Here is a 61385-nt window from a genome sequence, read left to right as displayed (position 1 = left end):
TGGTCTGCACGACACTGCACTGATCTGCACCAGTTCAGGTAAAAAAATGCCCCTGGTGTTTACGCCAGGGCTAATGTAACGCAACGCAACCTAACCAAATGAACAAAAAGCAGTCACTTCAAACACCAAAGATAACCTGAATCACCAAAATTGTAATCAAAACGAAAACTATAAAATAAAAAAATTGGCAAAAGCCGGACTCACACCACGGTCATTCATATCATGGAGCTAGGATGGAGCTTCTACACAACTACCGCAGATACTCCGATCTGTGGCAGCCTAGAGTCTTCTGCTGCGTCTGCCATGGAAATGCCCGTCTTCTCTCACCCACCTGCCCGTCACACTCTTTCCCCGTCATTTCGCTCCTCCCACAATAAGCACGGAAGAGATCTGATAAAGTAAACTCAATTTTCGTGCGTTAGAACATTTCGTTGTTGTTGTTGAACTTGGAATGCCACCATGTGGTCCACAGTAGTCACGTGCTCTATGAATTTTTGGTTCAAAATATGTTTTCAATGCGTATTTTTTATTTTCTGTCACAAATGCCAAGCAAACATTTATTTGCAATAAAAGAACACAGCAAGTTTCAAGTGTGCGTTGATGTTTTGCCTCAAATTTGCCTCTTGTTCTTCTGTTTGCTGAATAACGCTGACAAGCATGATGTTAGTTTTCAGATTTAGTGGCTCGGAAAAGTTTTGCCTATTAATACCTGCCGTTCAATTATTCTGTTAACCTTTGGCCGGAAGGCTGAATCAAGGTACAGACAGACAGAACAAAATTTTGGGGTTTAAGTAGCCCAACAAAGACAGTGGCCTTTAAAATTTCAATGCATCTTTCATTCTGACAATCGATTGGTTGTTGACCTCTAAAAGAGGCAAACAGAGAGAGAAAGAGAGCTTACAGCAGTGCTAGGAAGCAAAGGGCTTTATTCCGGCAGAATAAAAACACCAACCCCCATTTTAACAAAAAACAATCACATCAGTTGAACCTTGAAAGCATAAATTACAATTCTACCGCATGCAGGTCTGCACACCTGCCACACAGCTAATTGGACATCGATGGCTGCTAAGTCAGGGCAACAGCATTCCACGAATACCCTTAATTAAGACATTTTGGGTGTAGTGCTGCTATCAAAATGCTGGTAATTATAACCAAAAGCAAAGAGAAGTGTTTCAAAACAAGCAGCAGTACAATACACTGTTGCCAGACTAGCACAACCAAATGAATTACAGGAAGGCGGTGCTGACAATAGCAGATGGCTTTAGGTAAACACTAGGCAGTTGTTCATAGACACCATCAATATTGCACAAAATACATGCTTCATAATAAGTTATAAGGTGTGATATGCTGCTGCAGAGATGCTCGAAACACCACCTTCAAAACCGAGTACTAGTAGTATTGTCTAAGCTGTGGGATATGGACCTTTACAAAGAAAAATATACTCGTTTAGTGCAACAAACAGGTATACAACTTTATATACTGCTTCTGAAATTGCAACATGTATCACCAGCTAACCTTCTACTGCTTTCTGGATTATTCTTGTGTTCTTTCTTTTTTGCGTAGCGAGCAGCAGTATGCAGAAAGAAAAGTTGTAGGCAAGTTGCTGCTACGCATTTGTGTAGGATACGTGGAACATATGCGACACATACCGTACACAATAGCACATGTGGCCTAAACGAATGGGAGTACATACCCACCGAAGAAGGACCGAAAATATCGTCGGTGCCACAAAAAGAGACTGATCACTTCCGTGGCACAGCAGATGGCATGCTCACCTGACAACCAGCCCCGATACAATTCTGTCCAAGCAAATTACGCACTCATTCCCCAACCAGCACAGGGTGCATTAAAACAACTGGTGTCCTCAGCGACACACAATATTCAGCCGTCATCTGCAGATGTTTGCACACAGTGGGTAGCATGCCCACATGATCAGAAGGCAACATTTTTTTTTTTCTCCAGACTTTTAACCAGCCATCATGCACCATAAAAGTGCTGGGTGAGTGGGCTAAGAACATTTCACATCAAAATGTCTTCCCTGAAACATTCAATGTGGGTACAAAGTGCTAGATGTTGGTATGGTTTACATACATGTTATAATCAACAGCAGCATTCATAACAACGTAGAAGGTACACTTGTCTCACACCTTCAAAATAGCGACAGATAAGCGAAGCAACTGGTGCATTCAGGCTAGAGACCTTGACATTTCATGGCTTTTTGGTATGTTGGTTGGAATTTTTGTGTCATTCTGGACAGACTACGCTTTGTCGCGTGGTTCCTGTAGTCGGCATTATTAATTTCCAGGGACTCTGTGAGTGGCTTTAAAGCTTTCCTGAAAGTTTCCACCAAGGATGGAGAGAGAGCTCTTCGGTGCAGCAAGGTGCCATGACATGCAGACAGATGTTAAACACGAGCAGAGCTATTGCTGACCAAAAATTTTGCTCACCATCTGCCTTCAGGCTTTCATGTCCCTTCTTGAACCTGAGAAAAGCAACAACCTACAGCAGAGCAACAAGCTTCCCAGCATTCAGTGTGGAACGTTTATAGTTTTAATCGACCAGATTTAGGGGAAATCCTCAAGGTGGAGCAAGTTTCTGCGAAGGAAATTTGACATCCACCTCAATGCAGCTGGATGTCAAATTTTCCTTCACAGTTTATACAGTCTGCTTTATTTTCATTCCGTTTTTAAAATACAACTAAAACAACTGACTTGCTATGTTGCTTCTCTTCTGGCCATTGTTTGGTTGCCAAGGAAACCCATCTACATTGATCATACATGGCAAGCACTTGGAGAAAAAACTGGGAGGGACGCACCAACTTTTTTTTCCGGGTTTCTCCGCTTTGTATAGAAGAATAGAATTTGGCATACAAGGCTGTAGTAACATTTGCCATCAACTTGGCTTCGGTTTCAAAGCGAACAAAGAAAGTAAGAGCCAGTGTTGATCAGACAGATTGCATACGCAGAAATTCGACATGCCAGAAGAGCTTAATGCCACATTTATTTAAAGGGGCACTGACACAAAAATTTTGCATCTTGTTTTTTTTGTTGCGATAAGTAGCTAGTGACCTACTTATAACCTGTAGAAACCTCATTTGCTTCAGCGTGCGACGGTTGTTTAATTAGAGGCATTTTCAATGCGGCCAGTCGCAGTTTCGGTTTCAGCGAGTGCCGCGAAACGATGGATTTTGTGGATTTTGTGTGAACAAAGCTGACCACGTGACCGTCGGAGGGATATCACAGTTACAGAGCAGAGCCGCCGTAGCACTGTCGAATCCGCATCGACGGCAGTTTCTGCGAATGCCCCCCCGTACTGATCTCGTGAGGCGCCTAATTAAAAAGCGACCGTGGATGTGACGCAGGCGCTGCGAGTGCAAATGCTACCGCGGCTAACGAGCGACGCGCGACGCTCGAGACGGTGGGTGGCAAGACGCGCGCTGGGAGCAGCCGGCCGGTCTGCCTACAGGTCCGCCTACAGATGTGTTCGGCTTAGCACTGCGGCGGATATTCGAGTGCCGCTCTCGTAAGCGGTGCAGATGACAATTTTTAATGCAACCCGCCATGGCATCATTAACTCCTTTCTCATGTAAGCCACCATAGTCGGGACTTGGGGACAATTTCGTGCAGCGGTAACAAGCTATCACTCGAGCTACCTGCGCCGGCGTGGGCCACTTCGCGGCCGTGGCCGCCGCCTGCACAGCGACCGTGCGGCTTGCTCAGTGGGCTTTTCGTGCCTCCGGCGCGTTTCCGCATCCAATCGTAATAAACAGTAATAGAAACAGAGTGCCTGGAATCGCTGTAGAACTTTGGTCGCGGCCAGCTGCCCGATGAGCTGACTCACGGCGCCTCCGCCGCCAACGATCGGGTCGTTCGTTCTCGAGAGCAGAAGCTCCGCCCTCCGGCCCTCCGATTGGAGCGGCGAGCCGGCAGTGCGGAACCGGCAAACACAAACTCGTGACGTGTTTGGATGTTGTTTATTTACACTTGCGCGTGGTCCTCTGCTGGCCGCTCGGTTGCGTTTCGCACACTTCAAAATTGATTTTAAATATGTTCTAGGCTGTATTCACCGCTGATATTTTGCAGATGATGTATATGTGTTCCCACCAATCTATCTCCGAAGTTATCTCGCCTTCAAAATTTTGTGTCAGTGCCCCTTTAAGAGGGATGCAGCTGTACTATGAAAGTGTTCATTAAAAGGACAATAGTACAATTGTTTGACTCTAACTCATTAGTATCCGACTGAATAGTGCTTCTGCAAAGTGATTTCAATCTTGGCTTAGAAGGTTGGGCCCAGTGGACCAGTTTCAAGACACTGTCACGCTAGGAAAGTGTTTATGCCAAAGTAACATGATAATTTTCAATTTCAGCCACATGTAATCTTTTCTTTTTAAATCCTACATACATAATGTGCTGCACGTTACTATAACCCATTAACTGCCCACCACCATTTTGGTAAGCTAAAAAAATGGACAATGGGTGCCAAGATAGGCAAGACGTGATGCATTTTGTCTCTGTTGACAAAAATGTGCACTGCGAAAAAAAAAGGAATTGCTCCTACAGACTGATAGAAACTAGACAACGAATTTGTGAACCTGCAAATGACATCTGCCGCTACAGTGTTTCCACATCGAGCTTGCATAACCAGGCAACCAGTTCAAACACTTGCCCACCCACTTGTAACCAAATTTTGGCTTCTATCGTCACAACCTCCGCTCAACAAGACTTTCATGCTACTTTAAAAACACCACAAGGTGCAACTTGCATTAGCTTCCAGTCATCCTGAAATTACAAAAGGTGGCAATGCTTGCGAGTCACAACATCCTACTCATGGTATCACCCCTTCTCTATCTGCACATGCAACAGCACATATTTTCTCTTCCACACTAAACAGACATATTATGGATTGCTGCACAATGCAGCAGCCACCAATTAGATTTTTACAGAACTGGCTTCAGTGTCCCTTTAGGGGACTGCTTATACATCTGCAGGCAGACAGAAACAATTACTGTCCTATTCTGTTCAGGCACACCACTACAAACTGGAAAAGGCTAGTTACGAGTAGAAGCACACTTCAGCACCTCTGATTAGCAGAATGATCCTGTAGACCAAAAGAAATGAGCACAAAAATAGGTTTGTCTAACTGTACAGAAACAGTCATTCAGATTACGAGGCTCCTTTGACAGGCAATTTATAAATCTGCCAAAGCACGTGTCACAAATACTTATTTGAACCATGGTTCTAAAAAAAAATCACTTGAATATCAAGGAAGCAATATGTGTTACATTGTAGCATCTACATTACAGGAAACAATCGGGAATACCAGGTGGGACTATTTTAACAGCTAATAAAAACTCGTATACTCGGTTACAACTCAAGAACGGCACCACCTCATGTAGTGTATCACTCCGCCAAAGCGCCGGACCCGTGATGTCAGTGCGCGCGCGTTTTGAAAGGGGTTTGCTATGAATGCGTGATATCGTCTGCCTTGTCTCACGCAGTATGTTTGTCATCACTGGAGTCGTTTATAAGCATATTAAGTCCAAAAAACCATGGGAACGGCTCACTCTATGTTCAAAATATTCCCAGTAACGCCCTACTTGCGCCACGCGGAGAAACATCCGGCTACGGTGATAAGGCACAGCGGCAACTTCTGGTGCCGTTCTTCTTAAGTTGTCACCGAGTATAGCTCCGCACTTTTTACTATGCATATACTACATATTGACAGGGCGTCTCACATACCTTGGACCAAGGATTAAAATTCCAAATATACAATTTTCAATCGCTAAAGTTGTAGAGAACCAAAAGAAGACCGAATGTGGTGGTTTCACTAAATTCCCTATTAAAAGACATTTGAGCACCTAAAAGAAAAAGCCACTAAATTTAAATGACCACATAAACTCAAATGCACCTTTCATTTGCAGCCTTACTTTGCACTTCACCCCCACGGTTACCAGCAGGCCACACTTTTACGCCACGCTTACGTTTTGGGGCACTTCTTTCAAATGCCTGAATTCCCACTAGTTAAAGTTACTTTCTAAGGAATTTCAGTGTTTGCATTATTTTAATGTGAAAGCACTACGGTGCCCCATGAGGTGAAAAACTGGGTGCATGAACAGCTGGTAACTCCAGAATTCCACGTACCTTCAACATTAAAAAGGAATTAAAAAAAGAATAAAGCCATTCCACTCAATGTGAAAGATGTCGGAAGTGTAGAGCAGTGATTTGCCATAATGGGCTGTAGCGCCGTTATCCGCTTACTGCTACTACCCAATGCAATTCAAATTTCCCGCCTTTGCAGTGCTCGCGCGCTCCCTGCCTGAAACTGTGCCAGCGGGAGTTCTGTTCTTTTTTGTGCTTGCTTTCCCTCCTACACGTGTTTGCGTTGCACTGCCGCTTTTTTTTTCACTTATTATCGTAAAAACCAACCCAGTGGGCGCTCCTAACTAAATGAATGCAGGCGCTGCCGGTTAATTAGGTATATTTTGCCTCAAATGACCAGCGCCAGCGGTTCACGAGTTTCAAATACTTAGGACTACATAAACCGCTTGGCTTTGGAACCTTCTGGGTTATGCTGCAATGACGGAACGCCGTGTGGCTCTACTTGGGTCCAGCGAGCGAGCTACGACGACACGGCGAGCCCCTAAAGTGCTCTGCACTTAAAAACACCTCCAGTCCCCGATCGGGCCACGAAAGAACAGGAAGTCATCCTGAGATGGCTACCGACCAACACATACCCACCATCCATCTTACTCTCTATTATCCCCTCTGTATTCACTGCTAAGCCCCAGGCACACTGTACCACATTGTTTGGAAATGGCAGCAATACCAAGCTTGTCCTGAAACGCAGCTATTGCTAGCGGAAAGGGCGAAAACGGCTGGCCACGCCAGCAGAGTGTTGGACTGAAGACCCTGACCACCAATATGCTCGGATCAACTCTTGTTAACCCTTTGAAGGTCGAATTTTTATTAAACTTTCTCAGATGGTCAAATTACTTGACGGTGATAAACAAGCTAAGAGCAGCGCTAATGTAGATGGAAATCAACTCCCGCCGCCCCGACAAGGAAGCGCCGATAAAAATAAAATTTAAGTTTTGCGCGCCTCTGCAACGATCACGCGGCAACACAAACCACAAAAGGACGTTGACACAGACTGCGTGACGTGCTGAAGCTAGAGGGTTCTGTTTATCTCCACAAGAAGGCAGCACAATTAAATTTCAAATGCTTCTTTTAAGTCCTACGAGGTGGCAGCACCTCCCAGTGAGCATGCACCGTCACTGTGGCATGAAATTTGAAATGGAGAGTCGAAACTGTACACGTACGGCAAAGACCTTGTGGGACAGAAAACCGGTTTCGTACATGTAGTATATGACAAAAACCCTCAAAGGTTAAAGCAGTTTTTTTTTCTCTCTCTCTCTCTCCTTCTCCATGCAGCTACCACAAACCACAATAAAGATTTGTACCTTCGCAGTAGAGTTCCCGATTATCTTCAGACTGGACATGCACCCACTCAAAGGAATTGGGCAGTGACAGTGATAACTGCCATCGAAAGCGCATGGCCAATTTACCGATGCCCACTGGACTGCGGACATACCCACCCATTATTCCCATATACCCTCCTGGGGCATGGGCCAGTGAAGGTAACAGCTGCCATCACAGGCTCCCTGCCAGTTGACCAAACAATCATCAGCTTTGCCCACTGCAGGGCAAAGACCTCTTCCATAGGTCTCCAATTATCCTGGTTCTGTGCTAACTGTGACCCAATATTAAACTGAAATTGGTTGGCTCCACTAGTTGCAGGTTATTCTATTTCTTCCATTTGCTTATTTATTCAAAACGAAAAATAAGGTAAGATGGTTCATGCCAACAAGAATGATCATTATAAACTTGTTGCTCGAAAATTTAGCATTTCTAATGTTAAATTTTTAGGTCCAAGCTATGCGACAGGTCCTGCAGGTACATGCACAGCACAAGTGGCATGAAACTTGCCCAGTGATGTCCCATGCTTTACTCCTTCTCTCCGAAACCAAGGACACATACTGTCAGACCTGAATAACAAGCACAAGCATTTCACTTTAGCTACAGCATAGAAACAATCTCAATGGTGGGCAATCAAAAGCTAGAGACCATGCTATTATATAGACATAATAATGCAGCCCAAAACTAGACTTCTTGCAAGCAGCTCGACATGGTGCGCAAAACTTGCACAGCACTCAATCAAGCAAAGTATGCTTCTAATGTTGTAAAGACGTTGCAAACAAACACAGCAGAACATGTATTCACACCAGGTCACTGAAAGATAAAACAAAGGGGGGGGGGTGCGCTCTGGTCTGCATGTCAACCACTCACATCAAACAATGGAAAAAGGTAAATAAATAACTGTATGAGAAAATAATCTTTGCACCGCCTTTAACTGGGAGGCAATAAATACTTAAAAGCTCAGTTTTAATAGAGAAAATACATGTAGAAAGAACCGGACAAAACACGGGGAAAGAGCTGGGACCTGAAGCTACCAGCAACACGTGCTTGGGTCGTGAGCACGGCTTGTAGCCCACACACTTTTGCACCTTAAGCCTTCTGTTTTGCCCTCTCAGGTGCATAGTGCCATTTGACAATCACAAGAAAACACAGCTTGCTTGATGCTGCTGCTCGAAAAAGAAAAGCAGCATTGCAAAAGCTGTTTCAACCTAAGGATCACAGTGTCGTCACTGCTGCCAAAATGCACACGCTCGAAAGAAGCTTCAAAAGCACTTTGAGACGGCAAACTAACTAATTTCAAGATGACAACAGAGAATGCTAGCAGTAACACTACCATCTGCAAACCTTACTGACAGCAATGCGCCTCAGGTTGCTCCACGTGCACAAAGCTGCTACTTTTGAAACCGGCTTTCTACTGACAGGTGAGCAAACACTGTCGCTGCGTACGCTATGCCTTTGGTGACTCGTACCCATTGCATGGCTGCACGTCTCACAAGCCCCGCACAACACCGGGAACACCAGATGGGTCTCTTTTTTTTTGCCTGCTCAGAGCAGCTCTGAGCAGCTCCAAGCAGCTCTGTATTTTATTTGCCCCTAGAACGTCTATGGCGGGAGCAGTTTTCCGCTGCTCAGAGCTGCTTGGAGCTGCTCTGAGCAAGCGAAAAAAGGAGACCTAGAGCCGTGCCGCTACTTCCGCGCCAACAGAGCTGCCTCCATGGATACAGCCTCGCATAAAGCAGCTTCTAAACAAACTAGCGATTCATGCCAAGGCAACGTCCATCAGCGGCAGCGTGGCCCTCTGACAAGCACACAGTCCCGTGCCACACCTGCAACAATGCACTCTGCTTTTTTTTTTTTCTTTCTCATCCTCGCCTTCTCGTGGGAGGATCAGTCGGCACGCGGCCGTGGCCAGGGCCGCGAGCGGCCGCTGTGCATCTCCACAAAGGGGACCAGGGAGCGGGGCACCTCGTTGGCCCGGTAGCTCAGTCCGTAGCGGGCCACCGCGCGGGCGGCCAGGCAGCACAGCGTCACCTGGGTCTGCGTGCGCAGGATCACCTCGGCGACACCCGTGGTCGAGGCCTCGGCGGCCGTCTCGCCGCGCGCGTTGGTGGCGTCCGCGTGCACCCCGGCCTCGATGAGGGCCACGATGATGGAGTGCAGGGTCAGGAAGTCGCTGATGGGTTTCTGGTAGGCCACGATAGCATGCAGCGGGGTGTTGCGGCGCGCGTCCACCGCGTTGGGGTCGGCGCCACAACGCAGCAGCAGCCGCGCCGTGTCCGTGCAGGGGAAGCGGCAGATGTTCTTGGTGTGGAAGTCGTCCACGGGCGTGTCTGCGCTCACACACAGGTGCAGCAGCGTGCTGCCATCACGGGTCGCCCTGCAAGGGGAGAGGCTCTCTTTCATCTCTGTACATTTTTTCTTTTCTCTCTTCATCTGCAGTTGGTGGAAAGGCTAGACACTGGTTTGTTTCATCGTTAGTTGGGAAGAATTTGCATTGGTATGCGCAGTATAGAGGATTCTATTTACCTGCCAATGCTATTTTTTTGTTTACGTGTTTACTGTGCACTGAGTAGTAAAACCTAGACAAGTTAATTAACCATATGAACTTGATGTTCTTCACTAATGCTCCTTTCGGTGTATTTTTGTGCTTGTATAATTTCTTTCTTGATTCTAATTGTCCCTCCCCTCTACGATGTATTTACAGTAAAAGCTCGTTAATTCGAACTCACGCCCTTGTCCCGGCACAGCTCTGTATATTTCAATGGGGGAAACTCCCTATAATTTGAAAGCGTTGGTATCCAGAACAGTTCATTCGAACTATGATCCCCTGGTTTCCATCACTTCTCACAGAAGAAGTCGGCCCAGAGTGATTACAATGTGTTGCAAATCCAAACCAAATTTACCATAGATGCAAAACAACAAAACAACAGCGTGACGAGCGGGCTACACTCCTGCAACAGTTTATTTTGCTCCCACAGAGGGCGCCACGCCACCGGTGCCAGTGCTTTGGTGCATGCCATTATTTACGAAGCATTATTTACGAAATTACCTCCGACAAACGTGTAGTAGGGCTTAATTTGCGATAAAGAGTCCAGAGGTGGCTTCTTTGAGTTCTGCCCACGCAGTGTGAGCGATTTCCATTCATTCTAGTGCCCGCCTACTAATTCGAATTCCACTTAATTCAAACAATTTTATGGTACCCTTCGAGTTCGAATTAACGAGCTTTTATACACTGAGGGTAGAATAAAAATAAATAAATAAATCCACACATCTCGAGTAGAAAGCAGAAATTTCAATCTTTTTGGTACACCCTCCGGCAATTATTGAATGCAAGAATGTGTCCGCATCCCTTCTTGTCACAATTCATTTGGCTTGGCAAAAAATGCAGCTTCAGCCTTGGCGAGTCCAGGAGAAGAGGCAGCATAGACATTTTGTGTGCCTCAATCCACAAAGTACTCGAAAGGGTTACGCGTATTTTTGTCTTGTGAGGCACTCACTTGCTGCACTGCTGAGCCGTGCAAATAGACAAGCATTGCACGAACAGCAGTTGGCAGCCCGAAACCTTAACAAATGACCTTATTCAGTGGTTCTTAGCTATGGACATCTTAAAAGTGCTGGCATGACTTTTTGTGTGTTGCGTCAGCACTTGGTGGCATCTTCAAGGAAGGATGTTAGCTAACATTGAGATGCAGGGTGCGACGGAGGCAAGTGGAGAAATCCATTTGCTTTGTGCTCACCAAGGTTGTAAAAAGTGTTCAATCTTCATGACTCGTTCAAACATTTGGTGCACCAGCTACTTAACATACATTTCCTTCCAAGAAAATGTTTCCAAAATAGAATTTTATCATTGACTAATGGGCAATTCAGACCACATGGTACTCATGTCTACGCGTGCCCTTCAGGTGCATACAGCCCATTGTGCAGTTTTGAGCCTGTGTAACTAACTCCTGGGTTCCAATTACAGCTCCGAGAACAGGGTATGAGGACTGTCTAAGGACAAACATTTGGTTACGCTGGGACAGAGACGGTTGCAAATAATGGGAATAGAGTGCTTTCTTCCACTGAACAGCCGGTAGGCGATGACGTTGATGACAGGTTCCCAGTGGGGAGATGAATGATCGGCAGGTGCCCGGCAGATACCCACCTGCCGAGCTTGACGAGGCGGTAGACGAGCCGCAGCAGCTCGTGCTCCTGGCTAGGCGAGGAGCCGCAGTGCAGCTTGGCCACCACGACGAGCAGGTAGAGGGCTGTGAGCAGGTTGGCGTCGTTGTCCTCATCTGGGCCCGACTCCAGCTCGTGAATGGCTGCCGACAGGATCTGGGCCACCGCGCCGGGGGGCACCTCCACCCCGACGTGCAGCATCTGGCTGAACACCTGTGCACAGGCAGTGGGGGACAACGGGAGAACGTCTTTTTTGTCATCTCGGGCAGGCCCTAAAGCAGAGGTGCTGTCACTGCTCACGAGTTTCGTTACACGACTACCGATCACCTGCCCCAACACGACGCTACGGCGTTACTTAGCAGCTGGCTGCATTACGGGATAAGTCGCAAAACTTGCACACACAAGTGAAACGGTCTGTACAATGCATCTGACCTAGGGCTTTTCAAATGGCTGCGCACATACCGAACAGTTGAAACATCCCCCTCGAAACTGGTACGTGTGAACGCATAAAAGTGCCGCAGTCATTCACTCCACTGCCATTACCGGGGTATTCTGTACATCAAGCAATGCGACCCACGGCAGACCTCCACCGTACTTTCTTTTACAGAATAATAGCCCCTAGAAACTTTCTTCCATGCACAGAATGGCCAAAAAAGGTTGCTCATCTCAGGTTTTTTTGCAGAATTTCTGCGGTCTCCTGCAGCCCTAAATGCCTGAAAGAACACCATAAATAGCTAGCAGAGACAGGTGATGAATTCACCAACATGGAAACGGAAAAGAGAGTGCTGCTGCAGCTTGAGGCTTGCTTTTGGCACAGTAATTCGGCTTCGGCTTCATCTGAAATTAAGTTACCAAATGTCACTCTTTTGATAACTTTCCTTCGTTACATCTATTACAGCTGGTAACAGTAGCGTGCGCGCGTGCATATATATATATATATTTATACACTTTTCGTACACATTACGTTGCAGCACGAGGCATTGGAAAACGAATGTCCCGGTGTTTTAGTACCGTGACTACATGAAAATATGACATGAGATGCAGACAGCCCGAGCCCCTAAGTGGCTTCGTCCCTTCAATTCTAGGGTGCTCTCAGCTCTTGCTATGTCATGCTGTTAGTCTCTAAACCCATTTCTTAACTCTCCAGATAATCTACTTTTATTGACAGTTACATGCTCTGGGGTACTTATCCTTCAGGCTATTAATTAGGTGCCTACCTGGCTTACTGGCTTTGTGCAACCAACTAGAGCAGGCAGCCTGTCCCGATTTTATTTATTTGGCAATGTGGCCATTGCTTACCTGTGCAAACCGCAGCAGGTCCTTGCGCAGGGGAAGCCTGGCAGCTGACCGCAGCCGAAGGGCATGCAGCCACAGCTGCAGGCAGCGGTCAAAAGCTGCGCTGTCGGCAAACACAGCGCCCCTGTGCAAACAACAAAGTGAGGTGAACACGCCGAGTGCGTGGGCAGGTCGGTTGGCACATGCGCCAGTGCAGCAAACAGTGGAAGGCTGAGACGAAGGCAACAGCGTTCCTGCCTGTGTTTTCTTTCGTCTCCTATCTTTGCACTGCTTTTTGCGTTCAACAAAAAGCCAGGATGGCATCCTGCAAAAGTATTCCTGAACTGCTGACCCTGTGGAACTTACTAAAGCTACAGGCATCCAAATGCAAGCATCTTCTTTAGCCATGTTGGGTGACCCTCCCCTTTCCTACCTTCAGTGCAAGAGCAATGATATAGGGAAAAAAATTGTTTTCAAAGTGCTCTAGATTTTCAGCCTTGTGACTCAAATAGGCTTACACAATTTCAAAAAATCTGCATGAGCTCGGGGCAGTGAATGGAATACACCTTGAAGGAACATTTGGATTTTTTTTTTTAAATTGGCACAATGCAATGAGAGTATGTTGTTCAGTGCCAAATGGTTATAGCAGAGATGGGAGACCTGGGTATTAAAAAAATGCGTTTCGGACCCTGCTGAGTGGATGAAAATAATAATGAAACTATTTCACATTAAAGAAGGGGAGAAAAAAAAAGCAGAAAGCTTCCATTTTTAAAGCATACTGTGTTACATAGACAAGACTGATATTGAGTTGTAAGTGTCAAAGACACTTAATAATGCTCAATGCAACACCAGAAACTGAAGCTACGAGTATAGTTTCAGTTTCCGGTGTTGTTTCCAGTGAATGAATGCCAACCAACACACAAACAAGGGTAACTTTCCTTTTTTTTTTACCCCGCCCTTGTGAAGCGAGGTCACCGGGTCTACTCGGTATCCTGTTTGTCCTCCCATTGATCGGAAGCGAAAGGGCACGGTTCAATGAGCGGTACGCTCGTGCGATTCATTTGCATCGAGCACTGACGTTTGTTTTCCACCGGAGCGCGGCCTTGCATTCATCGCTCTCCATTTCCGCTTAAGGGAATAAAAACAACCACGCCACCGCGCACGTGTCACAGAGTGAGCCGAGTATCAGTGACGTCACGATCTAAAGGACGCTCTCATTCTTGCTTCGCTATGTCAGCTCCTGGACTGTTTGTGCACTCAACTTTGTTGCAACACAGAATTTGACAGAAAGGATGACGTAGCTTGACACCATCTTTATAATTACAGATAAAAAGATCAATTTTTAAAATGTATCAAGGTTCAGCAACTAGATTGATTGATTGTAGGGTCTAATGCGCCGATGCAATGCAGGCGATGAGGCACACCGTAGCGGAGGGCTCCGGATAAATTTTGACCACCTGGGGATCCTTAACGAGCGCTGAAATCTCGTACACAGGAGCGTTTTTGCTTTTCGCCTTCATCGGAAACGCGGCCGCCACGGTTGGGCATTGAACCCACGTCCTCGTGCTCAGCCGTATCAGAATTTGAGCCACCGCGGTGGGTAAGGTTCAGCAACTCACAGCTAAAACTAATTAAAACAGAGTCATGACACTCAGGGCCATATCGCAGCTCTAAGCAACTAGGCTTCTCTGAAAGAAACTTACACTATGCGCTGCTACAGTAAAATTTCAGTAGAGTGAGGCATTTGGACCAAGTTGGCAAAGCACAAGCAACCTGCTTAATTAAAATTGCTTACAGAATTGCCATCCGGGACCAAAGTCAGAAGCTTTGAAATCACACACTCAGATTTCGAACTCCACTATATTCGAGTGAACTTTGCTCCTCTTTGGGTCCATGACAGTGCAGAATGCCCCTTGGAGCACTGGCCAGCTGCACATGCAAAGCTTATTTAGGACCGCAGTTTTTTTTTTTTACAATATTCCAGCTTTAACTGCACAAGGTTTTGGAACACACATTCAACTGCCTTGCACTGAATTTGCTCTGTAGCCAAGCTACTGAAACCACCCTACAGCCACTGCCAAAGCCTCTTAACAGAATAATCACTGTACAAGTATAGCCCACTTAGAGCAAACCCGGTTTGAACATAATCCTGGCTATAAAAAAACAGATCTTCGTTTCCTGTTACCATTTGTACACATATCTTTTATGCACAGATACATATCTTTCATGTTCAGAAACGGATATAGCGAACTGACTTTCATTTCTCAATGTGTTCATTATTAGCGATCTGGAACCAGAATTTATCAGATTAAACTTTACATATTAGAATTTGAGACACAAAGCACTGGCCTGTGAAGTATGTTGCAGTTGGGGGCCTCGCGTACAAATACCACTAAGGGTCGCATCGCATGGTTACTTGCTAATGGGGGCAGACCCCCCACAGGCGGTTTCTTCCCAGAAGTAAAACAGTGGCGCAGTAATAGAACATTCCCACTTTTATAGTACTACTTCACCAGCAACATGCAGTTGATTTATTCAGTGTATCAAAAATAGACATATGCCGTCGCCTTTAGTCGGACTTCTCAAAACAGAATGAGGTGACCCCCCCTCCTCCCCAAATTTGGGACGCAGAGAAGCCAGCAGACCTTGCAAGCTAGGCAACATGTGCAAAAGAAGCAGCGAAAAAGGACGCAGGACACGCGAAGAAGGAGAACAAACACGCCGCTGGTGTTAGTGCTCCTTCTCGTGTCCTGCGTCTTTTCTCGCCGCTTATTTTGCACAGTATGAACCAACTTGCCCAGCATTTTGCACTCTAGGCAACACGCGCTCGGAAGGCGGGAGGGAGGCGGCCAGCACCTGTAGACGACGGGGTGCGGCAGCTCGGGGTTGTGCTGGCCCAGGATGCGCTCGCGGATCACCAGGGACTCCATGTGAAGCGTGTGCGCGTCGTCCCTGATCTGGTACAGCTCGTCGAGCGAGGCGCACTCGACGCGCGAGTCGTACGCGGCCACCACGGGGCCCCGCTCCTTGGGAAGCCGCGGCTCGCGCTCGCGCTCGCGCATGGCCAGCTCGAGGAAGCGGAAGGCGCGCTCCAGGCTGTAGCTGTCCTTGTCGTTGGCGAACGACGCGCCCAGCAGCTCGAGCGCGTCGATCTTCTCGCGCCGCGTGCACCACGGCTGCTCGACCAGGAACTCGACCACCTCGGCCTTGGTGCGCTCGGCGGCCGCCAGCAGCGGCGTCATGCCGATGCCGTTGGTCAGCACGCGGGCGCCGGCGCCCAGCAGCTGACGCACGATGTCCAGGTGGCCGTGCTCGGCGGCGAACTGCAGCGCCGTCGCGCCGCACAGCGCCTGCACGTTGGGGTCGGCGCCCCGGGAAAGCAGGTAGCGCACCACGTCCAGGTGGCCCTTGTATGCGGCGATCATGAGGCAGGTGTTGTTGTACTTGTTGGGTAGGTGGATGTCAGCGTTGTGCTCCACCAGGAAACGGACGATGTCCAGCCGCCCGTCGAAGCAGGCCGCGCGCAGCGGCGTGGACACCGTGCGCGTCGGGTGGTTCACATCGACGCCGTGAAGGACCAGAATGCGCACGATTTCCAGGTGCCCCGCACCGGCCGCGCACCACAGAGGCGTCGCACCTTCGATGACGTAGCCGTCGAACTGCACCGTACCCTCCTGTTCCAGGCCCACCGAGGAACCGAAGTTGTCCAGTAGCGTCTGCACAACCTGCCGGTGCCCGTTGCGGGCGGCAATAAGGAGCGGCGTGCATTTCTGCTCCCTGTCTACAACCAGAGCCCCGAGGTATTCGCGATAGTCGCACTTCGGAACGCTGGCCAGCAGGGCGAAGAGAGTTACCGGGAGACCATCGCGTGCCGCGCAGTAGATCTTGGAGCGCAGAGCCTCTTTAAACGCGTCTGCCATCGCAGCGGTCACGCTCTGGACCTCACACAGCCACGGGTTCAGCTATGGGTTCAGCCACGCTCGATGATCATCACTCGCCCAGGGATTTCCCCCGTTTCCACACATCAAGCCATCCCGTGACCGCTCATGTGTGAAGCGAACATCAAAAATAAAGCAGGGCACGCGACTGACGACTGACGCGCCACAGCCCGTCACAACAACGAAGTCGACGAAGTTGACGAACGGAAAAAATAAAATAGCAAAACTGCCGCGCCGCAGCTCCGTATTATCTTCTTTTCTGTGGCGAAGAGAGTTATTATGGTAAAATAGTGTTGGTTATTACCAACTTATGAAAAAAAAAATATATGAAAAACACAGTGGATACTGACACCACCACACCACTGACACTGACAGTGGTAGCGAAACGTTGGCTGTACCTGCCTGATTGTACCAATTAGTGCTTGCCTGGTACCCATACAGTAATTCCGGGAAACACTAACCGAACCCTCCTCTAAAATCACAGGCGTCTGTAACCTGTTGGTTTGCGCGGAACGTTTACCTCGGCTAGGGTGACTAGAAGCTTCTAGACACCCTACCTCGGCAGCGAAGATTTAACATTGGAACATTGCTCCTTGTGGGACGTACTGTGGTACTGTGGGTACTGTGGGGGCCTCGATCCGCCAATTTCGTGACCGGCACGCAGGGCCCATATCTTATAACGAGTGGGCAACGCCAGTATCTGTTCATATATGGGTGTTTGCGAAAGAATCGGGCGTAGCACGAAGAGGAGGCCTTTCTCAGCTCCTTTCTTAGGCCACTGGAAGCCACATTTTGGGAAGGGGCCAAGAAGGAGCATGTGTGTTTGCGGCCTGGGACATGGCAATGAGACTGATGGGCACCTTGAAGGCCGCTTCGGGCGAGACGCGGACTAGACCTGATACAGCGCAACAGTGAACTAGAATTGTTCACATTACTGGCGCTTGATAAGGCAGTTTTTGAACTACGTACCCGTGGACAAATAGCTAGAACAGGTAAATGGAAGATATGCTCATTGTAACAAGTAACGACGGCCGCAGGATAAGTGAGAGAAAACGTTTATTGAGCTGTTCCTCCAGGAATTCGTCATGCGTCGACCGCACTAGTTCTCTATCGTCTGAGAGTGCTACCGAATCGAAACCGCGACCTTCCCTTTCTGTGAGCAGTGGGAGAGCATGCAGCCCGCGCCTCGACGACCAGATCATCGACCGAGCGGCCAGTGCCAGTATTGACTTCCGGGCTAGAAGGCCACCCCACAATTTATTTTTGCTCAATAGTCTTCATGAATCTTCCTCCACCGTGCCGTCGTAAGGAGTGCAGTTGACCACGTTGACCATGCAGCGGTCGCCTGCAGGCACAGCCGCGCTGTTCAACTGCTCAGGGATTTGGAGGGTGGGATGGCTTACGTACCTTGCAGTGATACGGAGGAAAATGAATCACAGAATAAATGCCTATTTTAATTTGTGGTGTGTGAGGATTTGGGGGCAGTCCTGTCCTGTTGCCATGCGGTGGGCGCAGACAGGCTGATGATGATTAAGAAGGTGGTTGTCGAGAACATCGGTGGGTCAACGCAGCTAGGACTAATCTTGTGAGGGGTCCACACGATGTTGACGTGGTGTTTTGGATGATGTCCACCCGTCTTGATCGATAGTATAGGAGTCGCCTTCACTCTCTTGGTTTTATATTCTTCCTCCATGGTTTTATACAATCTGACATGCGTTCATTCATGGTGCTTGCTGTGCCATAGAGTGGTGGTGATTACTAAGACTCTAGAGCACTGTACTAAGACAGCAGGGAAGAGAAACGAACTGGGGATATTAGTGAACTCAAGGAGGAGTTCACCCTCGTACAACAAAGTCCAGGGAAGAGGAGGGGGGGGGAGAGAGAGAGCGAGGGCAGAAAGAGGTGAGTGGGGGACAGGTCGCGTTCGTTTCGACCATGGCTCTACGGCTACGAACACTGCGGTAGACCTGTTACGACCAGGAAGTTGAGTAGGTGCTCGAATACAACACCATCGGATGGCGTCCGGTCCCGTGGGGAACATGAAAGTCTTCCAGGTTGTGGCTCGGTGCACAGAGTCGCTGGAGTGTGGCCCGGAGTTCATCCCTCACGGTGTCATGCTGGCGGCAAGAGCACAGTAAGTGCTCGAGCGTCTCGGGCTCCGGGCAGTCGGCGAAAGCGTAGTTTCATGAAACTCTATGGGCGAAGGTGGGGGACGGTCTGAGCAGCATTATATTGTAAGAAACTTTATGCTGAGCAGGAGGGGCAGGAGCAAAGCCTCCTGGCAGGAGGCGATGATCTGAGACACTCCTTTTTGAGGGGCGACCACCAGGTCGCGCCACCAACCAGTCTATTTCACGCTATTTCTCCATGACGGTTGCAACAAACTTCTTCGATAACCAGTCCTTGATAGTCCGCGGGCAAATCGCGGATAGTCTGAGAACTGCCTCCGGACGGGTTTCAAACCAATAAATACACCTACTCGCGCTATCGGGATGTCGGGATCGCGGACAGCAGCAAGTTATCAACTGTGCAGTAGGCGTTAACCGGCGTTGTATCGAAATATTGGGTGTACTTCGGTTAGACAAGTAGCTTCGTTATGAACCAAGGCGCATTTTTTGGTCTTCTGAGTGGATTAGCGCAACGATTGTATTACGGGAACTCAGACGCAACTGACGAGCTGTTAAAAAGCGAGCTGTACCCTTCAGCCTCAGATGCGGAGTTTTCGAAACTAGTCACCAGAGCAACTACAGTGCTAAAGGTGAGCATAAAGGCTCGTATTTGCCTTAATAGCGGCTGCAGTAACTAAACGCGATAAAATTGCGTTATTCGTATATCACCGTCCGTCCGTCCGTTGCACAGTTTAAGGAAAGCTTGACAGACCATAGTCTCCTTTGTAACCGACCGTAATAAAGGAGGCTATATGGGCTCCTTTGATCCATCTGTCCTTCACAACTTTCATTGAACCTCGCGGCCCGAAGAGCTGGCTGCGGGAATGCCATCATGCCTGTGAATGCGAGTCGCTAGTTTAGTTTCCCAGCTGACTACAAGTCCACCATGCCTTCGAGGCACGTCCAAGGGACATAGATTGAAATACGATGCTCTAGATGATTTTATCTTCGTGCTTTTCGTGAAACCAAAGTGCACCTACATCAGCACTTTTTGTGGACACGAAAAACGTTGTCGGCTTGACACTGTAGTGATCAGACTTAGGTTTTAATCTGCTGAACTGAAATACCTCACATTTGCTCGGTTAATTTATTTCTATCTGGATCTCTTATTAGTCGTCTTCCTCTTGTAATGAATACTGTCCGAACAAGTGGAATCTGTAAATGTCCACATATTTATATACGTTGTATAGAGTGTGCATAACATAACATACATAGTTGTAGGATTAATTAACCTGCAACAATAGCTTTGCTTTCTACTTTCTACATTTTGCGAATGCATAGGAGCAAAGGTTACATCGCACTGTTCGCCTGGATGAGAAAGCGTCTTTTGATCGAGCCATTTTTTAGAATCACACGTGTGGTGCGAATTTTATTATGTTCTCAATCTAATATTACAGTATGATGTTACATTAGTCCTTACAAGAAGATGTAACGTGTTAAATTTCCTATCAAGGAATTAGTAGAGCTCCACTGTCGCATGTTGCCCAAAATCACTCCACAAACGGCAAGTCCTTGTCGCATTGTGGAGCAAAACTGAAACAAAAACATGCTGCATGGGAATTAATACTAAAAGAATGTAAAACTGACTAAAAGGCTGTCTCTTTGCAAAGGTTGGGGCATGAGCAGGTAGTTTGGGTAAGCCAGGCATTTTTTCCAATCGTCCCTTTTTTTAAGCTTTTACGGAAGTGGTACAGTTCATGTTACAGGCAGTTGTTAGTATACTCTTTGCGACTTAGATGGTACGGTCGACATTAAACCACGTTCTTTCCCATCAGACACTCGCCGCATCCAACATGGACTGGACGCAGCTGGAAGCCTTCCTGACATCCCAGACCAAGCGTCAGGATGGTGGCCTAACCAAGGAGCAAGCCGAGTGCACCTCTCGCTTCTGGAAGAGCCACCGTGCGCGTGTGCGGGCCAGTGTTGTAGCCCAAAGCCGATGGAACCCCAGCTTGGAATCCTGCTCTTGGCGGGTGGACCTCGATGGCCCAACAGTACAGGTCTCCATGGGACCAGTGCAGTTTGCACTTGGCAAGCCAGAGCTTGAGTCTCTGCTTCAGGACATTGCTGCAATTCAGGTTGTCTTGGACAAGCACTGCCCTAGGGCGGCAAAGTGAATCCCGGTGGTGGCCAACTGTGCTCAGTTGTGTGCGATTTTGCAGTGAGTGGTGCGAGTGCCTCATTTTTGCACTGCAGCCCCACAGGCTGTGTGGGGAAACTAATGTGTGTTTTGGAGTCAGCCGGCATTAAGGACAGAGCATAAGAAAACCCAGTCAATGATGAAGGCATTGATATTACATTCCCATTTTTCTCAGCATGTGTTAAATTAAGAATAAATGAATAAATGTTGTTGTCTTCTATTGTTTTTTTTATAGCCTAGACTTTGAGCTTTCGTGCCTGGCAAAATGCAACTAGATGTATTAAAGGTTCAGCATCGCTGCCATGACTGTAGACATACGGTTGTGATTTTGACGATTCCCCAAGGACAGTACTTCGTGCAGTGCATCCAAAAGTTATAGCTTAAAAAGAGGTCTCTGGGGTGGCTTTATTTACACTTCTTGGCTGTGGACTAAGCTAAGAGATGTGAAACTTATATTCTAAACATTGTGGATATTGGAACGGAAATTTAGGTGCCAAGCCTGTGTCGCGAGTTTTATGCTTCTTCACATGCATTAGATGGCCCAACTCTGTTTCGGTACACAGTTGGGTATTTGTCAACAAATGTATCTTGTGTGGGTACATAGGGTGGATGAAGATACCCTCCACAACCAGGGTGTCGAACCGGAACCGGAACCGAACCGAAAACCGGAACCGAACCCGAATTTTTGCCCGGAACCGGAACTGAACCGGAACCGTATTTTTTCCGCCATTTTGGAACTGAACCCGAACCGGAACGAATCGAAGGAACCGTTCCGAACCGGTTCCGGGGCTTCAAAAATGTGATTTCTAGTTTTCCAGTTCGGTACCCTACCTTGCGTATGAAGATATTTTGCCATTCCCCAGACAGAACCATGAAATATTTTGCGTAGTCTGCAGTTCCCATGGCCCATCATGTTCTCTTCTAATTATTTCCCTCAATTTAATGTAAAGTTGTCCTTATATACTACCAGTTTGCGTTAGGCACTGCCCATCTCTTCCAATTACCTTTTACGTTTAGAATAACTTAAGTTATAATGCATATCACGAGGCAACATATCATGGAATATTCTTCATGGTTTCTCTACATGGTGTTTAAAATCGCGTAAAGTTTTTAATGTCTTGTTAATTCGCATGCATCCCTGTCCGCTTGTGAAGGCCTTCAGGGACACCATCAACAATACATCCATATCTTCCACTTATAGTTTGAATGGGCAGTTATATACCAACAGCACTGAGACACAAACACTCGCAGTTCTCAAAATTAACGTAACTTTTTCTTGTATACAGTGCCGTTGTGTCTTTCGGTTACTGCTCTAAGAGAACATGAGATTTAAAAAAATGGGGAATCCTAATTTCCACTTTTAAAGTATTTTTGATAGCATTTTTATGTTATCTCGAATCTGCTTAACCTTAACCTTAAGAGGTGAATGGATTGAAGTCGATTAGTGCGGGTTAGCGGGTAGACTCGCCACACCCCCTCGCCACATCGCCTCGCCACACCCCCTGTTTCCTGGACCACGTGTGACTTTCGTCACGAAGTGGATCCTTTAAAAGAACGCTCCGTCCACCTCAGCATCACTTGGCAGCGGAGGCAGCGAACAGAACGGTCGCCTGATAGTCGCCTTCCTATTTCAAAGGTTTGAATATTCTGCAGTAATCTTTGCTCGCTTGCCCTTGTGTATAATCCCGCATTTCTTTGGTCATGAAAACTGACATTGCTGACCTAAGACGCGAGATCGCTGATCTTAAGCGTGAATTTCGAAAAGAAGTAAGGGAAATGCAGAAAAGCTACGAGGAAATTAAAAAAAGAATATGAAACCACTAGGAAAGAAAATGTGGAAATGCAAAAAAGCTACGAATTCTCCAACAAAATCTACGAGGAAATGAAAGAAGAATGTGACACTACAAGAAAAGAAAACGCAGCTTTGAAAGCTTCAAGTTCGACGTTGTCATGATAACGGAAACCTGGTATAAGAGTGACACAGAAGTGCTGCGCCTTTCGGGCTTCAACACGTTCTTGCTAAATAGGTCCCACCACGAAATGGGGGTGTTTTACAGCTCGTGTCTACACAGCTTTCTTGTAGTACAATGAACGAATTTTCAACAGTTAAGACAGATTATGAAGCTTTAACGGTGAAATGTAAGATTATGAAGCTTTAACGGTGAAATGTAAAAATGCTATTTTTGTTGTTGTGTACCACCCCCCTGATGGAAAACTCGAAAATTGTTTCGCATTTTTAAAAGACCTCAATTTTGTTTCGTCTTATGGTTTACAAATAACTATTGGTGGGGACTTTAACATTAACATATTACAGGCAAGCGCACATTCGCGTGATCTAGAGCTCCTTTTCGGTTATTTCGGCTGCATGAACGTGATCAAAGAACCGACTCGTATGGGCCGTCTTTCCCAAAGTCTTATTGATGTATTTATAACCAGTGATACAAGTAGCAGTACCATGTCCGGTGTGACTGGTGTACATATAGGTCACCATTTACCTATATATATGTTCTCAATGCACACAGAATGACTAAGATGTAAGCAATGCCCCGAATCTTTCGCTTTTCACCATAATAATCAGAATACTTTGACTACTTTTCGTCAGAAAATTCCCTCTATTTGGTGGAAGCCTTTACTTCTGTGCACCACTGCAGATGATGCCTACGATACTTTTATAGAATCATATAAAGATGCATATAAAAAGTATTTTCCTTTTAAGATGGTCAAGAAAAATAAGAATATAAGGAAACCATGGATTACAGGCGAATGTCTGAAGATGATCCGTAAAAAAGATTTATTGTACCATCAGTTTGTAAAAACAAAGGACAGGGACGATTTTGTAGCCTTTAAAAAGTACCGAAACTTTGTGACAAAGTTCTTACGCTATACTAAGAAAATGTACTTCGAACATGTGTTTTCTGAGGCTTCCTCCCGGCGGGATGTCATGTGGAATTGAATAAACTTTTGCACACACTTACCCACCGTAACGACGACTTTGAATTGACAGTAGATAATAAACCACTCAAGGGTCAAGAACTGGTAACCAAGTTTAATCACTATTTACCGAATCTTATGCAATGCTCCCACAATGAAAGCGCTATGAGCTTCCTAAAGGATTCTAACCCCCACAGAGCTTTTTTTTTCTCCGGTAACTCCTCAGGAAATATGGTCGATTTTCTTGTCACTAAAAAATAGCAAGGCCATAGACATCGATAGGCTTCAGATTCGGCCTGTTGAGCTTGTACTGGACCTTCTTGTATCGCCGCTTAGCCATATATATAACTTATGCCTTACTACTGGTGTTTTTCCAAAAAAAGATGCAGCAAGCTAAGGTCACGCTACTGTTTAAATCCGGGTACAAAATAAATTTTTCCAATTATAGACCGGTTTCTGTACTTCCAGTTATTTTAAAAGGCTAGAAAAAGTAATCGCGAAACACCTTGTGTCCTTCTGTGACAAACACTCTATTATATCATCAAAACAGTTCGGTTTTCGTAAACATATGCCAACGAATTAGCTTTACTAACGCAAAAAGAATGAATAATCCAGGGATTTGAAGACAAGAAGGTAACTTTAGTTATATTTATAGACTTTTTCAAAGGATTTGTTAGAATTAGTCATTTAACATTGCTTTAAAAATTACAACATTATGGATTCCGGGGGCTTTACTCTTTTGCAGTCTTATTTAAGTAACCGGCAACAGGTCGTAGCAATAAAGGAACACAACTCTTCTTCACAAGAAGTAAGGGCTGGAGTTCCGCAGGGCAGCCTTCTCGGGCCAATCCTGATCAATATTTATATGAATGATATCGTAGAAATTACTGACATTGCACATTTTATTATTTACGCAGATGATACCAACATTTTCTTTAAATCGTGTGATACTACTCAGCTTTTGCATTTAGCAAACCCTCGAAAAGCTTCACAAATGGACTAAAGCATACTCGTTAAAAATAAATACTAAGAAAACTAAAGCGGTGTTATTTTCACCAGCTCAAAGATCTGTTGACAGAAACCTCAGTTTGTACATCGGATCTGAAAAGTTTTGTATAGTTAGTGAAATAAAAACATTAGGCATTGTTTTTTAAGAACATTTAAAATGGGATGCCCATGTCCATCACATCTGCACTTATTTATCTCGAGCGTGTGGGGTGCTTTGTAGGTTACGGCCTGTGGTTACATCAAATATTTAACTTATTCTTTATCATGCTATATTCACAGCTCACATCAATTACTGCAGCCTCGTATGGTTAACCAGTTCCGCAAAAAATATTAATAAGCTGCATTTATTTCAGAAAAAGGTCATTCGACATATCGCAACTGTACCATATGACTCACACCAACGAACTATTTCTGCAGTATAATTTGCTTCCTGTCCAATGTATCCACAACTTTAATCTTCTAACAAAGTATAAAAATAGCTTGCAACACAACGGTGCAGCATATCTAAGTCTATGTAGTTTAAAAAAACCGTTGGACGTACCGTACGAAATTAGGGGAAGGAGTACATGGTTCGTGCCGTTTTCAAGAACGAATTATGGCAATGAATGGTTGCAATGCCGAACTGCCCGCCTTTTAAATAACCTAGCCGAGAGTGGCATAGCTATAAATACAATTTCTAAGTGAGACTTAAGGAAACGTTTACTGCTGAACATAGAACATTTTTAACTGATAATCTATTAAGCGTTATCTCTCGTGGCAACCTTGGTTTAGCCAAAATTACTTGTAATATATATCAAGCGTTTTATTGGCATTGTCTTCATTCCCTGCAAACTTTAGCATCTAAAAAGTAGCGTACACTGATTTTTGGCAATATTGTGTGTATTTATTTATGTGGATACTTCTGTAGTGCAGATTTTGATAAGTGTATGCATACCTGTATATAACATGACTTTTTCTTGAAGTTTTGTCTTTTGCTTTTTTTGTGTCTACACACGTTCCGTACGTATCCAATATTTCTCTTTTTATGTAGCTGTGTACCCTGTTTTGTTTTGTAACCTTTATATGTATGTATGTACCTATGGTTGCCTATATGTGTGTCTGTATATCATTTAATAAGTATCTTTTACAAACTGTGAGCTATAGTGCGTTTTAATGCTTTCTTTTATGTTTGTATGTAATATCGACATGTTAAGGCAGATTTATTTTCTTAGGATTATTTCCTGTGCGTATGCTTTAAACTCCTGTTTCTGATCTGCCACGCCAACCGTAAGGTGCAAACACCTCGTCAAGCTGCAGTTTTGCAGCTTTTTGTGTTTGTCCTCGCATTTCTATGTACGAAATGGTCAATAAAGTTGAAGTTGAAATTAGTTAGGTGAGTGAATGAGCTAATGTGAATTATTAGGACTGGTGTGTTGTTTAATTTTGATTAAAAGAATTAGCGGGTCAGTTAAGGCGGATTCGACGGTCCGACCAAACATGATATCTTTGGGATCCTTTGCATTTGAAAATTTTGCAGCGTTCTCCTTCTCGACCAATCAGGAAATTTTGTCACGCACAAAGTAGCCGCAAAGTTATGTGAAGACCGCCTGAATGCTATAAAAGGTCTTTCTTTATGCCCGTATTGCGCAATTATGTTGTTGCTATATTAACATTGACATCTCGGACTAAAGAACTAATTGCCTAATGCATATTGTATATTCATCAAAGAGTTTTCAAAACGTGCGGATATATGAGGGGAGACAGTTGGAAAGAAACTAAACTGCAAGAAAAAAAGGAAGGGACGATCAACTGGTTTGATGCAAGAGCCGCCCGGTAGCATTCTTCAGTACCTTCTCTTTGTGTTACCGTTCTGCAGCCTCCCACAGGTGTAGCATCTCAACCGACGAACACAGCCCCCTCTAAGCTGAGGAAGCGGCGATAGCACATGCGCTTAGCCAAAGCGGCGTCAAAACTCTCATAACAGACCCTTAGCAGGCGTGGCCCAACTTTTCCAACGGTCGATTGCATGTTACAACACTTCCGATGTTCAATCAGAGACCACCAACGAGACCAGTCACGATTGTATGAGCGCCAGCTCATACTGGCATCCACGGCAAACAAGATCACCAACTTCGTGGTTCGAGATTTGACTCGCTTAGCCGGCGCTGATGAAGCCCGGCCCGAGTGCATGCATCCTGCAGTCACAGACCAAGAAGTTACTCAGCACTCTGGCCTCTTCCATAGAACGTACTCCTCCCCGCACAAATCGCTACCGATTAACCAGGAAACATTACTCCGCACCCTGTGGGCATACACCGTCCCACACAATGCCAGACTTCACCTCTTTGACGGGACACAACTCTCTCCATTGCGTTGCTTCTGTAGAGAGCCTGGGAACCTCATACACATAGTAGGCGGCTGCGACTAGTGCGCCGTAGATCCATCCAAGCTTCACGTTTCCATAGAGAATTGGGAGACAGCCATGGCCAGCTGCGGCCTGGAAGATCAGTTGTTCTTGATGGAAACGGCTGTCGATCCGGCCTCCTCGAATGAGGACGCCTCTCTTAAACATTGCCTCGATTGAATTAAACTTCATTTTCTCTCTCTCTCTCTCTACAAGTGATCATTACTCCTGCTGCTGCTTGTGGCTTCACTTGGCTATCATCTTTCCTAGAGCCCAATCGCTGTCACCAGTCGCTGAAGGGCCATTAGGAAGTTCCTATCTCCAGTGGTTCCCTATCCAATGTCGTCCTATACCCGCCGTCCAATGAGACTTTAGAGCAGGGTGTCGAACCGGAATTTTTTCGGGTTCGGTTCGGGTTCGGGTTCAAGCCTTTCGGGTTCGGTTCGGGTTCAGTTCCAGAGCACCATTCCGTTCCGGTTTGAACCGGTTCGAACCCGTTCGAACCGGTTCAAACGGGTTCAAACGGGTTCGAAGAAAAAAAAAAGCAGGCGTGTTTTTTCTGTTACTTTTTTGTGCTCGTTTTTCGTTTCCTTATCAAATCGGCATAACAACAAATTCATAATGAAGGTTTCTTTGTCCAAATATTTTGTTTTCGCCAAACTAAAGCGACCCTGCAACACGTTTTTCAACTTTTGTCTAAATCTTGAGTGCTTGCGGAAAGTAGTCAACCAACGCATTATAGTATAGGGTCGCAATGTGCCTCAGCCAAAAATTACTGTTCTCTCCTCGTCAGATAACATAGAAACTTGCTCAAAATATTTTTCTCTCCTTCCCGCTCTTCGCGTTCTTCGACCGCTGAATGACGCTATTACAGCGGTGTAGCGGCTGTTTGCCGGCTTTCCTTAAGTTGCAGAATAGAACGCATTTGATAGCCATCTAAAAAAAGCCACAAAAGCGAAGCAGAAACGGAAGGTGTATCCGCAGCGACGAGCAAATCACGCACTGTTGCTCTGTGCTGGCAATAGCTATAGTTTTCGCAGTGCTTCCAGATGCGAAGAAGATTCAAAGCGTTTCCGAAAGTGTTTATTTATTTATTTACTGCTTTTTATTTATTTATTTATTTATTTATTTATTTATTTACCTAGTTATATGTATTTATTTATTTATTTACTGTTGGGTTTAACGCGCCGTCGCAACGCCGGCGACAAGGCGCGCCATAGTCGAGGGCTCCGGATTAATTTTGACCACCTGGGCATCTTTACGTGCGACGAAATTTCGGACACACGGACGTTTTCGCTTTTCGCTTCCATCAGAAAAGCGGCCGCCGCGACCGGGAATCTAAACCGCGTCTGTGTGCTCATCAGCGCTACGCCTTAGCCACTGAGCCACCGCGGCGAGTTTATCTAAGGTGTTGAAGAGCTCCTTTAACTGTACGCGCAAAATGTTTTCTATGGTAGTGTGACGAGTATGTGGCGCCGACTGCCAAGCGTGGCAGGTGGCATTTAGAAAAATTTTCTACTGCTCATCTTTTATCTGCTAACAGAGCTGTTAGAAAGAAAGAATGGCTCTAAAGTCTCATTGGACGGCGGGTATAGGACGACATTGGATAGGGAACCACTGGAGATAGGAACTTCCTAATGGCCCTTCAGCGACTGGTGACAGCGATTGGGCTCTAGGAAAGATGATAGCCAAGTGAAGCCACAAGCAGCAGTAATGATCACTTGTAGAGAGAGAGAGAGAGAAAATGAAGTTTAATTCAATCGAGGCAATGTTTAAGAGAGGCGTCCTCATTCGAGGAGGCCGGATCGACAGCCGTTTCCATCAAGAACAACTGATCTTCCAGGCCGCAGCTGGCCATGGCTGTCTCCCAATTCTCTATGGAAACGTGAAGCTTGGATGGATCTACGGCGCACTAGTCGCAGCCGCCTACTATGTGTATGAGGTTCCCAGGCTCTCTACAGAAGCAACGCAATGGAGAGAGTTGTGTCCCGTCAAAGAGGTGAAGTCTGGCATTGTGTGGGACGGTGTATGCCCACAGGGTGCGGAGTAATGTTTCCTGGTTAATCGGTAGCGATTTGTGCGGGGAGGAGTACGTTCTATGGAAGAGGCCAGAGTGCTGAGTAACTTCTTGGTCTGTGACTGCAGGATGCATGCACTCGGGCCGGGCTTCATCAGCGCCGGCTAAGCGAGTCAAATCTCGAACCACGAAGTTGGTGATCTTGTTTGCCGTGGATGCCAGTATGAGCTGGCGCTCATACAATCGTGACTGGTCTCGTTGGTGGTCTCTGATTGAACATCGGAAGTGTTGTAACATGCAATCGACCGTTGGAAAAGTTGGGCCACGCCTGCTAAGGGTCTGTTATGAGAGTTTTGACGCCGCTTTGGCTAAGCGCATGTGCTATCGCCGCTTCCTCAGCTTAGAGGGGGCTGTGTTCGTCGGTTGAGATGCTACACCTGTGGGAGGCTGCAGAACGGTAACACAAAGAGAAGGTACTGAAGAATGCTACCGGGCGGCTCTTGCATCAAACCAGTTGATCGTCCCTTCCTTTTTTTCTTGCAGTTTAGTTTCTTTCCAACTGTCTCCCCTCATATATCCGCACGTTTTGAAAACTCTTTGATGAATATACAATATGCATTAGGCAATTAGTTCTTTAGTCCGAGATGTCAATGTTAATATAGCAACAACATAATTGCGCAATACGGGCATAAAGAAAGACCTTTTATAGCATTCAGGCGGTCTTCACATAACTTTGCGGCTACTTTGTGCGTGACAAAATTTCCTGATTGGTCGAGAAGGAGAACGCTGCAAAATTTTCAAATGCAAAGGATCCCAAAGATATCATGTTTGGTCGGACCGTCGAATCCGCCTTAACTGACCCGCTAATTCTTTTAATCAAAATTAAACAACACACCAGTCCTAATAATTCACATTAGCTCATTCACTCACCTAACTAATTTCAACTTCAACTTTATTGACCATTTCGTACATAGAAATGCGAGGACAAACACAAAAAGCTGCAAAACTGCAGCTTGACGAGGTGTTTGCACCTTACGGTTGGCGTGGCAGATCAGAAACAGGAGTTTAAAGCATACGCACAGGAAATAATCCTAAGAAAATAAATCTGCCTTAACATGTCGATATTACATACAAACATAAAAGAAAGCATTAAAACGCACTATAGCTCACAGTTTGTAAAAGATACTTATTAAATGATATACAGACACACATATAGGCAACCATAGGTACATACATACATATAAAGGTTACAAAACAAAACAGGGTACACAGCTACATAAAAAGAGAAATATTGGATACGTACGGAACGTGTGTAGACACAAAAAAAGCAAAAGACAAAACTTCAAGAAAAAGTCATGTTATATACAGGTATGCATACACTTATCAAAATCTGCACTACAGAAGTATCCACATAAATAAATACACACAATATTGCCAAAAATCAGTGTACGCTACTTTTTAGATGCTAAAGTTTGCAGGGAATGAAGACAATGCCAATAAAACGCTTGATATATATTACAAGTAATTTTGGCTAAACCAAGGTTGCCACGAGAGATAACGCTTAATAGATTATCAGTTAAAAATGTTCTATGTTCAGCAGTAAACGTTTCCTTAAGTCTCACTTAGAAATTGTATTTATAGCTATGCCACTCTCGGCTAGGTTATTTAAAAGGCGGGCAGTTCGGCATTGCAACCATTCATTGCCATAATTCGTTCTTGAAAACGGCACGAACCATGTACTCCTTCCCCTAATTTCGTACGGTACGTCCAACGGTTTTTTTAAACTACATAGACTTAGATATGCTGCACCGTTGTGTTGCAAGCTATTTTTATACTTTGTTAGAAGATTAAAGTTGTGGATACATTGGACAGGAAGCAAATTATACTGCAGAAATAGTTCGTTGGTGTGAGTCATATGGTACAGTTGCGATATGTCGAATGACCTTTTTCTGAAATAAATGCAGCTTATTAATATTTTTTGCGGAACTGGTTAACCATACGAGGCTGCAGTAATTGATGTGAGCTGTGAATATAGCATGATAAAGAATAAGTTAAATATTTGATGTAACCACAGGCCGTAACCTACAAAGCACCCCACACGCTCGAGATAAATAAGTGCAGATGTGATGGACATGGGCATCCCATTTTAAATGTTCTTAAAAAACAATGCCTAATGTTTTTATTTCACTAACTATACAAAACTTTTCAGATCCGATGTACAAACTGAGGTTTCTGTCAACAGATCTTTGAGCTGGTGAAAATAACACCGCTTTAGTTTTCTTAGTATTTATTTTTAACGAGTATGCTTTAGTCCATTTGTGAAGCTTTTCGAGGGTTTGCTAAATGCAAAAGCTGAGTAGTATCACACGATTTAAAGAAAATGTTGGTATCATCTGCGTAAATAATAAAATGTGCAATGTCAGTAATTTCTACGATATCATTCATATAAATATTGATCAGGATTGGCCCGAGAAGGCTGCCCTGCGGAACTCCAGCCCTTACTTCTTGTGAAGAAGAGTTGTGTTCCTTTATTGCTACGACCTGTTGCCGGTTACTTAAATAAGACTGCAAAAGAGTAAAGCCCCCGGAATCCATAATGTTGTAATTTTTAAAGCAATGTTAAATGACTAATTCTAACAAATCCTTTGAAAAAGTCTATAAATATAACTAAAGTTACCTTCTTGTCTTCAAATCCCTGGATTATTCATTCTTTTTGCGTTAGTAAAGCTAATTCGTTGGCATATGTTTACGAAAACCGAACTGTTTTGATGATATAATAGAGTGTTTGTCACAGAAGGACACAAGGTGTTTCGCGATTACTTTTTCTAGCCTTTTAAAATAACTGGAAGTACAGAAACCGGTCTATAATTGGAAAAATTTATTTTGTACCCGGATTTAAACAGTAGCGTGACCTTAGCTTGCTGCATCTTTTTTTGGAAAAACACCAGTAGTAAGGCATAAGTTATATATATGGCTAAGCGGCGATACAAGAAGGTCCAGTACAAGCTCAACAGGCCGAATCTGAAGCCTATCGATGTCTATGGCCTTGCTATTTTTTAGTGACAAGAAAATCGACCATATTTCCTGAGGAGTTACCGGAGAAAAAAAAAGCTCTGTGGGGGTTAGAATCCTTTAGGAAGCTCATAGCGCTTTCATTGTGGGAGCATTGCATAAGATTCGGTAAATAGTGATTAAACTTGGTTACCAGTTCTTGACCCTTGAGTGGTTTATTATCTACTGTCAATTCAAAGTCGTCGTTACGGTGGGTAAGTGTGTGCAAAAGTTTATTCAATTCCACATGACATCCCGCCGGGAGGAAGCCTCAGAAAACACATGTTCGAAGTACATTTTCTTAGTATAGCGTAAGAACTTTGTCACAAAGTTTCGGTACTTTTTAAAGGCTACAAAATCGTCCCTGTCCTTTGTTTTTACAAACTGATGGTACAATAAATCTTTTTTACGGATCATCTTCAGACATTCGCCTGTAATCCATGGTTTCCTTATATTCTTATTTTTCTTGACCATCTTAAAAGGAAAATACTTTTTATATGCATCTTTATATGATTCTATAAAAGTATCGTAGGCATCATCTGCAGTGGTGCACAGAAGTAAAGGCTTCCACCAAATAGAGGGAATTTTCTGACGAAAAGTAGTCAAAGTATTCTGATTATTATGGTGAAAAGCGAAAGATTCGGGGCATTGCTTACATCTTAGTCATTCTGTGTGCATTGAGAACATATATATAGGTAAATGGTGACCTATATGTACACCAGTCACACCGGACATGGTACTGCTACTTGTATCACTGGTTATAAATACATCAATAAGACTTTGGGAAAGACGGCCCATACGAGTCGGTTCTTTGATCACGTTCATGCAGCCGAAATAACCGAAAAGGAGCTCTAGATCACGCGAATGTGCGCTTGCCTGTAATATGTTAATGTTAAAGTCCCCACCAATAGTTATTTGTAAACCATAAGACGAAACAAAATTGAGGTCTTTTAAAAATGCGAAACAATTTTCGAGTTTTCCATCAGGGGGGTGGTACACAACAACAAAAATAGCATTTTTACATTTCACCGTTAAAGCTTCATAATCTTACATTTCACCGTTAAAGCTTCATAATCTGTCTTAACTGTTGAAAATTCGTTCATTGTACTACAAGAAAGCTGTGTAGACACGAGCTGTAAAACACCCCCATTTCGTGGTGGGACCTATTTAGCAAGAACGTGTTGAAGCCCGAAAGGCGCAGCACTTCTGTGTCACTCTTATACCAGGTTTCCGTTATCATGACAACGTCGAACTTGAAGCTTTCAAAGCTGCGTTTTCTTTTCTTGTAGTGTCACATTCTTCTTTCATTTCCTCGTAGATTTTGTTGGAGAATTCGTAGCTTTTTTGCATTTCCACATTTTCTTTCCTAGTGGTTTCATATTCTTTTTTTAATTTCCTCGTAGCTTTTCTGCATTTCCCTTACTTCTTTTCGAAATTCACGCTTAAGATCAGCGATCTCGCGTCTTAGGTCAGCAATGTCAGTTTTCATGACCAAAGAAATGCGGGATTATACACAAGGGCAAGCGAGCAAAGATTACTGCAGAATATTCAAACCTTTGAAATAGGAAGGCGACTATCAGGCGACCGTTCTGTTCGCTGCCTCCGCTGCCAAGTGATGCTGAGGTGGACGGAGCGTTCTTTTAAAGGATCCACTTCGTGACGAAAGTCACACGTGGTCCAGGAAACAGGGGGTGTGGCGAGGCGATGTGGCGAGGGGGTGTGGCGAGTCTACCCGCTAACCCGCACTAATCGACTTCAATCCATTCACCTCTTAAGGTTAAGGTTAAGCAGATTCGAGATAACATAAAAATGCTATCAAAAATACTTTAAAAGTGGAAATTAGGATTCCCCATTTTTTTAAATCTCATGTTCTCTTAGAGCAGTAACCGAAAGACACAACGGCACTGTATACAAGAAAAAGTTACGTTAATTTTGAGAACTGCGAGTGTTTGTGTCTCAGTGCTGTTGGTATATAACTGCCCATTCAAACTATAAGTGGAAGATATGGATGTATTGTTGATGGTGTCCCTGAAGGCCTTCACAAGCGGACAGGGATGCATGCGAATTAACAAGACATTAAAAACTTTACGCGATTTTAAACACCATGTAGAGAAACCATGAAGAATATTCCATGATATGTTGCCTCGTGATATGCATTATAACTTAAGTTATTCTAAACGTAAAAGGTAATTGGAAGAGATGGGCAGTGCCTAACGCAAACTGGTAGTATATAAGGACAACTTTACATTAAATTGAGGGAAATAATTAGAAGAGAACATGATGGGCCATGGGAACTGCAGACTACGCAAAATATTTCATGGTTCTGTCTGGGGAATGGCAAAATATCTTCATACGCAAGGTAGGGTACCGAACTGGAAAACTAGAAATCACATTTTTGAAGCCCCGGAACCGGTTCGGAACGGTTCCTTCGATTCGTTCCGGTTCGGGTTCAGTTCCAAAATGGCGGAAAAAATACGGTTCCGGTTCAGTTCCGGTTCCGGGCAAAAATTCGGGTTCGGTTCCGGTTTTCGGTTCGGTTCCGGTTCCGGTTCGACACCCTGCTTTAGAGCCATTCTTTCTTTCTAACAGCTCTGTTAGCAGATAAAAGATGAGCAGTAGAAAATTTTTCTAAATGCCACCTGCCACGCTTGGCAGTCGGCGCCACATACTCGTCACACTACCATAGAAAACATTTTGCGCGTACAGTTAAAGGAGCTCTTCAACACCTTAGATAAACTCGCCGCGGTGGCTCAGTGGCTAAGGCGTAGCGCTGATGAGCACACAGACGCGGTTTAGATTCCCGGTCGCGGCGGCCGCTTTTCTGATGGAAGCGAAAAGCGAAAACGTCCGTGTGTCCGAAATTTCGTCGCACGTAAAGATGCCCAGGTGGTCAAAATTAATCCGGAGCCCTCGACTATGGCGCGCCTTGTCGCCGGCGTTGCGACGGCGCGTTAAACCCAACAGTAAATAAATAAATAAATACATATAACTAGGTAAATAAATAAATAAATAAATAAATAAATAAATAAAAAGCAGTAAATAAATAAATAAACACTTTCGGAAACGCTTTGAATCTTCTTCGCATCTGGAAGCACTGCGAAAACTATAGCTATTGCCAGCACAGAGCAACAGTGCGTGATTTGCTCGTCGCTGCGGATACACCTTCCGTTTCTGCTTCGCTTTTGTGGCTTTTTTTAGATGGCTATCAAATGCGTTCTATTCTGCAACTTAAGGAAAGCCGGCAAACAGCCGCTACACCGCTGTAATAGCGTCATTCAGCGGTCGAAGAACGCGAAGAGCGGGAAGGAGAGAAAAATATTTTGAGCAAGTTTCTATGTTATCTGACGAGGAGAGAACAGTAATTTTTGGCTGAGGCACATTGCGACCCTATACTATAATGCGTTGGTTGACTACTTTCCGCAAGCACTCAAGATTTAGACAAAAGTTGAAAAACGTGTTGCAGGGTCGCTTTAGTTTGGCGAAAACAAAATATTTGGACAAAGAAACCTTCATTATGAATTTGTTGTTATGCCGATTTGATAAGGAAACGAAAAACGAGCACAAAAAAGTAACAGAAAAAACACGCCTGCTTTTTTTTTTCTTCGAACCCGTTTGAACCCGTTTGAACCGGTTCGAACGGGTTCGAACCGGTTCAAACCGGAACGGAATGGTGCTCTGGAACTGAACCCGAACCGAACCCGAAAGGCTTGAACCCGAACCCGAACCGAACCCGAAAAAATTCCGGTTCGACACCCTGTCCACAACACACAATTGGCAAACAAGTTCTAGTGTTCCCATGTTTCTCTTACAGGACAAAGCTACGTCGCTCCGGGGCCATCATCAAATTTTTGCTGTGCACTTTTGCTTTTTAATTGTGCGAAAGCTGTGCATTCACACAGGACCTTTTTTAAACATACGCAAAATGAGTCACAGGTGGCTTTGCACTGGGGGGTATGCACAACTGTTGGTAGGCCAGAATGAATGTACCGTGTGCGTGTGGAGCTGCACGCATTGCTGGTCTGGCCACTGGGTAGGAGGCACGTTGTGGTAGCGGGATGCAAATTGCTATTTCACTTTGACTGCAGTCGCTCGCTACCTGATGTTGCATAACAGACGATCTTGAGAGTAGCGGGTAAATTTTGCTCAGGCGCCCTCGAGATGCTTAGTGCACATTTTTTTTGCACAGGCTATTCCTGCTGGAAGAAGGCAGCCTGCCCAGCAGTGATAGTTGCATGTTCCATTTGCAACTTTTCATGGCTGCAACATAAAAGTACTGTGTGTAAGAAGCCTTTGTTACAGTCTGAAAGGCCATTCAAGTGTGACTCGCTCCATGTTTTAAGCGCATTCTCACCATATCATGATACGGAGCAAACAGCCAAAGGTTAAGCTTTATCTTGCTCCACTATTTTCATTGTGTCACTGCTCCAAAGGATTTACAGTGGGTATTGATTACTCGAGATTGGGAATAGATTTTTAAAGATGCCATAAAGACAAACTACAAGTTTAGTTCACACGAAAGATTGCCTAACAACGCTCGCACCACATTTTACGCATGCTTCAATCAAGTAAGCTACAGTGAGCACGGAAGCAGTGGTTGGCAGTGCCGAGGCCCTTAGAACAGCTTTTAGGGGCCTTAGGCGGAGCCCAAGTTCCTCTATATAAAACTCTAGGTGGCGCAGCATCGCCGTGCCACCCAGGAAGGCCGACGATAACCAGGTGCATTTTCAATGCCTCGTGCGGCTCCTATCAGATTGGAGCGTTTGGATGCTGTATAGAGTCGCCGTACTAACTCTCCATTTTAGGTACCTTCCCACCATATGTCATTGCTGGTGTCGCGAAACGTGCGATGTAGAGACAGAACCGAGATTTTGGCCTTGACAAATTTCTCAGCGAATAAAGATCATTTGTTGTCAGACAAGCACTGATGGTACTATTAAAAACCAACCTTTGTGAACAAAAAGTTTTGTTTTGCCTTCTTGACCTCTAAGCCCCGACCTCTTCTTTTCATCGCCTTGCACATGGTGACAAATGAGTGGGCCAGAGTTAGAACATACCAAAATATCGAAATTTTTCAGAAGGCGTATTCAGCAAGGTAATAATGGGTAACAATTACACTTCCAAACCCTAAACTTTCGCCTCAAGAAGACCCGGTACTCCACAAAAAGTTCCTAGAATAGCACAGTACAGTGGAGCACGCTTGTGGAGGCAGTTCTCCTAAGGGTGTGACTTAACTACAAGTGCTCCCACACTACATGTTCAAAGAGTGCTAACGGTGCACCCATAGATGGCTTCACGTAGCCTAGCAAAGTGGCCCCAATTACTATCTTTTGTGCCGCTCGCCTTGTCAGACATTCGAAGTGATGCTCATAGTAAATAAGCGCACTAACGAAAAATTTCTAGCAGCCATGCTATTTTACCACCCTTAACCCATCTTACTAAGCATCATTTCAATCCACGTTTCCCACCCTAATCCATGCTACTGATCAGTACTATAAATCACTGATCAATAATTACCTTGGTAATCATTAATCAGCTCTTATACACAGCTGGCATGGTTTGTTTCATTTCGTTTTTGTACCGTTTGTGTTGAAGTGTCAACTTTCAGTGAGACATACAAGGCTTTCGCTTTCATCAATTACACACATCACAACTAAAGCAGTGACAATCAAAGGTATTGTCAACAAAAAAGTGAAAAGAGCTCCATACGCCTCAAAACAGAAAGAGATGATGTACAGCATCGATTGGGCTTTTGACAATCTCGTATCGTTCTCCAAATTTCAGAATCTCACTAAACAGCATCACACAGTGCACAGTTACTACGCACATGCTGAAACACATTACGACGCATGGTTAGCTTCTGTCACTCTTTGCACCCCGTTTTGTAGAGCCAGGCATAATGCGTGCTAACCGAGGACAACCCCTTCCCAGAATTCCACCACAAAGAAAATAACACGCAGGGGGAGTCAATGCTTCAAGTTCGATATATTTCTCTGAATGTCACACACATTCACAAAGCAGGGCTGCAGCAACCCACCAACCAGTTTGCATGCGGAAGGGCCTGTTATTTGAACACGACAACTTGCATGTAACAATGTGATTTTCGTGTAGTACGTATGTGTAAGCACTCCTGCTCAAAAGACTCGTTCAATGGCACTTCAACTGTGTAAAACGTTTGGCAGCAACTCATCATAAAACGCATCCACCCATCACAGTCCGAAATGCATGTGTCCCAACCTTCCACGCACACGGCTGCAGCATTGCGAGCGCGTCGGCGCCCACGGCCCGGTTAGCCAACCCCGACCGCGGTCAACCGCGGCCGACAAACTCGTCCCAAGGCGTGTGGGCTGGGCATGTTAAGTACGCGCCGACGTTTCCAGGGGGAGGGGGAGAGAAGACAGAGGGTCAGCACAAGTGCTGCTGCAAGGTGAAGAGTTTCGTTTCATGATAGTGCATATACTGATCACGCGCAACACCGCAGTCACGCCCTGAATGTCTCGCTTTGCTCCGAGACGATTGTTAAGACGCTTTAATACTTGCACGAGCAGAAACGATAGCGCTGGACAAGCCGTAACCCACTCTGCAATGCTGCACTCCAAGAAATTTGTATGCGACCTTTTTTTTTTGTTTTCCCTTAATACTCTGTTTCGTTATCTTTTAATGCTTAGCTGTACACAAAACTACAATGCACGGCAAACAGGCTCACAGGATGCAATTCAAACCCCTCCCTAAGAAAAAAATTTTTTTTTGTAGTTTTGCATTTGTAAACCTTTTTTTTCTTGCTTATTTTGAGTACACATTTTTTCTCTTTAAATACAGTACATAAAAAAATAGCGGACGAGACAACAGAGAGGCTGGTATGTGAGCCAAAGCACTGCATCTGGCCTGACACAAGCTCTGTCAGAATCCTCCTTTGTGTGGGGGGGGGGGCCTCCCACGCTTTTTTTTTTCCTTTTTCCTTTTTTTGTCGCGACACTTCTGACAAAGTGCGCTGGCGGCGGCGCCCCTTTGCTTCTTTCTGAGCTGGGCGCGACGCAAAACGCCAAAGGGCAAGCTCCCATACACAGGAAGGGAAACAACTGAGAAACAACAGAACGGCGCTGCCATCTGATTAAATCCATCCACCGCAATTTGAGTCACGCACGTACACGTATACACACTTAACAACATGAACACACACGGGAGAGGAGGAAAAAAGATGACGAGCTGGCGAAAAGGGTAAAAAAAATACACGCGGGGGGTGGAGGGGAGGAGGTTGAAGGGGGAAGGGGGGCGGCTAATAAACGCAAGTGCATATTTGTCTTCGTTGCAAAGTGGTGTGATCCATAATCCGGTCGTCAACATAAATAGCCTATCGTGGTGTTTGCTTGCCGTCACGCTTCCCTCTCGCTAACTCGGAGAAGAGGTCGGGCAACGACGGAGAGAAGACTGAAGGCAAACCTCGGAAGTGGACAGGGGAGAAACGGCGGGGGAAGGGGCAGTCGTCCGGGGTCCCAGTCGAGGACCGAGAGGAAGGAGAGGGAGGAAAACCACACGGGGAAGACGTGGTGGGGTGGGGAGAAGGGTGGCCGTCAGAGCTGGAATGTGAGGCCAGGCACCTCTCGCACGCACCCGGAGAAAGCACAAATGGCGGCATTAAAAAAAAAAAAAAAACATCATGAACTTCACGGGCTCATCCCCACAGCAGACCTGGCAGCTGTGTGCGGCACTGTATACACGATGAGCGGGGTGGGGGGGAGACTGCCCCCACCCCTGCAGTGCTGTGCGAGCTGCACACCAGCGGCATCCTCCGCCGATCCCTGAGCACGTGTTCCCACTCCCTGGAGAAAGGAAGGGAATGGGACACACACCTCCAGCGCAGAGACCAGAGTGCAAGCTAGAGACACTGGTAGGGGGCCCCCCCAAGGGGCCTGTTGGCAGGCTGAGGCTGCCCAAAGCTCAATAAGTTAAAAAAAAAAATGTTGGGGCACGGGGGATGAGAGGGGGCTAAAAGGTAGCGGAGAAAGGGGCGCGCTGCTTGGCAAAGAGCCAGAGACAAAGGGTCGGCTGTGGGGATGGCACCGCGCGAATGGATTTGTCTTCACAGGAGAATGAGGGTCTGAGAGAGGCGGGGTGCGGGTGGGGGGGAGGGAGAGAGAACTTTTCCAGTTCCTTTGGACAGGGACGTTGCGAGGGGTGTTAGGACCTGGCGACGAGGTTGTGGGTGCGCGAGTCATAGTCCATCACGAGGCGCTTGATGTGTGCCAGCTTGTCGTGCAGGTACTGGAACTTGCGCCTCGCCTGCTGGTACCGTTGGTCACGCTTGCTCTCCCCGTACTCTCGCACTATCTGCTCCTTGACACGCTGCACAGAAAACGCGGAGAAAGGGAATAGATTAGGGGCTGGGGGAGAGCCACAGTGGCACCGCGAGTGAATTTCCCACTGCTGATGCGGCAGAAAGTTCACGTTACTTTGGGTAACAATGTCCTCCATTAGGGTTCCCTGCGCCACGTCATAGCACATAGACAAACAAATAATTGCAGCCATTGAAAGAAATTCCCGACAAAGGGGTGCCACACAGCTTCACTTGCATAATTTGTAGGGGTGTGCGAATATTCGAAACTTCGAATATTCGATTCGAATTTTGTGGTATTCGATTCGATTCGAACGACACTTTTATTGTTCGAAATATTCGAACCACCCAAAACTAAAAAATAAAAAAAAATAAATTCAGAGCGTGTCTGCATCGGTGTTTATTTACAGTGGACTCTCGATGATACGATTCTGGGGGTGCGAATTTCGGCATGATACGAATTTCCGAAAAGTCCCGGCGAAATTGCATCGTTTGCAATGGGAAAAATTTCGGCTGTTACGAACGGACCTGCGCGGCCTGGCGGAAGATACGAACGAGCCGGCGAGGCACCCGACTGCCGAACGAGCAAGTGACGGCTGTCGCTCCCCTGTTTGTTACTCTTTCTCCAGAAACGGCTGGGCTGTTGTTTTCTGCTCGCGAAAACGCTCTGCGCACGTCCAACGCGCTGACACCGCCGCGAAACCACCCCCACGCTGCGCGCGGCGCGGCCGGCGGCGTCAAAATGGCGTCGGCTCCAGCCGCGAAGTGGCGCGGGCGCTCGAGCGACCGCTTCTAACCGCTCTTTAGAATGCGGCTCGAGGCACATACGAAGTTGCTTGTGCGGTAAAGGAGCTGATAATGCATGCGCAAATGGTACTATAAAACATCATCCGCGCCGCTAGTGAAAGGGGCCATAAAATATTTGTCGGGGTGCTAAGCCTAACCATCTCCGGCGGAGCCAAGCCGGCTGTCTCGATCTCGTCGCAAGTAGTCAGGCTCCTCCATTCTGCCGCGCGCGCCGAGCGTCATTTTCTGACCGAGGTAGGCGCTACCGCGGGCGCTAAATCGTCGATGTGGGCGTGAAAATACAGCGCTCGCAGAGCCGAGGCGAGCGGACCGCGTGCAAAAACGCACCATGCGGTTCACGCTTGGCTGTTGCGGCGTGTAGCGACCTTGGGCACAGCGAGTGAGGAGACGAGCGCGAAGCTTTACGTGCTCCAGAAAGGACTGCTTTGCGAAAAGGGGTTAAAAAAGCAGAAAAAATCACGAATTTCTTCACGCGAAAGTAGAAATAAACGAAAACTTTTTTCAGCGCTAAATTTTTTGGTCTGTGTTGGTTCATACGAATTTTGGATGATACGAATATTTTTCGCGGTCCCGCGAGATTAGTATCATCGAGATTTTACTGTATCAGCACGCGGCAATGTGCACGGGCTCGGGCATCTGGTAAAGTGGTGACGAGCAGGAGGTTGTCACTGCTCCCCGAACATGTCAAGCAGTTAACCTTTCTCCAGGTTAACATTTAAGTGAGTGCAGACCTTAACCTGCTGAGTGAAATGGTATTGTGTAATTCCTAATTTTACTTTGTGTGATTTGTTGTGCAATATTGCAGTTTTTGTGTCTCTAAATGGTGAAAACATTAATTTTACAAAAAACAATAAGTATTCGTATTCGAAAAATATTCGAAAAATATTCGATTCGATTCGAACGTTGTTTTTATTATTCGAATTCGCTTCGAAATTAAAAAATTGATATTCGCACACCCCTAATAATTTGCCAAGTTCGCATGTATGAATGAGACCAATGCTGCTACACGTGTAGCCTCGGGGTTGAAATTTGGACTCAAGCTTTTCCTCAGTTACACAGAAAAATGGTTTATTTACGGGCCTTTCAAAAACTCCAGTGCCCTTCAGAAAGCAAGGGTGGAGGCATTACTGTCCGCCTACCTCCTCACTTTTATGCCCCCCCCGAGCAACGGGGGGTTATGAGGAGCGCCACTCACGTTCCACTGTTCCGTTCCTTCTCGGGCGTTCCGTAGGCTGTCCTCAAGGTCGGAGAACCTCTTGGAGACCTGTTCTAGTGTGGAATGGAGGGCCTTGTACTCCTCGTACTCAGCATTGAAGTCCGCCTTGTAGCGGCCCCGCTGCTCTTCGCTGGTGATGTCCACGTACTTCCTGCAGGGGGGAGGCCAAGGAAGGGGAAACAAAGGTCCCTGCTAAAGACATCTCGCTGCACTTCCAGGACGCGTACGGAAGTTTGCTTTTACTTAAACACGTAGAGCAGATCCGCAATGAAACGAGAATAAATCGCATCGTGGAAAAGTGGGGGGCCAAGGCACCGCGGCAGGAGCTAAAACGACATTCCAATTACAACTCAGTTTGTAAGAGCCGCAGTGATGTAATTTCAACTACGAGCGAAGAACCAGCAAAGAACAGTTGTTCTTTACTCCACCGTGCACTTCAGCTCTGTGCATAGAGGGGCTCTACCAGTTCAAACTTAGAAAAATGTTAACCTCACAAAAAATTGGCCCCATTAGGCACGAAGCTGGACTGTTACTGATTTTAAATGCTCTTGCAAATATTGATGTTAAGGCAGATAAACAACAAAAGACTACCTGCATGCAAAGTTTGAATGTAACCAAGCACATGGTTCTGACAAAAAAAAAAAAATTTGGAATTTACACGAGATCATTGCAGCCTCAGAGAGAGCCCCCAAATAACAGAATTATTATACAACTTGCAGGCATTTCACAGCACTGAACCCTAAAAGAGTAGTTCAGCATGCATTAGTGCAAAGAGATTTAGACAGAGACACTGGAACGATTTGTCACAGACATTTTTTTTTTGTTTAGAGAGGGGTCAGTGTCTATTGTTACTACATAATAACAACCCAATGCTTAAAAAAGGACGATGTGCAGGATGCACAGCCAGAAATTACAGACCAAAGACAACATAAAGTTTACTTTCACGAAATGACAACACTCACGTGACATATTCTGGAACTTGGTTTGTGGAATTCCGTGGTGATGGGGTTGCTGATGGAACGCCAGAGGCTGCCAATAAAAATCAAGTTTAGGCACAACAGCAAAGAAGAATGATGCCAGGTTTTGCTTAGCTAAACCAACCAAATTTTACCCACATAACAAACTTCCAAAGAGCAGTTCACTACCAGTACACAGAACTTTCCTTGCACTTCACACAAAGAGGCATGGCAAAATCAAAGCATGCTGCTGCTTCAACTAAAGGTTCCCAACACTTGGGAGGCCAAAAAATAAATACTGGCCCTTGAGAATTACAGTGAACAAACTCGAATTCCAATATAAAAACGCTTTTCATTATGCTTTAATTCCTCTTGTTTTTTTTTTTCCCCCGGCACGCACCAAATGTCACATATGCAAGAGTATTTTGTTTCTGCTGGAAGTCATATCCTGTTTTCAAAGACCAGCAACTTAAAGGGGCAATGTATACAAAATGCAAGTTTGTTCTATTTGAAAGATTTCGTGTTTTATAGTGCCCCCAGAGCTTGTCCCACAGCAAACGATGCCGTATTCACCGAGAAATTAATCAATTTAGGTTAAAATTTTTATTCTTCCGCCAAATCGTGTTTTCGTGACGTCTGCCATGAAGTCATGGGGGCAGGTATTCAAGCAAACTTCCAGTGCGTCATTTGGCTCTGCAGACTTGCTTACCCTCAGTCCCTCCAGATGGCACTCCCATACTCAGCCGCGGATCGCTGACCGCCGTTGCTTTGTTTTCAACCGTATTTGCACCTGGCTTGTTTTTGTTACGGTAGACAGTAAACTTTTCATGAAATATAGGGTATGCTCGACAAACAGGGTCACGTAACACCATGTCGCTTATGCCAATCGACCAGTGCCGTGTAATACAACTCTAAAGCAGCGGACTGCTGCACAGCTAAAACAAGCATAGTGGGCCCAGTACCAACAGCAGTGCACATTGGTACTTCTATGTATACGTGTATTTTCGTAACTTTCATTGTTTAACCCACCACTGCATTACATTTAGGCGCAAATAGCTCGTTCAGCAAGCTTATAAGCCCTGCCTAATTTGTGCTTGCTTTCGGCGGCCTCAGCCAATTGCAGAGCTGGGCATATGACATCATAGATTTTGTTGCGGTAAATGAGCTAGTGGGTCGCATGGCCATTCCCCTTATTTCCTAATTATATAGCTTATCCGAGCGAAGTGCGCATTAAAAGTGGTGTTAGTATGATCCTAACGAGGCAATCTTTTAAATGAACCAAACTTGTGTTTTGTCTGCATGGCCCCCTTAAAGAAGAAGAAAGGAAGGAGCAAATTTCAAACAGCGCTGCACGCTCATCGGGCCTTTGGGCACAGCCGTGGGCAGCACGCACCATGCAGGTCGCCGGAGTCCCTCGAGTCAGGTGACGATCCGGGGCTGGAATGGCAGGTGAAGGGCACGTTGACGGCGGGCTCCGGGTTGGGCGGCGGGGTGGGGCGGCACGGCTGGTTGCCCGAGGTGGATTCCGCCAGCACCCTCGAGTGCGGAGGCCGTGCAGCCCCCCCGTTGGTGCACAGGCTGATCCGCTGCCGCTTGCTGCCCGGAACGGACGACGGGGGCTCGGGGCAGGGCTCGCGCTTCTGCAGCCCAAACGGAGGCAGAGAGGAGAAAGAGAATTCCTACGCTACCTGACAAGCAATTGCCGTCCCTAAGTGTTTGTGTGTGTGCGCACGCGCGCAACCCTTGCCAACCTAGGAAAGGACTAATGAGCAGGAGAAGCTCCTTGCATGTGGCACCCTCTTTATCCATGTATTAATTAACTAGTTAACGCCATTTGCACTGACATGTGTGATGATGTAGGCAGACGCCACCAAGATCCCCACAAAATCGCAAATGGCTACCAGCGAGTTCAGTGCCCCTCCCACACGACACAGGAGCGATTTCGTGCACTGGTGCGAGACTTTTCTCTGACGATGTCTTGGCAAGAGCACTGTCCACGCACCTGCACTCCTGGTGACGTTCGTGGGGTGGGGTTGTGAGCTGGGGGTGAGTGGTGACCGTTTTCGCTAGGAGGGGTCAAGTTCTGCGGCCGCATTCTGCAAAGACAGGGGAGCCGGCCCTTCAGCGAAACGCCGGCGCTGCTCAGTTCTGAACTGAACTGCATTTCTCCACAATCTAGAGATGCAGGGCAGGCAGCAGGTGCAGCACAGCACGTTGGCACAGCATGTTTTTTTTTTAAAAAGCACACGCACCATGAAATACAAAGGATTCAGAATTTTTTAACACCCTCATCGGTGCAACATAATCTCGGTACAATCACCAAAAAAGAAAAATCCCCACACAGAGCTCAAGAATCATAGGAGGGTTTAGCACAGCCCCACGGAATGACCACTGTATAACAAAAGCGGAAAAGTTCTTTTGGTGCCACTGAATCCATTAGAAGGATAGTCAAAAATCGCGACCAACACGGTGCCAGAATGTGGCATAACTCTGCCAACTAGTAACAGCCACCAGCCTTGATGTCATCTTAGCAGCAGCAAAGCACAGCACAGCACAGAGAAAGGCCTGTCGGCTGAGCTTCGTCATCCTGTGTAACTCGCTAAGTCATTTTTTTCCCCGAGCTCACCTTAATCTGTGTGATGAAAAGAAATGAACTAAACTGTACTAAACAGCTGGCTTGCCATTTTCTGCCACGCCTAATTTGATGCTTGATAAGCATGAACATCCTAGAACTTGCACCAAAACCATCTCTTTGTCTCCCTCCCCGGGACGGTGAGGAGGCAAAGGGGGGCCACTCGCCTCTTGACCAGCTCCTGCTCCTCGGGGGTGTAGTAGGGCCAGTCGTCGCACACCTGGTTCCAGGCATGCCTGGCCAGGCAGTATGAGTTGTCCTTGAGCACCGCCACCTGGGTCAGCACGGCCGAGAGCCCCTTGCGGTCCTGCTCCTTGATGCCCTCTGCACGACAGGGGGACCGCAACAGTCAGGCACACCGCCGAGGAAGGGAGAGGGGGGGGGGGGGGGGAGAGGACAGAAGGGCAGCACACCTTTCATGAGGCGGGCCAGAAGCTCCGGTTTCTTGTATGGCCGCAGGGCAAGCAGGTGAATCACCCGGTCCCTGTCACGGTGGGGGGAGGGGGGGGAGAGAAACTTTTATGCACTACACGATGTGGCTCGCAATGTGCAACTCCTAAAATCACTGCTGCCAGACAAAACAGATGAACTGATGGGACAACACCGTCTTTGAATGCCATTCATTTATTTTTTGCTCTGTGCTCCGTAATTTTTGGATAACTTGCGATTAAAACAACACACGTCACCCTTTTTTTCTCTTTTTTCAAGAGACCACATTGCCTTCTATGGCTTGCTCTATGTATGCTCTTTCACTTTTCAGCCCACAAAATCTCTGCACTCCGAACCGCAGAGCCCACGGAGGACAACGAGCGGGGGACCGACCTGTAGCTGCGGCGCACAATGCCCGACCGGCTCTCATTTGTGGACACGGAGTTGTGGTTCTGGCCCACGGGCTTCCCAAACGTGATGCGTGGGGGCGAGGACGAGGGCTGCCGAGGTGGAACCGACAGCTGCGGCCGCTTCACTTTCACCTTGCGCCCTGCACAAGTCACCGGATGAAGAACGCGGCAAAGGAACAGGACGTGACAAATGCTAGACACACTCAAAAAAGGCGAAACAAAGCACACACGCAGTATCAGAGAATGCCATTCCCATTTAATGCCACTTACACATGACAAGCATGTTGCACCCTGACCAAGGAACAACAAATGCAGACCTGCTAGCAGCTCCTGCAACAAAATAGCCTACCACACACACAAAAGAAAAAAAAAAAAAAACAGTTCTGGAATTCATTTCTATGCGTGGTGGGAAGGAAGCGCTCGTGCGATAGTTTGTCTGCCGTCGAAGTGTGCAAGATTCACTGATCGCTGCCAAATAAAAGGAGGGCACTCACCTACATACGGTGACGTGACCTTGATCACCTTGGTGCTGCATGACAGACAAAAAAAAAAAAAATTAAATGCAAGAAGCCTCAGCCCCCCAAAACAGAACTGATCAAGGAGTCTAGACCTATCTCAAGCACAGCCAATCTGCTCTCACTGGCCAGGTAGAGCAGATTTGTGAATAAGAGTGCAGGAGTAACATTTGATACTTGGGGAATGCCTTAAACCACAAAAGACAGCCTAATGGTAGAACCCTATGACAATTCATGCTGCTGATACGGGAAAGCTCTACATTACAACTGCTGAACTTCAAGCACCCAGCATTGATGTCTTTGGAACGAGACCAAAAAAGCTTTCCCACACAATATTTGAGAACGAAATTTCCATGTGGCCACAGCAGTGAAAATTAAAATTTATGCTTCCATATTTTAACAACGCCTTATCCTGCAGCGCAACGCAACGCCTGCAGATATCAAATGCAGCACTGGCTGTAGAAGCACGTTTGTTGCTTCTAAACATTTTCTACAGGCCATCTCACAAAAAGGACAAACCAGAGGTTGCCCTACTTTCTGCAAAGAACCAATAAATAAAATTTCTATCATAGTAGATTAGCGTCAAAGAAATCAGAGTTGACAGTGGTAGCTTATGGGTACAAAAACAAGCGGCTGCTTTATTTTCAGTAATCATACTTCACAAAACACTAACACCTTGTTCTTTTTTTTTCTTAAGGGTAGACAATGGTAGACCAAAGGTACCATTCAATACACTGGAAAGCACATGCCTCTGCATCAACGCAACTAAGCTTCATCGAGCGCAGTCGGATCACAGCAAAAACTATGTTCAGTCTAAGGCCAGACATACGGCCAACAGTACCCCAAAACTACAGTCAACTACCATTATTTAATCTTTTGAGACACCAAAATTTGGTCAAATTACTCGCAATGCCGATTTCACACATTTTGGCGAAGCAAATGAGTTCACTTCCCCTTCACTGCTCGAACTAAGTTAGGTGGACTGCTGAGCTTCTTTAGCCTGCAGTGTGGGGCTCAATATGCATGCTGAAAACAGTGCTCACACATTCATAAGACATTGCTTTAGCGTCCCTTCCCTCCATGCCCCTCTGCGTACCAGTTCTTCTTGCTCTCCTGCTCGACAGTGGCCATCTTGACGCGCGTCTTCTCATAGCTGTCCTCGCTGGCGTGGATCTGCATCTTGTGGAGCAGGCAGCCCAGGGACTCGAGGGCCCGCTGGCCCATCTGCTGCACGCACTCAAAGCTGCCCTGCGGGGCATCCTTCTCTAGCGTCGACACCCCGAAGCCAAAACGCTGCTGCTGCGGCTGCTGGCCTCCGCCCGGGGAGGGTCGGGGAACGGTGATCACCTGCACAGCACGGCCACCACCAACTGGTTACAGAAGGCCAGTCGCTGCTCGTGCAGCACTCGTCCCCCGATTCTGCCGGCGCTGTCTTCCAATGACCTTGCCCAAGCTTCGACACAATATCCGAATTCCAACGTGTGAAGTCCCATCCCGAGGTGGCAGCTGATTTTTGGCTAAATTCCACAACTGCCTTCTTATAAGCCGCCCCCGTGGATGCCAATGCCCGTTACCAATCCTTTCAAGCTAGAGAAAACTAGGGCTGTGCCACCAACACTTATGCACCTCACCATGTCACCACTATGCCACCAGCACCTATGCACCTTAGTAACAACTCCAGCTATGAGCCTGGTTCCAATCCTTCCGGACCAATCAGAAAACTAGCACAAATGAACCGACAAGAGGGGGCGATTTATCTGCGATACCACACACGGGCCTTGCAACAGCCACTACACACATGGCCTTAAATGCAAGACACACAATGTGCAAAGACCAGAGCTCGGTGCTTAACCTGTCAAAGTTAATGGCGATAACTCTGCATTGTTTTGCTCCTTTCTGCAAGCATGAATGGTTCAAATGCAGCTTGCTCTGTTTTATTGTTGCTGCATTGTCTTTCACATTCGCGAAGCATTCTAGACTACGGACCCCGAGCTTTGAGGTGACTGCCGTGCCCGATGCTGCCCTTTTACGGTGTGTGCAAGGATACTGATGCATAGTTGACAGGTGCTCTTGCACTTTCTCTAGCTTGTTTCTGTATGCCTGCATCCTACAAAGTTTGTTATGGTGCCACTGATATTCAAGTGATACAATTAAGGGCACACAAAAAGCGATTGCTGAGACCTATTCTGCACAGTTCACCTCCACAAGCATTAGTGAAAAGAACAGAACCACTGTTGGGTGCTAAGAACGAGTTCATTTATTGCCACTTTGTTAAGACCTAATAAACAATTGTGATGACATGGTTTAGCTTTTCAATGCACATCTGTCCCTGTCCCTGATTGCAGTGTTGTTTAGAACGCAAACATTTTACAAATATCTTTGTAGCACCCGCCTGTACTTCTTCTGTAAGTGTCAGCTACCCCAGATGGTTAGACAGTGCAAGGCTATATATTGTGAAATGCTTGTGCACTCAATTAATCCTGTTCATGCAGATGCCTTAGAGCAAGAAGCAACAAAGTAAAAAAAATAAATAAAAAATAAAAATAAAACAAACAGAATGCTTCCACGTGTTTAGAAAGAAACCTCATGCAGCCTCAGAAACGTTAAAAGAGCCATGAAGAGAAAACACAAGTTTGTTTCATTCAAAAGATTGCCTCGTTAGAATCATACTGACACCACTTTTAACGCAAACTTTGCTGAAATAAGCTACATAATTAGGAAAAAAGGGAATGGCCCTGCGACCCACCAGCTCATTTCCCGCAACAGAACCTATGATGTTATTCGAGCCAGCTCTGCCATTGGTAGAGGTCGGCACAAGCAGACGCAAATTAGGTAGAGCTTATAAGCTAACCGAACGAGCGATTTGCGCTTAAATTTAGGGCACATTCTTTACAAAGCAATAAGAATGGTGGGACAAACAGTGGAAGTTACGAAAGCACATGTAAACATAAAAGTACTGATACGTACTGCTGTTGGTACTGCGTGCACTATGCTTGGTTTAGCTGCACAGCACTGCGGGGCTTTGGGGTTGTTTCACACGACACTGGCCGATTGACGCAAGCAACGGTGTCTTACGTGACCATATTTGTCGAGCGAGCACTGCTTCACAGAACGATTATTTTCTCCCAGAACAGTAACAAGCCAGGTTTAAATACGGTCAAAAACAAACCAAAGGCTTGCCACGGTATGGTGGCGCCACCTAGGTTCAGGTAACGTAAAGAAACGCGGCAATGCCACCGTAGGGTACCTGGAGGCCAGCACCGCCGTACAGGGTGGAGACACCCTTTGAACGGTCCCCTGCCGCCGCAATTGGGTAAATGTGCTCAACGCGTTGTTCTTTTCGTTTCCCACGAGACCTAGCAACGCGAAACAGATAAGATGATTCAAACTTCGCCAGTAAACAGCGTTGCGGTGATAACTTCAGCGCGGTTTTGACACAAAGACTTGATTCAGCGGTGAGCGAGCGACCCAAAATGGCGGCGCCAGCGTATATGTGTCTCTACCCTGTACGGCGGACGCGTGAGTCAAGGCATTCTAGGCTGCAGAGCGGTCGGTTCCTGTGATGCCTGTGATGTCATTGCATACCCAGAAAACAAACAATTTAGCGGGAAAATAAAAATTCTAACTTTTCATGGCTCCTTTAATGCCCTTTCGTCTCCCCTGAGCCAGAAGGGACTTGTTAAACCCAAATAAACACAAACCCAACCATGTTTTCAGGTCACAGCCAGAACCTCAACTGTCGCTGTGGCCAAATGCCGAACGAAATTGCAGGATAATCCGGCCCCTTCAGATGCTGTGCGTTTCCTTTCTTTTTCTTTCTGATTTGAATGAATGGCTGATCCCACAAGGACACAGTTACAAATTACGGGGGATGCTCAGAACTTCCTAGAATTGTGAAGGCAAAAGTTTAGATTTTCTGTTGATCGGCTGTCGAACTTCAACTTTACGGCCGCGCATCCCCACCTGACCACCCCCCTGGACACACCATCCGAAGCTAGCTCCGCTTGCTTGCTCGCCACTGCCAGGAGCCTCCTGTTCGAATCAGTGCATTCACTTCTCAAAATGACTCACATAGCATGTGCGGAAGCAGCCTCACCCTTTCTCAGAGCCCCCCTCCAGGGATTCTGTTTTCCTTTCCTCACACGTTCCAAAAAAACAAAAATCTATGGCGTTCGCCTTAAAACTACGTCTTCCATGGGATTACCTGCTCATGTAGCACAGTATATTGCCATGAACCTAGCATTGGTTAACTTATGTTTTGTTTTTACCGCCCGGCTGCGCCAGGCTGTGCTATCAGGGGACCCCAAGTGAAGCGCATGTTGCATTGTCTTTCTTACGCCGCACAGGTAATCTCGTTTGATAGGGGGAACGTTCCGCCCTAACGTCACTAGCCAAGAATAGTCTTCTTTGATCTACAGTGTTCTCGACATAATTCGACGGTTCGAGAAACACTCGCACTGAAAGATAAATTCCCGCAGAGCAGATGCCGCGGCATACAATTCGCTGACATTCGCCTGCGCACGTCACTTTCTTGACTGCTGCTTCGCCGCCTGTGTATTTTATGAGTTGCAGGGGAGCACAAGTTTGCTCCAACAAACTTGTTTTTCTTTCAAGACAACTGCGTCATTTTTGGCTTCGTGACAATATATATGCAGCACACACACAGAGAAAGGCAATGCTGGTAGGCCTTGGTTTCTGCTAAAGCCGAAAGCCCCATTTTAGACTGCAGGCTGTGTGTGCCAGATGGCAAGGTTTTCCAGAAACTAACCCGCAGATGGGAAACGTTTATTGTCGCTTGCCCCGGAACAAGCCAGGCCAACGACTGTAGGGCGTGTTCTCCCCAGAATATCATTCCACTTTTTCCTAGAACATCTGCGAGCTTTGTCACATTAACACCTACAAGGATGGCTCACGCATTGTCGTGATAGCCGAATGACAAGGGAGTCGTCAGTACTTGGGATACGACACTGGCAAGCATTATCAGTGTACCGTAAGGCACGAGTTCTGGGCATGATTCTGTAAGTGCGTCTCGGCACCATGGCCATGTGAGAAAATGTGGCTTGGTAACGCATTTGATAAAGCTTCATTCCTTAGGAATCACCACCAGTGACACATCACTTGCCAGCTTGGCGACGCTTCCCTGTGGCACACGCGTACACTGGGCACCACACATAAAGAGATTGTGCCACACTGCAGTCGCAACACACGTTTTTTGTGAGCACTGTCACTGCATCGAGCCCATATCCCTCTTCAACACACACACAAAAAAAGCAGGAAATTGCAGCCGTGTGCATCGCAAATGGCAGCAGTGGCAATCAAGAGCTGGTCAGTGTGAACCACAGCTGCTTTAAAAAAATGCCACTAGAGGGCTTTCAGTGGCACCCTTACCTTACAAATAGAGCTCACGGCCTATCGGTCACTGTGCACAAAATTTTCCTACTGGAAAATGGACCAGACTGATAATTTTATTTACCACATGCACATGTGAATGATACATTTAAGAAAGTCTATGCACAGCAGTGGTGTAACAAAAATCTAGGCGCATATAATTGTTCTTAGCTGCACGTCCTTCCATTCTGTTTGCACCTAAGCAAAAGGCATTGGTATGCAGCACAACTTCACTAAGACACCGGTATCTAAGAGAACCAGATTATTTTATATTCGTGTTTTACAAATAAGGGGGGGAGGGGGGAATAAACAACTAACCTCTGACCACACCACTAGACGCACTATGGGCATTAGCGATTCATCCACTTAACGATGGACAGTGCTAGCACTGCTGGCAGAGCGACTGCGATGAACTCGAGCAAAAGACAAACCCATGCGCTATTCCAGTCTCGCCATGCTATATTTAGCCCAGACACAACAGTCGCGTCTGAATCGCAGTTTCAACAGAAAGCAGCCAAACGAGATTAATAAACAGCAACTACTACAATACCCACTGCTGGAAAACACGGAACAAGACTAATCCCTGGGATAAATAAAAGCAGAAAAAATGCAGCCACAGCTGCAATGCAGGAAACCAAGCATGGAAATCAAGCTCAATAATAACAGCGCTCTCTTCCTCGCCACCTGTTTATTTTTACGTCAGGTAATGCGGCGAAACAGTGAACGGGCCGCACTTGTCCATGAAAAATCAAGTGCACACCCATCACTGAACAAGCCCCTTAGAGGGCGCAACATTCATAGCTGGCAAAGCTTTTCAAAGCAACAGAGCTGCTTCCCCATTTAACGATGGCTGCCCATACAGCACCGAGTCAAACGAGACTATCATAACACACCGTCATTCCGCCACGCCCTTTGTGATGGGGAAACTCTGCTCGTTGGAACTGCAGGGGTGTTATTGCAGTATAGAGAATCCCCATACAGAGCCCTACGAGCGCAATCCATGTTTCATAATGAGCGACCCGTTTCATAACAACGTACAGTTTTTCTATTTCCCAGTCACTACCAGGCCCTCAAAATATCGCAGAAAGAGAAGCAGCACAGGCATTCGCGCTGCTTTGCACTGCTGCCTGTACATGTAAACAACTGTACCGTGTCAGGTAGGGACGCCTGACAGCTGCACTTTTGAACTCTGAAATAACAGCGGCAGACAAAGGCCTGCTGAAATGCCCCCGGCTCGACATGTGTGCAGCAACATCTGTTCACACACATGCACACAAGAAAAAAAAAAAATAATAATAAAATAAAAATAAAATACTGGCACGTCTACTGCATTGGAAACGAACCCCTTCGAGTTAACGTAACACAGACATTAGAAAATAAAGTGCGGGTGTTGCCCGTAATCTGGTCTCTGCTTTTCAAAAGCTGCTTTCGATCACATTTACAGTCCCCGTTCTTATGGTCAACACAAGAATAGCATTCTTAATTTGATTTTATGGCTCTGCCAAGACAAATGCATGAAAGAACGGAGTAGTATTTATGAGGCATCCACAAGCCACAGCAAAATGCAGGGCATGGACCCCAATAAAACAAAAATTTAGCTCCATGGATAATTTTAAAAGAGGCAATAATACTCTTGATTCGATTTAAAGAATTTACAGGAACTCAACAAGGGTTCGTAAAAACGCACATAAAGCGACACAGCACATTGCCATGATGACTGAAGTAAAACATTTCCTTGTGCAACGATCGGACAAGAATGGACGATCATTCCAACTTCCCTCGTTTACAAATCGTGTGGCGACTGAAGCGCCTGCCATGCCAAGCTTTGTAAACATCACAACTGAACAAATGACCTATCTTTTCCAAATTCCTCTACAGGAACAAAAACAATCAACGTAAATGACCTGCTATTTTTTGAAGATGACCTACACTTTACAAAAGCAAGATGCAGCCGAACTTGCGTCCCACCAAAAACTGCTTTTGTTGTTGACAGTCTGTTCCCTCATTTTGCACCGTAATGTAAAATAGCAATGAAACCCTAACAACTGGCAACAATTTATTGATTTCACCAGGCTTTGGACAGCCAAAGCTCTTGCCATTTGCAAAGAGCCTGAAATCTTCCGCGTGCCCGTACAGCCAATTAATTTAATTGTAAGGAGCTTTTCAGTCATTGGCTGCAAATTGGCTACCTGCGCAGCCTCTTCTTCCTAAATATGACAAAGAACCACGCCCTTGAAACGAATTATAACATAAACACGTCTCCTAAAATGAAACTTCTTGAAAAGGCCACTTTTTGCGAAGCAAAAAATCATCCTACTAGGCTGCAGCGAAAAAACTTATCAGGCATATGATAATCAAACTGAGCGAGCACTTGGGTTGCAGCCAGACTCAATGCTTTAAGCGACGCGACTTCTCACTTACTGAACAATAGGTGTGAAGGATCACAAGCAGCTGCTACCATGCGAACTAAACATTGAAAACAGCACAAAAACACGGCACAAGCGTTGTGTTGTCATAAAAATGACACTACATCCCGCTTTGTGCTGTTTCCAATATTTATAAATGTTCACAATGTGCCCACAAGCATCGGCTAGCATCCTCCTTCAGTTTGTCAACATGTGCCGGAACATCTAAGTTGACATTAGATGTTAACATTGAGTTACAAGAACCAAGACTAAAAACTTAAGCCTGAAAACTATCATTAAGAAGTTCCTCCTCTTCCCTGACAAAATCTTGGTGCTTTTGCCTATACGGCAGTGGTATGCAGCTATGCGATGCCTCCAGCTGCTTTAAAATCCAAAATGTCACCCTTTACGTCATGTATGATCGTGCGCAAATACCTTATGAAGCTCACTTGGCTGCCACTGCAAGAATGCTAGCACGGAAAAAATGGTGGTGGCCATACCCGTGCTTTGTAGATTGGAAATTTTTTACGAGTGCCAGTCAGCACAGAACATTCCAAGGAAAAAAAGAAAAAAAGAGAAAAGAAAAAAAAGAAAGAAGCAGTGACCCCAGGTGAAGTTGCACTGTGCAGCTGCTTTCTTCCCTACCGAAACCGAGACACAGTATCGCACTTCAGCGAGCCATTCATACTTTCATAGAAATTAAACTCTAAAAGAACAAGACACGATTAAGAAGCCAAGATCTTTTTCGAACTTTGCAAAACCTCAAGTTGTCCAAGTCGGGGCAAACACAGCCCCTTCCCCATTTGGAAAAATCCTATTTGGGACGTGTACAGTTTATCCAACACTGTTTTGCTGGGTCTTTGCAGTTTTGCGAAAGGTTAGCTCATGCAGGCAGTTTATGGCAGCAGTTGTATGAACAATTGTGGCTGGGTTTCTAGCAGACTTTAAATGTCCTGAAAAAAAAAAAAAAAAGGGCCTTGAATGAAAGCAGCAAAATAAACAAGTTCATATATGGGCAAGTATGAGTCTCAGGACTGGCGTCCTTTTCACGGAAAAGCGAACAGTACTGCTGTCCCCGTCAACTAGTTCTTCTAAACATTATTGACAAGCAATGAACTCGGGATTTCCTTCTGCTGCCCTGAATGCCGGATTCGTTGGCGACACAAATGACTGACACACAGCGAATAGTGCACGGACAAGAATCCGGTCGACGGCCAAACAGGTCAACATCACAACGCCGAACTAACATCGCCCCCAAACACAGTGCAATAGTTCATAAGGTGGACCCACAGAATGATTCCGTTTACAATAACAAACCGTCTCCAAACTGTCGTTCCTGCTGGCGAGAAGTAGGGCTCGTAACATCAAGTTCGCAAGTTAGTTTCGCCCCGTAGAAAGTGACTGTCTAACATTTGAACTCAGCAGGCTAGCGTTTTTTTTTTCTTTTCTTCTCCCAGGTGGGCGCATCGAAAGGGGTGGAGAGAAAATAAAGGGGGGAGTCTGTTGCTGGGCGACTGCAACGAGGAAGACGACGCCGTCTCGCGCACGCGCTCGCCCAAGTAGGTTAGGAATTTGGCCTCATTTCGTACACACGCACAAACAGGCACACGCACCAGCCGGGTGCGCTGAACGCGCGCCGGTCCGACGGCTTCGGCGGCAGCCCGGCTGGTTCGGCGGCGGCGGCACACCGCCCGTTTCCTCTCTCTCGCTGGCAGACCACATGACACGGACGACGCGACGCGGTCCCTCATCTGCGCCGCTGTTGATAATCGTTTTGCAGCTACGAATTGTCCCCCTCGCCCGCCGGCTGCTGCTCCCTTCTCGGGGCTCTCTGGTCGCGGGGAACCAAGGGAAAAAAAAAAAAAAAAACACGATCGAGCCTGCTTTCAAGGAGCTGATGAGGCCAGCGCCTTGCTAGCTGCACGCGCTGCTCGGTGCTTGGAAAAACGCAGCGTCCTTGAACGAAACCTGTCCCTTGTCAAGGCCGTAGCAGCGGCAGCGGCGAAGTCTAAAACTGCCCAGCGTCAAACGAACTCTAGCAAACGCCAAAGAGCTCCCAAGCGACTCTTTCTCCTCTTAACCCCCCCTCCCACCCCCTGCCCACACCACAACCAGCAACACCACCACTACCACCGACTTGGTTCCGCTGCGATCCGCTTATCCCCAGCCATTACCTCAACTCCCATTCCCCCCTGCCCAGGGGTCACTTCGCAGCATGACCTACGACGGGAGCGGCTAGCGAGACGACCGAGTCTTGTTTATGCCGTTCGTCACTGGCTCCACTCGCCAGAGGCGGCGTGCAGTGCATCGGAATTAGCCAGCGTCGTCACAATACTGGCGCCGAGTTCTAGTAAAAGCGAAACCTTTACTCACCCCTTGGTTCCCATCGAACTGTATCGATGGCTTCTGAGAGCAGCCACCCTGTTTGGGCAAGGATGGGGAAAGGAAATCAGTCAGGACACATTATTACAGCCGAAACGCCGCACGGCGAACGCAGTTTCGGAAACACCGCGGCGCAACTCCGCAGGGGAAAAAACGAAAACATCTCGTGTTCGTCGCGAAACGCGTCGTTGACAGTGCGCGCTGCACACGTATCCGGGCAAACACAACACTGCAGGTCAGTGTGAGGAATTTGGCGCAGTGCAGGCCCAAATATGTAGCACGGAACAGTGCAGGAAACAGCAGCAGCAGCAGACGCTGCTTTCAACGATGACTGTTGGCAGACTTCTCACGTGAGGTAATCTTATCGAGCCTCTATCAGCCGAATTGCATATGCCGCCGCGCGAAGATCGGCCACAAAAGCGAGCACAGTTATCGCGACAGAAGAAGAAAACAAAAAAAATTAAAACAAAAGGAAGAATAAAGCGGCTGCTGTCTCGACGCGCCGACAACAACAAAAATGTCCCAAGTGCGTAAAGGCAACGCTCGCTGCTCTGCCTTCGATCCCGAAAAGGAGGTTACCGCCGGTTAGACGGCTCAGCAAAGCACTTGCGCCACTTCCAGTTGAACCACTTCAACAGCGCACATCGAGACAAGATTAGCGCTGTCCGAAGCAGCACAGAGTGACACAAGTTAAAAACCTAATACGTGGTAGGCTAGCGGCGTTAGCTCAGCGCTGGGGCACTCGAGACGTCAGCCGGGGGCAAAGCGAAAAAGGCGAATTCCCGAGTCAATCATGCGCTGCCAAAACACTGCACATTAGGCCTCATAATGACTACTCTAACGAGAGTAGGAGCGGACACAACACGAAAACTTTAAAGAACAACTTTTTGCGGATATTTTTAGGCAGCGTAAGGCGAGACAAGCGTCCGACTGAAAAGGAGCCGAGCGGCCAACATCGCACACCAAAAAAGAAAAAAAAGAAGCGCTCGCTAACAAGCTGTTGTAACCGACTTGCTTCGGCAGTAAGGCCTGCGCAAGAAACACGGCAAATCACCACGAATAGACAATAATCTTGCCATCCAGCAAGAGTAAAATAGTCAAACAACAGCTGTTTAGTCGTCTACCGCCACATCTGACCAGCAAAACGAGCTAGGAATAAAAAAAGATGTACTGACCTTGTACTTTAAATATTCCTCAATGGATCTCAGCGCCGAATCTGTGAGTTTTACGAATATAAGCGTTTTATTTTTTGAGTAATTCCCCTGTGAAGACAGACCATATTGACTCCCTTCCACCAGTGCCGCCATTTTGGCCTTTCTCGCTGAACATCTGATCCCGTGGTGCACTGCGCGATCCTGCGCGCAAATTTGACGTCACGAGTGCATTCCCTTCTCTAGCGCGGAAAACATGCGTGTCCTGAAATGTTGTTTGGCACAATCAATCAACTCAAAACACAGCTACTAAAACTTTACATCGTTTCAAAAATGTTGAAACTTTTGTCAAAACTCACAGAATTTGCAACCGTAAACAGGAAATGACGTCGGTGTACAAGTTGCGCAGCTGGACTCGGCCTGTAGAACGTGCACCGAGCGCGCGTATTTCAAAAGGGGACAACTGCACACTTCAGGCGCTGCTGCAAACGTTCAAACTCTTATTCGTTGTTCGCATTACCACTAGATTAAAGACAGGAATCAAAGACGTTTGAGGAACACACGTAACAATATTGGACAGTTAACCACCTTCTGGTATCTTATCTTGGCAGCACCGCCCTGCGGTGTTCGTTCACAGTCTGTATTGATCACCATGGCCTCAATAGACATACATCCGAAATGACATTTACAAAGCCTTTCAGGGAGTGTAAGGAGAAGCTCCGCGGCGTTGTACGCCCCGAAAAGGCGCCGATGATGGGGTTTAGAGAGACATTAAGGAGTCTTAAATCAATAATGAAAAGGTATTCCCCTGCTTCAAACTAGAAACAAAATGTGATGCGATCCCAGGGCGATTGTTGACTTTTCGCTAACATTTATGTGTAGAAGTTTACCTTTCTCTTTTTCCCCAACGAATATATATATATATATATATATATATATATATATATATATATATATATATATATATATATATATATATATACAGAAAGAAATGCCTTTCAAAACCCACCACGACCGCGAGTTTCGGGGATCTTATCTCATTTATAAGTTTGGGTCAGCGACGATTGGTATTAATGAAAGTTACGGAAAACTAACGTGCTTATTCCTCGATTAAAATTGGCGACTTCATAATTTTTATCCACATTCTTCATTAACCCTACCCTTGAGTTTCCCATCATGATTCGCAGAAACTCCCCAAATACAGCAGCTTTATTAGCCTAATGGGACTCAACGATGCGACTTGTCCTTGGGAAGGAGGCCACGTTCCCCCCACCACTTAGAAACGTTTAACCCTTTGTTATCTATGGACCCTACCTATTTCCTGTTCAGTTGCTAGCTCTTTGCAATGCTCTTTTGTGTACTGTGTCTATTCTGTCCATCCGCGGGGGGCACACCCAAACCAAATTCTTCGTTCATGCCTGTATGGATCCCTCCGAACCAGTCTCCCCACCCACTGAATACCTTATTGTATACTTTTCCCTTCCTTTTGAAACCGCGATTGTCTAGTCTTCCGCACTTGCAGCCCATGCCAGGTACGTTGACCCGTACCTGCCCCGTAGCAACCTTGACTGCTGCCTTGTAAAAAATTGGCCGCGTATCTGCTCCTTTCGTTGCAAATGTCGTTAAAAGACGATAGTCTTTATCGACTTTTGCCAAGTAAATGCCTCCCTTCGCTTTTCCGCTCACCTCTCATGTTGTTCCTGTTGCGTCGCGCTCCTCCCAAGGTAAAGACGCCAAAGATTTGCTTAAATCATTTTAAATTTCCCGCGTTCCACTGCTCCAAACCGGGTGTCTCGATGCCAACGCTGCCGTACGGCGAGGACGCGTGTGAATCGAGGCGCCCTACTTCAACGTTTATAGAACCGTGTTTTTCTAGTCCACATGCGTTCTAAGCAGAACGTGGAACCAATCTAGTGGAACCTTTCGTAACTCTTGCCACTTGATTTCTTCAAATGCCGCCAGAAGCTATATGGCGCGGGCGACAGCAGGCGACGTGGAACCAATCTAGTGGAACCTTTCGTAACTCTTGCCACTTGATTTCTTCAAATGCCGCCAGAAGCTATATGGCGCGGGCGACAGCAGGCGACGGCGGAGTGATATTTTTTCTTTAGTTGAAGTATTTAATCTCGCCAAAATCAAACATGTACGATTTTTTATAAAGGAACGCTGCAAATATCACTTCTGTATTAATTTGTTGTCTTATATATGCGTAATGTCT

General features: G+C 46.3%; 3 protein-coding genes across 3 annotated transcripts; 1 reads left to right on the top strand and 2 right to left on the bottom strand.

The window, feature by feature from the left end:
• Nucleotides 1-903: 903 nt before the first annotated feature.
• Fem-1 (protein fem-1 homolog B) lies at nucleotides 904-17076 on the bottom strand. Its single transcript, XM_077698770.1, has 4 exons — nucleotides 15768-17076; nucleotides 12936-13056; nucleotides 11620-11849; nucleotides 904-9852 (listed from the first exon to the last, which is right to left on the bottom strand). Exons 1-4 carry the CDS (start codon nucleotides 16829-16831, stop codon nucleotides 9363-9365), a joined length of 1905 nt encoding a protein of 634 aa, XP_077554896.1. The 5' UTR covers nucleotides 16832-17076; the 3' UTR covers nucleotides 904-9362.
• A 2237-nt stretch (nucleotides 17077-19313) lies between these two features.
• Nucleotides 19314-21366, top strand: LOC144169548 (COMM domain-containing protein 1-like). The gene is made up of 2 exons (XM_077698769.1): nucleotides 19314-19607; nucleotides 20793-21366. The coding sequence occupies exons 1-2, from the start codon at nucleotides 19446-19448 to the stop codon at nucleotides 21132-21134; spliced, it is 504 nt and encodes a 167-aa protein (XP_077554895.1). The 5' UTR covers nucleotides 19314-19445; the 3' UTR covers nucleotides 21135-21366.
• A 17144-nt stretch (nucleotides 21367-38510) lies between these two features.
• Nucleotides 38511-59355, bottom strand: Su(tpl) (Suppressor of Triplolethal). The gene is made up of 12 exons (XM_077698768.1): nucleotides 59192-59355; nucleotides 58008-58055; nucleotides 48938-49188; nucleotides 47821-47855; nucleotides 47310-47466; nucleotides 46901-46971; nucleotides 46655-46811; nucleotides 45858-45951; nucleotides 45249-45495; nucleotides 43862-43928; nucleotides 42879-43050; nucleotides 38511-40887 (listed from the first exon to the last, which is right to left on the bottom strand). Exons 1-12 carry the CDS (start codon nucleotides 59321-59323, stop codon nucleotides 40723-40725), a joined length of 1596 nt encoding a protein of 531 aa, XP_077554894.1. The 5' UTR covers nucleotides 59324-59355; the 3' UTR covers nucleotides 38511-40722.
• Nucleotides 59356-61385: the final 2030 nt, after the last annotated feature.

Source organism: Haemaphysalis longicornis, unplaced genomic scaffold, assembly GCF_048455015.1.
Source record: "Haemaphysalis longicornis isolate Haplotype H1 unplaced genomic scaffold, Haemaphysalis longicornis Haplotype H1 scaffold_2, whole genome shotgun sequence".
Lineage (NCBI taxonomy): Eukaryota > Metazoa > Arthropoda > Arachnida > Ixodida > Ixodidae > Haemaphysalis > Haemaphysalis longicornis.
Note: the sequence above shows the minus strand (reverse complement) of the source record. Positions and strands in the feature narration are given on the sequence as shown.

Coding starts and splice junctions, on each gene's coding strand:
- Fem-1 (XM_077698770.1), bottom strand. CDS start 16,831: ATGGCAGACGCGTTTAAAGAGGCTCTGCGCTCCAAGATCTACTGCGCG. Junction 13,057..15,767: donor CCGCACCCCGTCGTCTACAG/GTGCTGGCCGCC, acceptor TTGTTTGCACAG/GGGCGCTGTGTTTGCCGACA. Junction 11,850..12,935: donor ACCTGCTGCGGTTTGCACAG/GTAAGCAATGGC, acceptor GCCTGTGCACAG/GTGTTCAGCCAGATGCTGCA.
- LOC144169548 (XM_077698769.1), top strand. CDS start 19,446: ATGAACCAAGGCGCATTTTTTGGTCTTCTGAGTGGATTAGCGCAACGA. Junction 19,608..20,792: donor GAGCAACTACAGTGCTAAAG/GTGAGCATAAAG, acceptor CTTTCCCATCAG/ACACTCGCCGCATCCAACAT.